Source organism: Arvicanthis niloticus, unplaced genomic scaffold (assembly GCF_011762505.2).
Source record: "Arvicanthis niloticus isolate mArvNil1 unplaced genomic scaffold, mArvNil1.pat.X pat_scaffold_516_arrow_ctg1, whole genome shotgun sequence".
Lineage (NCBI taxonomy): Eukaryota > Metazoa > Chordata > Mammalia > Rodentia > Muridae > Arvicanthis > Arvicanthis niloticus.
This window is the reverse complement of record NW_023046145.1, coordinates 10,387-71,564: the sequence shown is the minus strand read 5'-3', so window position 1 is coordinate 71,564 and position 61,178 is coordinate 10,387. Positions and strand designations below refer to the sequence as shown.

General features: G+C 46.7%; 3 protein-coding genes and 1 pseudogene across 4 annotated transcripts; 2 read left to right on the top strand and 2 right to left on the bottom strand.

Annotated features, from left to right (window-relative positions):
* Positions 1-2,311: 2,311 nt before the first annotated feature.
* On the bottom strand, positions 2,312-21,538 carry LOC117702153 (snurportin-1-like). The gene is made up of 6 exons (XM_076706390.1): positions 21,304-21,538; positions 20,773-20,806; positions 16,085-16,247; positions 11,796-11,943; positions 3,582-3,686; positions 2,312-3,360 (listed from the first exon to the last, which is right to left on the bottom strand). The coding sequence occupies exons 3-6, from the start codon at positions 16,240-16,242 to the stop codon at positions 3,250-3,252; spliced, it is 522 nt and encodes a 173-aa protein (XP_076562505.1). The 5' UTR covers positions 16,243-16,247; positions 20,773-20,806; positions 21,304-21,538; the 3' UTR covers positions 2,312-3,249.
* A 179-nt stretch (positions 21,539-21,717) lies between these two features.
* Positions 21,718-25,621, top strand: LOC117702157 (protein dpy-30 homolog pseudogene; annotated as a pseudogene). The gene is made up of 2 exons (XR_013070335.1): positions 21,718-22,199; positions 24,963-25,621. The product of XR_013070335.1 is annotated as a protein dpy-30 homolog pseudogene (transcript).
* A 6,125-nt stretch (positions 25,622-31,746) lies between these two features.
* LOC117702154 (U3 small nucleolar ribonucleoprotein IMP3) lies at positions 31,747-32,683 on the bottom strand. The gene has a single exon (XM_034493447.2). It carries the CDS (start codon positions 32,629-32,631, stop codon positions 32,077-32,079), a length of 555 nt encoding a protein of 184 aa, XP_034349338.1. The 5' UTR covers positions 32,632-32,683; the 3' UTR covers positions 31,747-32,076.
* A 10,242-nt stretch (positions 32,684-42,925) lies between these two features.
* LOC117702156 (sorting nexin-33) lies at positions 42,926-55,343 on the top strand. The gene is made up of 3 exons (XM_034493448.2): positions 42,926-44,339; positions 44,427-46,274; positions 53,309-55,343. Exons 2-3 carry the CDS (start codon positions 44,804-44,806, stop codon positions 53,560-53,562), a joined length of 1,725 nt encoding a protein of 574 aa, XP_034349339.1. The 5' UTR covers positions 42,926-44,339; positions 44,427-44,803; the 3' UTR covers positions 53,563-55,343.
* The last annotated feature ends 5,835 nt before the right edge of the window (positions 55,344-61,178 follow it).

The window sequence follows — 61,178 nt, the reverse complement described above, 5'->3', positions numbered from 1 at the left end:
ATGACCAACCTGAACCCTACATGAACCTCTGTCTCAAAAAATAAAAAAAAAAAAAAAAAAAAAAGAAGAAAGAGAGAGAGAGAGAGAGAAAGAAAGAGAGAGAGAGAGAGAGAGCCACCCGCCAACCCAACAGAGAAAGTCAGCCTTACTACTTAAGGAACACAGGAAAAATCAACAAGCCTGAGCAGGTAGAGAATAGAATAGGGTTTCGGGTTCAGCTTTACCAGTCCACTCACACCAACCAAGAATTCGTATCTAATCCTTAACCCCAGTCTGTTTACTGAGGCCAGGTAGGAGGAAAGCTACAGTAGCTAGGGAAAGCAAAGGAGGAAGGAAATTAGGCTGGGAATCCCAGAAACAGCTCACTACAAGACATTTTGTAAGGTATGATGACCTTCATTCAAAGACGTACTGCCTAGAGGGACTCACAGGGCTGCAGTTGTGCAGCTGAGGAGACTTGACCTTGGAGATCATTAAAACAACTAATCAAAAGCCTGCTGTGCTCAGGCACACAGCAAAGTTCTGGCATTGCTCTGATGGTGACGCCTCAGCAAGAGTTTCTCCCTGTCTCCTAAAGCACAAGGCTTTTCCCTATGGATTTCCAGCACTGACCAGGGGTCAAGACTTTGGAATAGGGAAGTGGCCTCGTTCTTGGAGAGTAACAGGCGTAAACCAACAGGAGCTGGCCCTGAGACTCAAAATCAACGACAGCTCTTTTTTTTTTTTTTTTTTTTTTTTTTTTTTTTTTTTTGGATTTTTTGAGACAGGGTTTCTCTGTGTAGTCCTGACTGTCCTGGAACTCACTCTGTAGACCAGGCTGGCTCGAACTCAGAAATCCGCCTGCCTCTGCCTCCCAAGTGCTGGGATTAAAGGTGTGTGCCACCACCGCCCTGCAACAGCTCATATTTTATAGAAAAACACCTGAGATTTTACAAATGCAAACTCTACCTGCTTCTACAAAACAAAGGGGAACGGGGAGCTACCTCACCTGCATCTAAGGCCAGAAGCAGCAGACAGGACCAGGGAGCACTCATAGAACTAAAGAGGCCCCACCTAGCTACTAGAGGTTTGTGACAATCAGCACCCGGGGATGCAAAGCAGCCGAAGGGCACAGAGCCTCCTGTTCTACACAGACACCCTTGAGATCACCAAGGTCAACATGCCCATCTACAACCAAAGGACTGAGGCCCCAGACCAGTCAGTATAACTGCTCGTGAACTAAGCCCTTCCAGACCATTGTCGTCAAGGTGCTGAGCTGAGGCCAAAGACAAACGGTACACCCCACTAATTAGGGAATCCACCCACATGTGTCAGAGGTCCACCCCAACTTCCTTGACTTCATTCAATTCTCACGTCCCCCACACTGAGGCATCAGAAACATCCCTCTCTCCCTGCCACCGACGGAAATGCTAAGTATAACTGCCCGTTTGTTTTCTGCTTTTTCCCACGGAGACTATTTGAGGGTTTTGAACTTTGTTCTGTCCTCAAACCTACTGGACGGACTCACTGTTAAAAACAAACAGCAGGAAAACATTGAGTCAGGGATATAGCTCCACTGTCAAAGTACTTGTCTGGCGGGTTCAATACCAGCTCATAAAGCAAGGGACAGAGGCGGGCACCTAGGAGTTCTATGGGGCTAGAGACGGAAAGATCAGACGTGTAAGACCATCCTGAGCTACAGGGCAATCTGAAGGCCAGTCTGTGCAACAAGGGATCGGCTCATAGGCAAAACCATGGTGTTGGAGCAATGATGGTGCTGGGGCAATGGCTCAGAAGTTCAGAGCACTGGCTGCTCCTCCAGAGAACCCTGGCTCAATTCCCAGCATCCACATGGCAACACACAGTAGTTTATAACTTTAGCACTGGGGGGGTGGAGGGGGTCTGCCGAATTCTTCTGGCCTCCAGGGGCACTGCATGCAAATGATGCAGATATACGAGCAGACAAAATATCCATACACACAAAATACTAAAATATATTTTTAAAAAATTAAAAAAACAAAACACAAATAGCCTAACAAAAATACCCAACCAAGCAAAACACCATCTTGTACCAGTTTTTTAAAAATGCAAATAAACCAAGCATAATGGCACATGCCTGTAACCCTACTACTTGGGAAGTAGATCAAAGAAGACAAAGATTTCAAGTCTTGACTACATGACAAGCTTGAAGATAGCCTGGGCAATACAAGACACTTTTCTTTCTTTGTTTCTTTGTTTCTTTGTTTCTTTTTTTTTTTTTTTTTTGGTTTTGGTTTTTGGTTTTTGGAGACAGGGTTTGTCTGTGTAACCCTGGCTGTCCTGGAACTCACTCTGTAGACCAGGCTGGCCTCGAACTCAGAAATCCACCTGCCTCTGCCTCCCAAGTGCCACCACTGCCTGGCACAAGACACTCTTCTTGAATGATAAAAACTTAGTAAATAACTAGGTATAATGGCTTCAATCTCAGTTTATAATCCTAGCATGGGGAAGGCTAAGGCAGGAAGACCAGGAGGTCTGGGCCAGCTTGGGTTACATGGTGTGCTGGATAGTTCTAAGACAACTTGACAAAAGCTAAAGACATCTGAGAGGAGAGAACCTCAATTAAGAAAATGCCTCCATAAGATCTGGCTGTAGGCAACTTTGTAGAGCATTTTCTTAATTAGTGACTGATGGGGGAGGGCCCGGCCCATTCTGGGTGATGTCACCCCTGGGCTGGTGGTCCTCTGTTCTATTTTAAAAAGCAAGCTTAACAAGCCAGTGAGCAGCACCCCTCCATAGCCACCCCTCATCAGCTCCTCCCTTCTTGCCCTGTTTGAGTTCCTGTCCTCGCTTCCTTAAATGAACTACAATGCTGAAGTGTAGGGCAAATAAGCCTTTTCCTCTTGAACTTGCTCTTGGACATAGTGTTTCATCAGACAATAGTAACCCTAACTAAGACACACGGTTTACATTATCTCAAGAAAACACAAATCTGGGACTATGGATGTAGCTTAGTGGTAGTGTAATTTAAAGTTTTACTGTTATGTAAGTTGTGTGTGCATGGGCATGTGTTACAGTACTTACGCCTTGTGTGGGGACCACACGGCAACTCTTAGGAGTTAACTCTTTAACTTTCACTGGAGGTTTTAGGGGTCCAACTCAGGTCATGAGGACTTCTCAAAAAGCACTTTCACCTACTGAATTGGTCCCTGAAGCCTCAGAGATCCTTTGTGATTGAGCCTCAGCACCAAAGGGACAGTCAGGAGGAAACCCAAACATAGTAAACAGATATCACATGTAGGTACCTTTGGCCGTTGTTGAGTTTCTCCTGTTGCCTCCTGGCAGAAGGGAAGAAAACCTGTTGACACAGTAGCCACTCTTAGTGTAGGCACTGGTTGAACCCTGTAGAGAGAAAGCTACCACGCTCATTAGGCATTCACAGGTACCCTGACTCTTCATCTTCATTCTACAGGGCTGTCATTAGCCCAAAGAGGGCTGGCAACAGCCTTTTCTGGCAGGAAAGTACTAGGAGGCCAACTCCAGGCCCAGATGAAAAGGAGGCAGACAATCCTTTCAACACACACTAGGCTTGCAGGCATAAGAGGCAGGAAGCAGCTACTCACCCTGGAGGCCACGATAAGGGCTCTTTTCCCAACAGGACACACAACCACAATCCATTCTTGTCCCAAATCTGAAGGAACATCAATTAACCACTCAGAAAGCATCAACTGGGAAGACAAAAACAGTGTTAAAGGATCAGCAGGAGTGTGCCACTCAAACATTACAACAAGAACATTCATATCCTATATACATAACACGAGTACAGCTAAAAGCTGAGGACAGAGGTACTTCTACCCCAAGTGCGGCATCTGTCCTTATCATCACTGTCTGCATCCTACTTACGTCCTTACCTCAAGGCCTACAGTGAGGGGCTTTCCCTTTCCTTATTTGCCTGGTGACTACCAGCATAACTATTACACTCTGGATTTACACCTCAGGAACAAATAATCACCTTGAGTCCTGCTCAGACCTGACTATCATTTCCCAAAGTGACATGCCACACACGACAATAAAAGATACTAAGAAGTAGGCATGGTGGGATAGGTGTATAATCTCAGCTACTTGGGAAGCTCGGGTGGGAGGATGGCAATTCACAACTTGCCTGGGCAACTTAATGAGATGTTATCTCAGATCTTTAAGGCTGGCCTTGAACTCACTATGTACATGACAATGACTCTGAACTTAGGATCCTCTTGGCTCTACCTCCTGAATGTTAGGAATACAGGCCTGAACGGCCAGTGGGAGCTCACACCTTAGATCCCAGCACTGGGAAGGCAGAGGTGGGTGGATCTCTGAGTTCAAGACCTGCCTGGTCTACAGAGTGAGTTCCAGGACAGTCAAAGTTACACAAAGAAACCCTGTCTGGGGGAGAAGGGAGATTTAAGCATATTACATGCATGAGGTGCTCAGAAACTCATGCAGGCTTAAATATAGTCACATGTTAAAAAGAAGAATTCTTGCATGGTTCCCAATGTTTGCTCTAAGGGGCCTTCACTCACAGGAAACACTTCAAAGGTTCTTTTAGATTTACTTATTTCATTTTACATGTGAGTGTTTTGTCTTCACACGTGCATCATACCACGGGTGCTCTTAGAGGCGATCAGAAAAGGGACTCTGGGTTCTCTGGTACTCAAGTTATATTCAGAGCCACGACATGGAGGCTGGGAACTGGACTCCAAGACTCTGAAAGAAGTGCTCTTAACCACTGAGACATTTCTTCAGCCCCAAGATAATGTTAAAAAAAATTCTCATCCTTTGGTTCATCCAGGTGTGGTAGCCCACACTATAATGCCAGCACTTAAGAGGCAGAGGCAGGAGGATCTCTGGGAATTCCAGGCCAACCTGGTCTACATAGTTGAGTTCCAGAACAACAGAACAATAATAATACTGAGATGCTGTCTCAACTGCCCCTCGTCCCCAGAATTTCCTTAGGTCTGGTGTGACAGTGTATATCCTTTTATCTTTAAGGCCAGCAGCAGCACAGGCAGGTACCCGGCTGTGAGCTTCAGGCCAACCAGGGCTACACAATGAAATTCAGCCTAAAAAAAACCAACAAAAATTCCTCTGGCAGGGTGTGGTGGCAAGGTAAATCTCTGAGTCTGAGGTCAGTCTGTGGTTTTACAGAGAGAAGTCCAGGCCAACAGGCACAGTGAGACCCTGTCATCCCCAGCCACCCACACACACCAAAAAAAAAAAGAGGGTCCTTTGATATAAAGATGTGTTGATTTACGAATGTTAACAATACACCAACACACTAGGCTTAATATATGCTTAGGCATATATCTTGGATGTGACCTTACTCTTCTAAATATATTCTGGAACTCTAACAACAACAAGATTATTCGGTTTTACTTACAGTTACAATATCCTAACTCCCGGTACCCCTGTGATCTATAGTTTGGGTTTTTTGGTTTTTTTTTTTTTAAGATTTATTTATTTTTATGTAAGTATACTGTTGCTGTCTTCAGATACACCAGAAAAGGGCATCCAATCCCATTACAAATGGTTGTGAGCTACCACGTGGTTGCTGGGAATTGAACTCAGGACCTCTGGAAAAGCAGTCAGTGCTCTTAACCGATGAGCCATCTCTCCAGCCCCATGATCTATAATTTTGATTACAAAGTGTAATCCTGTTCCATAAGCCTCAGGAATTACCCTGTGATATAATTTAAATCTCCTAGCAAATTTTAAACTCTACTTTATATATATGAGTATTTGCTTGCATGTATATCTGTGCATCTTGTGAATGCCCAGTGCCCAAGAAGCCAGAAGAGAGCATCAGATCCCTCAGACTGGAGTTAGGAACTGTTGTGAATGATCATGTGGGTGTTAGGAATTAGATTTAAGTACCCTGGAAGAGCAGCTAACACTCTTAACTGCTGAGCTCCTCCTAGCAACTCCTCAAAAACAATAACATCAAAACTCATCAAAATCCTATGTGTGGCTATCATAAACGAAATGAAGGGTAACTCCGTCAGTGACTCAGTCTTTCTGTTAACTCCCACAAGTAAGTAAAACCTTTTATGAGGGCTACAGAGATGGCTCAGCAATTAAGACTACTTGTTATTCTTGCAGAGGACCCAAGTTCAGTTTCCATATTCACACAGTAGCTCATAAGCATCCATACCGCCTTTTTAGGGAATCTGACACCCTGTTTTGACCGCCACAGGCACCAGACATACACGTGGTATGCATATATACATACATGTAAACAAAAGACTTGTGCACACAAAATAAAATAAGTAATAAAAATTTTTTAAAATTAGAAAACTTGAAAAAAAAATTAAAAAAAAAAAATTAGAAAACTTGGGGCTGACGAGATGGCTCAGTGGTTAAGAGCACAAGCTGATCTTCCAGAGGACCCAGGTTCAATTCCCAGCACCCCTGTGGCAGCTCACACTGTCTGTAATTCCAGTTCCAGGGGATCTGACACCTTCATGCCAATGCACATAAAATAAGAATTAATTTTTTTTTAATTGGGAAACTTCATTAAACAAACAAGCAAGCAAGCAAGCAAACATTCTGGTTAGCAAGATAACTCCAGTGGGTAAAGACAATTGCCACCAGGGTAATTACCTGAATTCAGTATCTGGGAATCACATGGTGGAGGATAAGACCTGACTCCTACAGGTTTTCCTTTGACCTTCACACACGCACCACGGCAGATGCATCCTCACACATTTCTACTTCTAGTGCTGTGATAAAACACCAGGACCAAAAGCAACTTAGAGAGAGAGAAGGGTTTATTTCACTTGTAATTCCATTGAGTAAGTCAGGGCAGGAACCTGGAGGCAACTGAAGCAGAGGTAACAGGAATGCTGCTTCCTGGCTTGCTTTTCACGGCTTGCCCAGCCGCATCCTTATAGCACCCTGGACCACCTGCCCAGGAGTTGTATTGCCTGTATCAATCATCAATCAAAAAGATGCCCTACAGACTTTCCTGCAAGCCAATCCTATGGAGGCATTTTCTTAACTAAGAGCCCTTCCTCCCAGATGAGCTAGCTTCCGTCAAATTGATATAAAAACTAGTCAACATACACATAGATACATTCAAGTAAATAAATAAAACGTTAAAAAATAAATATAACAATGCTTTCATACTGGCTCATCCTGAAATTCCATTCTGAGAAAGTCAACAATCTGGCTTTACTAGAATGGGGTTCTGAAAAGGACTCCTCAGGCTGCTGGGGCAGCAGGGAACTATATCTCTAGCTTGCTGAATCACCACTAACAGGGTCCAAATCCACCCCAAACCAAGTGGGGCTGGGATAGAGCCCAGTGGGGAATGCTTGCCTGTCAAAGTCCATATGTTGGGTTCAATTCCCAACACTGCTAAAGGTTAAAGGGGAAGGAGAGGGGAGCACGGAGAAGGTAGGAAGTCAAGGCTGGGGAGAGGGCTCATGGTTAACGTGCTTGCTGTGCAAACCGGTGGGGAAAAAACCTTGCAAGTTCTATCACTACCACATGTGTACACTCATGCACACACACAATAATAATAAATGAAATATTCTTGAACATAAAGAAAATAAATGGTAAATGATAGAACACACATTTTCCTAAAGTGTATATACAAAGTTTACACACACACACACCACCACAGTAGCATCATTCATAATAGTCAAAAAGTAGAAGCAATACAAAAGGTCATTAATTGAAGAATGAGTAAATATGTCCCTTTAATGGAGTATTAGTTGACAATAAACACACAAGAATGAATAAATACTATAACATAAATGAACCATGAAAATCTTATGCTAACTGAAAGAAGACAAAAGGCCACAATTAATCCAGAACAGGCTGGTCTATAGATGTAGACAGGTTTGCAAAAGGAGAATGGAGGACTAGTGGGAATGTACTGCTAGTGACTGACTGCTGGGTAACATTTTAACAAATGACTGCTGGGGTAACATTTTTAACAAATGACTGCTGGGGTAACATTTTTGTACCATGTGAAGGTGACTCTGTCCTTCCCCACCTGCCTAAGGAATTCTCTGATTGGCTTTAATTAAGAGCTGATGGCCAATAGCTGGCAGGAAATAGTAGGCGGGACTTCCAGGCGGAGAGAGGGACTATGGGAAGAGTCAAGCTCAGAGAGACTCACTACAGAGCTGTGGAGGAAGCCAGACCATAACAAACTGAGGAAAGTTAACCAGCCATGTAGTAGAACTTAGATTACTATAAATGGGAACTGAGTTATGAGCTAGTTGGGAACAAATGACTATGGAATATTGTAATTATGTGTGTATTGGTGATAAAACTGTTCTAGAATTAGTAACGGTAAAGCACACTTAGAATTCTATACTTGGAAGTAAAGATTAAGGATCTGGAATTCAAGATCATCCTGGCTAGACAGCAACTGAAAGGCCAGCCTGGGCTACTATCTCAAATAAACGTGAGTCACCAGAACAAGACAATAGGAACTGACTGCTGGTGCTGGAGAGATGGCTCAGTGGTTAAAAGTACTTGTTGCTCTACCAGAGGAAGAGAATCCAATTCCCAACACCCATGCCCCAACGGCTCACAACAACCCATAGCTCTAGCTTCAGATGATCAGATACCTTCGGCATCTGTGGTCACCCCCAATAAGTATACATAAATTCACGCATGATGCACGCACACACACACAGAGACACAAACTCAAATAACTAAATATAAATACAATGAACCTTTAAAAAAAGACATTACTGCTAAAGATAATACAGTTAGTCGTAAGATAATAGAACAATCAGCTTGGAACTGAGATGGAAGCTTCCCCCCTTCTGGCTAGCTTCACAGTACCAGAAGTTGCTCTCAGACTACTGGGCGAGAAAAGACATCAATGGTCTTACTGAGCTGTGGAAGACAAATTTATGGCCCTACCCAGTACATGGCTCCATGCATAGAATCATCTAAAGTAAACCAAACTGAATCACACTGGGTGGAATTCCCCACCAGCCTCTGAAAACTTATAAAGTCCAAATATTCCAGTTGTTCTGGGAATTTCTATACAGGCACTGTCTCCCCTTCAGGGCCTACATCATACTGTCTATGGTTGCTACTCTCTTACTCTTTTAATTTCAGCTATCTTGTTTAATGAATCTCCTTTCCAGGTTTGTTTTAGAGTTTTGGGGTTGTTTGTTTGTTTGTTTGTTTGTTTGAGGCAGTATTCCACTATGTAACCCCTGGCTGGTCTATAACTCCATATGAAAAAACTAAACTAGCTTTGAATTCCCAGAGATCTGCCTGCCTCTGCTTCCCATCCTAGGATAAAATGAATGCATTATATACCTATCTCCTTTCCAGGTTTTAAAGGGAAGCCTCTTTGCCCTTTTAAGGCCCTGTCCTGTTGCTTCTGATATAATGAATTGCTCTTTTGATGCTTTCCAACTTCAAGGTCCGATCACGGCACCTTGACTCTCTCAGAGAGAATGACGGTAATGAGAATAAGTGACAGTCCTAAATAAGACATTAATACCTCCCCCTCTAAGGCTTAGGGAACATCTTGGAAGAGGAAATGGAAAATATGAGGAAGGGCTATAAAATGCTTTCTTCTCCATCTTATGGGTATGATCTAACCATTGCAATCATGAACTCATGGCAACTATAGTTTCTTATACTGGGCCTACAAAAGACTGGCCTTGTAAACAAGATCTATACCTCCCTGCTGAACTAGAGGCTAAAGATAGATTCTGGGAGGGGGGAATCAGTGTTTTCAGATGCACATCCATAAATGAGCGTCAGGCTCCAACGTATAGGTTCAAATCCAGACAACACTGACGACCCTGGTTAACTGCAGCAGGCCACAAAACAAAAAGACATGGACTTGGGAAAGGGATTGAAGGGAGTAGGGGGAGTTGTACGGTGAGAGAGACAGAAGACAGGGTGAAGGCTGAGTAAGCAAAATGCATATATACATACATACATACATACATACGACTGCAAATTAACGTGGCTAATAAAATACGGCAAACAGAAAGATAATGTCCTAGAATTAAATAACGTGATAGCTACACAGTCCTCCCTGCCTCTCTCCCTCCCCCTCTTTCTTGAAATTAAATTCCATACTATATATCAGTTTTGATCTAGAATTTATTATGTAGCTTTAGCTGGCCTTGGTAATCCTTGACCAAGGCCTTGACCTCTCAACTAAATGCTGGGATTTACAGGTGCTGGGAATTGAACCTAGGTCTTCTGGAAGAGCAGTCAGTACTCTCAACTGCTAAGCCATCTCTCCAGCCCCAATTTTATTTTCTTATAGCAAAAGTTATATCCTATGCTTATTCTAAAAGTATAGGGGGCTATTTACGATCCATGTCTATATCACAGTGAAGCCTGGTAGCTATACCAAGCCCTTCAATGTTCCTGAACCGAACTGAATTGTAAGAGGCACAAGAATCATGAATTCAAGGCCAACCTGAGCTGTATAGCCAAACCCTGTCACAAATAAACAAAAATGAAGTATAGTTTGTCATAGAAGGTATTGTTTGTACTAGATTTGGAAGAGAAAAACAGGTAAACAGGTATTTCTAAATTCTGAAGGCAACAAGATTCTACAAAGTAGTACATTACAGCAGGGAAGACCCAGCTTTAACTCAGACCCAACCCTTTTCTTCTTCTGGACGCAAGGACTGCCTGGGCCAGTCTCTTTCCTGTTTCCCCTGCAGCACCACCAGCCACAGTAGAATGTTTAGTTGAGTGTGGCACAAGGACCACTGTATCACAGTTCAATGTTACCTCAGCCAACTGGTTGTTCTGCACAGGATCTCTTTACTTAAGGTAATTAAGTCATTAAGATGTACTTCCTACCTGTTACCAACCTCAGTATACCATGTCAAGACTGGCCTAATACGCTAGGTGGGAAAGATGACCAACCAAGAAAGGGATGAGGGACTAGGGTAGTGAATAGGCCCCCCACACCCCCACCCAAGCCAACTATGCAAGGACTATTTAAAAAAAAAAAAAAAAGCCAGGTGTGGTATCACACCCTTTTTATCCCAGCACTTGGGAGGCAGAGGCAGGCTGATCTCTGAGTTCAAAGCCAACCCTGGTCCACATGTGAATTCTAATTCCAGGATAGCCAAGACCCTGTCTTAAAAAAAAAAAAAAAAAAAAAAAAAAAAAAAAAAAAAAAAAAAAAAAAAACAAAACAACTAAAAAAATACATGGAAGGCCAGATATGATGGTCCATACCTGTAATTACAGCAAAAGAAGGGATTGCTGTAAGTTCAAGGCTAGCCAGGGCTACACAGAAAGACCCTATCTTTAAAAAATGACAAAAGACAAAGAGTCTGGGATTCCAGTTCAGTAGTGACAGAACATTTGCCTAACACTGCGAAGCCCTGGACTGTTATGTATTCCCTGCCCAAGAGGATGAAGGGGGAGAATGCAGATGTGGGGTCTGTTTAGAATAGGAGGAGCTCAGGAGCCTCCTGTAGTGAGCTGACGGCCTCTGGTTAACAGCACGGGCTCAATGGGCTAGTGACTCCAGACCACTGTCCACAGACTTCAGCAGTGGGTTTTTGCTTTGTTTGAGACAGGGTCTCACTACATAGCCCTGGCTGTCCTAGAACTCACTATGTAGACCAGGCTGGCCTCAAACTCACAAATCCACTTGCCTCTGCCTCCCAAGTGCTGCGATTAAAAGCATGATACATTGCTAGGTCCAGCTTCATCAGTGCTTCCAAGTCAGCCACTGTTCCCCCTGCAAATATCCCAGAGAGTCCTCATTCGCAAGGCTTGCATGTATTTTGATGGTCTGACTGCACGTGGAAGGAAGGTGCACACTCTACAACACTTACTTGATTAGCGTAGCGTTTTGGTAGCTTCTTGCCAGGGTCTATGTCCATGTCCTCTTCATCTTTCTTGCTCTCCTCTTCCCCACTCTCCATCCCTGACCAGTCATCTTCGGCCAGTCTTCTGGCATGGTTCACATAATCTAACCGCTTGCTGGAGAAAAAGATAAGGTCAGGGATATACCTACCATAAAAAGATATCCCACAATGTGACAGATTTCACTCAATTCAAGGATGACAAATTTAGATTCTGGTGTGGGTAAGAAAAAACAGAATTTCCTTTGCAAAGTTAAACTAGTAACTGTTTCCTCATCATTCCGAATCAGGAAACTCCTTCTGACACACTCAGCCTTCCTCAGTTTCTTAAGAATAGTCAAAGTAAAATATTTATTCTTAAAGGAATTTCCAAGATTCACTAGCTGCATCTGCTGAACCCACATTACCCCACTGCATTCCAGATGAGAAGTAACATTTCCTGTCTGGCATACCCATCAAAGGCTCTGGAGACTGGAAGGAGGAAACACTAAATGCAGTGAGAAGTCCAAAAGAAGAACATCTTCTGGGACTTTCCACATCAGACAGCATGCTGACAAAACAAGTCAACAAACAAACACAACCTCAAAACTCAGCCTTTTCTTGCTTGACCTTCAAAAGAGGTCTCTTGTCTTAAGATTTTGACATCCTCCTGGTATAGTGGCACTCATCCTTGATCCTGGCTGGGAAGGTAGAAGCAGGTGGATCTCTGAGAGTTCAAAGCCAACCTGGTCTACATAGTGGGTTCTAGGAGAGTTACACAGTTAAGACCCTGTCAAGAAAGAAAGAAAGAAAGAAAGAAAGAAAGAAGGGAGGGAGGGAGGGAGGGAGGGAGGGAGGGAGGGAGGAAGGAAGGGAAGGAAGGGTCACCATCTTTAACTTGTTTCTTTTCTTTTCTCTTTTTCCTCCCACGTCCACTTTAACCCACAGTGAGATTTAAACTTCAGGCCTTGTGCTAAGGCCTTTGAGGCTGGCGCTCTATCAAGAAGCTGTATATCTACCATCCACTCTTGGTTTTTATTTAGTAATTTATTAGATCTGGATTCACTTACTTGCCCAGAGCGACCTTAACCAAGGCAGGCTCTGAACTCCTCTGCCCTCTGGCCACAGCCTTTATTTTCTTATTTTTCTGAGACAAGGTCTTACTATGTACTCCTGGCTGTCCCAGAACTTATAATGTAGACCAGGCTGGTGTGGAGCTCACAGAGATCCTCCCACCTCTGAATGCTGAATGCTGGGATTCCAGGCATGCATCACAAACACCCAAGCTTTTGTTTTGCTCAGATAGTCTCAAGTAGCTTAGGATAGTCTCAAATTCCCTAGTAGCCCAGGATGACCCTTTCTCTGTGCATGTGCATGTGTGTGTAGTTGCCTATGGAGGCCAGAAGAGGGCAACAGATTCTGTAGATCAGCAGTTCTCCTCAACCAGTGGGTTGTGATCCCTTTGAGAGACTGAATGACCCTTTCTTTCTTTCTTTCTTTCTTTCTTTCTTTCTTTCTTTCTTTCTTTCTTTCTTTCTTCTTTTTTTTCTTTTTTTTTTTTTTTTGTTTTTCGAGACAGGGTTTCTCTGTATAGCCTTGGCTGTCCTGGAACTCACTCTGTAGACCAGACTGGCCTTGAACTCAGAAATCCGCCTGCCTCTGCCTCCCAAGTGCTGGGATTAAAGGCGTGCGCTACCACTGCCTGGCTTGAATGACCCTTTCACAGGAGTTACCTAAGATCATCAAAAACCACAGATATTTTACATTATGATCCATAACACGGTAGCAAAATTACAGTTATAAAGTAGCAACAAAAATAATTGTATGTATTAAAGTGTCATAACATTAGGAAGGTTGAGAACCACTGTTCCAGGTGCAGGAGTTACAGGTGATCGTGAGCCATCTGACTTTGGTGCTAGGAACTGGACTTGGGTCCTCTGTAAGAACAGCAAGCACTCTAAACCACTAACCCATCTCTCCAGCCCTGATACTTAACTTCTAATCCTCCTACCTCTACCTTTTCCTTCACACTGGGATGCGGATGTATATCAACATGCCAGTTCTATTTATTAAAAATAGCATTTTCAGGCTGGAGAGACAGCTCAGTGGTTAAGAGCACTGACTGCTCTTCCAGAGGTCCTGAGTTTAACTCTCAGCAACTACATGGCGGCTCACAACCATCTATCCTGGGATCTGATGCCCTCTTCTGTAATGCAGGTATACATGTAGATAGAGCACTCATATATAAAATAAAATTTTAAATCTTAAAAAAAAAAATCAGACACAAAAACCAACTGGTTTCTTTGTGCGTGTGCGTGTGCGTGTGCGTGTGTGTGTGTGTGTGTGTGTAGGCTGAAGGCTGATATCAGGAGTCTCTCTCCTTCCCTTTTTCTTGCTGAGGTTAGAGGTTGCTGTTTCAGCTACACTGAAAGCTTCCCCCAGGAAGCTCAGGGAGCACCAATCTCTGCCCTCCACAGCACTGAGTCTGTAGATGCTCACCGCCATGATCGTGTTTTACTTGGATCCTGGGAATCTAAACTGAGGTTCTTATCTTACATAAGAACTTTACACACTGAGTCGTCGCTCAAGCCCTGAGACTCTATCTCAAACAAACAAACAAACAAGCATACAGTAAGTGTAGTACCTCAATAATTGAATTTTTTAAATGACTTCACTTTATCCACTTTATCTATTTATTTTGTGTGTAGGTGTGTAGGCATACATGTGCCACGGGCACATAAAGAGATCAGAGGATAACCTGTAAGGAATCAGTTTTCTTCTTCCACCAAATGGGTCCTTGGGATGGAACTCAGACCCACAGGCTTGGCAGCAGGCACCTTTGCCTCTTCAGACAACTTATTAGCCTGAATTGTTTAACTGTATTGCAAGGATAAAATAAGGTTGCATACAAGTATACACTTCTATCTGTACAAGATAGCTTTGCAAGCGTACAGAAGGAACTAGTAATTTAAGGAGGGAACTAGACCAGAAAGGAATGTTTTTACCATACACGTTTCCATGTATTTTGAGCCATATAATGTGCTACCTATTTGAAAATAATGTTACAGCCGGGCGGTGGTGGCGCACGCCTTTAATCCCAGCACTTGGGAGGCAGAGGCAGGTGGATTTCTGAGTTCGAGGTCAGCCTGGTCTATAGAGTGAGTTCCAGGACAGCCAGGGCTATACAGAGAAACCCTGTCTCGAAAAACCAAAAAAAAAAAAAAAAGAAAAAGAAAAAGAAAATAATGTTACAATAGAAAAGAGGGAAGGAGCTGGGTGGTGGTGGCACACGACTTTAATCCCAGCACTTGGGAGGCAAAGGCAGGTGAATCTCTAAATTAGAGGCCATCACGGTCTACAGAGTGAGTTCCAGGACAACCAGGGCTACGCAGAGAAACCCTGTCTTAGAAAAAAAAAAAAAAAAAAAAAAAAAAAAAAAAAAAAAAAAAAGGAAAGAAGGAAAGGAGAGGGGAAGGGAGGAAAAGAGAAACAGAGAGAAAGAGAGAGAGAGAGAGAGAGAGAAGAAAGCAGGGAAGGAAGGCGGAGTGAACTGGGATGACATGGGATTATGATCAGCAAACAGCTCAGACCTCGCTCATGAGGAACTGTCTGTTAAAGTCATCTACTCATACAGCACTTCACAAAGTCCAGACTCCATGCAACTGGTACAGCTACAGCTAGTTTCTTCCAATTCCCAGTTCCTTAATTTCTGACCCCAAAGAGGCTAAAGATACATTAAGAATAAAGGAGAGGCCTTCGGCCTAAAACATGCCTTATCTCGATTTATCGCTATTTGTTCATTTGGCATTTAGAGCTAAGTGAACAGGAACGGTTCTGCTGATGCTCTGGGGAATTAACTTGGATTCCCAAGGGTAACACAGAAACATCTGAGCTGAAGGCAGAAGGGAAGGGCATACATACCAAGACCATCCTCACAGTGAGTGAGAAGCCACACATGAGCAATCCAGGGGATGAGGGGAAGGGAAATCTAAGCATGGCTTTCATGAATCCCTAAACTGTAAAGTTGGGTACTGCTGCCAAGAAAATTTTAACCAAATAACTGAGTTTTGCTTCAAGAGTTCAGCTTTTTCTCTCCTTATTTTTCTAAAGCGTAGTGACAAGAGATAATTAATTACCTGTGACAGAATTTACCCACCCAACCTTGTGGACAGGAAATGACCTTGTGTGAAGGGGGTTCTAAGGAAACAAGTCTCGTTGCCCACGAAAGATTTGCAGCTCCCAGCATAAAGAAAGAAGCCGAGGGGTAAGAGCGCCCTTACGATTTCTGGAGCTCCAGCAGTCTGCGCCGCCGCTCGCTCTGCTCCAGGGAGCTGTACTTGGACTTGTACTGGGACAGGCGAGGGTGGGGGGCAGCTGTGCTGTTCAGCTCTTGAGACACACAAAAGCTGCTGGCTAGGGCTTGGCTCAGCTCTTCCATCTTCCCTAGAAACATAAAGAAAATGGCTTATTAATTCACTTCGACCATGCTGATGCGCAGTTACGATGTAATTAAAAAACAAACCAAAACAAACAAAAAACCCTCACTTAATCAAAACTCAGTTGTTTCCATGGAGGGAAAGAGTTATACATTAACAATAATAATGTTATTTTCTACCAGTACTTCAATAATGGTAAGTTTAATAGCTGAGAGAATAAAGTCACTCTTTTTTTTTTTTTTTTTTTTCTGAGACAGGGTTTCTCTGTGTAGTCCTGACTGTCCTGGAACTCACTCTGTAGACCAGGCTGGACTCGAACTCAGAAATCTGCCTGCCTCTACCTCCCAAGTGCTGGGATTAAAGGCGTGCACCACCACTGTCTAAAGTCACTCTTTGATTGACTCTTTTTTCTATTTTCCATTCACTGAGACACCATGGACATCCAGTGACGTGACTGAACAACTTAATTTTTTCTCTAAAATAGTTCTAAAGGGCTATCACTTAAAAACAAGAATAACTCTGATGAAAACATTTTTTTGTTTTCTTTTTGGGACAGAGACTCACTATGTAACCCTGGCTGCCTTCAAACTCACAGAGACCTCCCCAACCTCTGCCCCCAGTGCTGGGATTAAAGACATAATCTTTAGCGGTTCTAAAACAATTTTAAAATAGAGCTATAAATGACACAGCAATACCATTTGTGCTGGCTAATTTTATGACAACTATGACAAAAGCCAGAGTCATCTTGGAACAAGGAACATCAATTTAAAAAAATGTCCCATGAGCTGGGGCAGCTCAGTAGTTAGGAGCACTGACTGCTCTTGTAGGAGACCTGGATTTAACTGACAGCTCAACACAGCCATAACTCCCAGGTCCTGGGTTCAATGCCTTCTTCTGACTTCCAAGGTCTCCTGCACTCGCTTGCTGCACAAACATACACGTAGGCAAACATATACACATAAAAAACATTTAAAATGTAAATAAATAAATATTTTAAGAAAGAAAATGCCAAGGCCAGGTGTGCCGACACACACGGCCTTAGTTCTAGCACTTTGGAGGCAAAGGCAGGTCCAGTCTGCATAGAGTTCAAGGACAGCCAGGGCTGCGTTTCAAAAAAAAAAAAAGAAGGAAAGAAAAAAAGAAAGAAAGAGAGAGAGAGAGAGAAAGTCCCTACCAGACTGGCCTGGTACAAGCAAACTTGTGATACATTCCTCCCTCAATTAATGAATGTATTTATTCACTTTACATCCTGATTAAACCCCCCTCCCCTTCTCCTCTGAGAAGGAGGAAGTGTCCCCCTTCCCCAGGTACCAACCTACCCTGGTGCCTCAAGTCACTGCAAGACTAGGCACATCATCTCCCACTGAAGCCAGACAAGGCAGCCCTGTCAGGGGAACAGGATCCACAGGCAGGCAACAGAGTCAGGGTAAGCCCCCGCTCCAGTTACTGGGGGACCCACATGAGAACCAAGCTGTACATCTTGTGCAGGGTAGGGATGGGGGCTAGGTCCAGCCAGTGTATGCTCTTTGGTTGGTAGTTCAGTCTCTGGGAGCCCCCAAGGGTACAGGTTAGTTGACACTATTGGTCTTCTTATAGACTCCCTATCCCCTCTGGGTTCTTCAGTCCTCCCCAACTCTTCCACAAGACTTCCCGAGCTCTGTCTAATGTTTGGCTGTGGTACTCTTCTTAATTGATGAATATCATGGGAAAACCCAGTTCCAGGGCAGGTGATCCTCCGTGGTATAGGAAAGCAGGTTGAGTAAGCCATGAAGAGCAAGCCAATAAGGAAAATTCCTCTACAGCCTCTGCATCAGTTTCTGTCTCCAGGTTCCTGCCCTCACTCCCTCAGTGACAGACTGTTACCTGGAACTGTAAACCCCTTTCTCTTTAAGTTGCTTTTGGTTATAGTGTTTTAGCATAGACTTAAAAGACATCACTTCGGGATATATACCCAAAGGACTCTATGTTCTCCAGCCTTCTTTCTGCTTTCTTTTCTTCTTTTTTTTGTTTTTGTTTTGTTTTGAGACAGAGCTTCTTTCTGCTTTCATGTTATGTATGTTTTGGGTTTTTTTTTGTTTTGTTTTGTTTTGTTTTGTTTTGTTTTTTGTCCTCTTCCCCTTAAAAAGACTTATTTTTTATTTTCCATTTTCTGTGTATGTGTTTTCCCTAGATGTATATATGTGTGGCATGTACAAGCCTGGTGCTCTCACAGGTCAGAAAAGGGCATCAGATCCTAGGAACTGGAGTTACAGAAATGTGTAGATCCATGTTTATTGCTGCATTATTCACAATATCAAGGAAATGGAACCAGCTTAGACAGCCAATAGAAGAGATAATAAAAATAAAAATGGCAGCCGGGCGGTGGTGGCTCACGCCTTTAATCCCAGCACTTGGGAGGCAGAGGCAGGTGGATTTCTGAGTTCGAGGCCAGCCTGGTCTACAGAGTGAGTTCCAGGACAGCCAGGACTACACAGAGAAACCCTGTCTCGAAAATCAAAAAAAAAAAAAAAAAAAAAAAAAAAAAAAAAGGCATACCCCAGCCATGTTGGCATACCTTTAATCCCAGCACTTGGGAGACAGAGACAGATCTTTGTGCGTTCCAGTCCAGGTAGGGCTAACATGAGCCCCTGGATCTGAATGATAAAAATTGAATGTTTTCTCTCTCATGTGGATCCTAACTTTTAATGTTTATCTAAAAGGGTATAGGAATGGATATAGGTAATTGAACTAGATATGCGATCACAAGATCAAGATGTATCGAAAAGGGTGTTCGGGATGGGGGCTACAAAGATGGCTCAGCAGTCGAGAGCACTGGATGCATGTGGAACATGGAGGTGCACACCTTTATTAGTTCCAGCACTTGGGAGGCAGCGGTAGGTAGATCTCCGTGAGTTCAAGGACAGCCCAGTCTAATAGTGACTTCTAAGACAAGCAGACCCTGTCGCAAAACAAACAAACAAAAACTGGCTGCTCTTCTACAGGACCTGAGTGCAGTTCCCAGTACTAACACTGAAACTCAAAAATCATCTGAAACTCCAGTTCCAAGGACCTGATGCCCTCTTCTGGCCTCTGACAGCACCGGGCATGTACATGTTGCACATATATACCTACACTCACACACAGTGTGTACACCAGGAAATGGGAAATAAAAATAAAAGGGGGAGAGGACAGAAGGAAAAAGAGCATGCATGACAGGGAAGCAGAAAGAAAGCTGGGAGGAAGGCACAACAGGGAGATGTCTGGGAGAGAAACAAAAAAAATAGAATTTTGTCTGAAATATGCCACAATGACATCTAAGTCTCTACTTGTTATTAACAAGTAAACAAACACATAAATGATAATTTTTTTAAAAAACGTGGTAGCCAGGTACAGAAGCATTTGTATCACCACCGCGCCCAGAAGGATCACTGCAAATCGAAGGCCAGGCTGGTCTATACAGTGAGCTCCAAGTCAGTCAGAAATACATTAGAGAGACCCTGCTCTAAAACAACAACAACAAAAATGTGGTGATTCACACCTACAATCTTATAACCTCAGCTACTCCACAGCACAGGATGACAAGCTAAAGGCCTGCCTGGGTTACAGAGTAAGCTCACAACCAGCCTGCTAACCTGCTAAGACCTTACTTACCAAGAAAAAAGAAAAGAGAAAACAGGCTGGAACCAGGCTCACCAATACCTAAAATCCCAGCACTGGGGGGATCATGGAAGGATGGCAGGAAAGGAGGAGCAATGCATAGTCTCAAATACACAGGAAATTCTAGACATGTGTGGGTCTATTGAGACCTTCCCTCAAAAAAACCCAAACAAGATGTAGAGATGGCTCAGCGGTTAGGAGCACTTGTCCTAACAGAGGAACTAGGTTCAATTCCTAGGACCAACACACAACAAATCTGATACCCTCTCCTGGCCTCTGTGAGCACCGGGCAAGCACATAGTACACATACATATAATTAGAGACATAGGAAACTAAATCTTTTCTTAAGAGAGTGGCTGGAATTATAGCTCAATAGAGGAGCGTTTCGTTTCCACTGTATATGAGACGCCCCTAGGTCCAATCCCCACTTCTGCAATCCAGTCCCTCAATGTAGCTAAGCCGCTGACTTTGTAGCTCAGCAACAGTGCTTGGTTTCAATTGATTTGGGGATGGAGTAAGGTTAGTAAGCATGGACTCACCATCTTAACCACTCAAATATATAGTTCTGCAGTGGGAAGTCTCTTTACATTGTTACCAACTGTTTCCATCTTGCAAGACCGGGCAGGACAGGATAGGGCATAGGTTGGAAGGGTACCAGAGAGATGATTCAGCCATTAGGTTAAGAGTACTGGTTGCCCTTCCAGAGGACCCGGGTTCCACATGGTGATTCATGACCACCTGTAAACCAGTTACAGGAAACTGAGGTCCTCTTTTGACTTTCCTCCCAGCACTGCACCCATGTGCAAAACACGCATATACATATGCATACATGACACATGAAAATAAACAAATAGAAAAGTAATGGACGGCGCTATAAGAGTTGGTAAAGTACTTGCCAAGTATGTAGCAAATTTTCTCCAAGCCTTGAGTCTGAAACCCAGGAAAAAAAGAAGAAAGCTGCATTCATATATCCTTAAGACATTAAAAATACTTTTTTTTTTTCTGTTTTGTTTTTCAAAACAAAATTTGTTGCACAGATTTTCCGTGCAACATCCCTAGCTATCCTGGAACTCCCCTTGTAAACCAGGCTGGCCTCAAAACTCAGAGATCTGCCTGCCTTCTGAGTGCTGAGATAAAAGGCATGTGCCACCATGCCCGACTAAGTATACTTTCTAAGAAAATTTGTTAAACGTGACATATTACCTTTGTGAATTTAAGGTGTGTATCAGAGTGTTTGTAAATATAACTGGGAGTATTCAGTAGATAATTACTGAGCTTCCCCCTCAAGGTATCCCGAATAGTATGCCATTGAAACGGTCCCTAACGGTACCCTAGGTGGCACACACCTGCAATGGCAGTAAGACAGGAGACGGAAGAAAGCAAACTCCGAAGTGTCAGGCCCACCTAAGCCTCTTCTCCAGCCCTACCGATGCTCCCACCACGCGTCCGTGAACTCTGCGATCCTCCCCGCCACTGTCTCTCTCCAGCAACGGAGTCGTCTGTCTCTCGGTTACAGAATTCTCCCTGCCACACACTAATGTTCCTCCTGAGTTCGGGCCAGACTGCCTGAAATACAACGACAAAAGCAGGACCAAATCCGAGACCCCCAAGACTGGCCTCTCCAGGTAACGGCCTCGAAGCCAGAGTCCTGGGTCGGTCAGAAGAAGTTAGAGCTTGCAGCTAGAGACGACTCCAAAGTACACAGGGCCAGACTCACCGCACCAAGGGGCCACTCGTGCACGCAGCCGGTGCCTACGCGGGCTGACCAATCAGGTGCCCTAGCGGAGCTAGGCACGCCCCCTCAGGCTCGTCACGCGAAACTTCCGACTCCGCCTACCGTGATGCATCCCGGGAGTTGAGTCGCCGCAGGTCGTTGCTTCCGCCCTGAGCTGAGCGGCTCTTCTCCTCACCAAGGAGAGGCTTCCAGATTTGGTTTAGGGTTTGTTCGGGATTCTAGCGACGTTGTCAGTGGTGCGGAGGCTTCAGTACCGATCGCAAACTTGTCCCGGGTCCTTCCGCCGACAAAAGCGTGACTTCATGGCCGCCACCTCTCCGGGTCTGCCCAAGCTCTAGAGTTGCACCGACAGCCCCTTTGTCTTGCTTGTGCGATTTTTCAGAAAGACTTTCAAGTTTCGAACTAATAAGCGTCCTTTCCTTATTCTCCCTTCTAACACGACGCGGAAAGGGACCTGGCTCGATCCCTGATAGGTAGCATTCAGCACTTGAGTGCTGCACTTAGTCCGGCGTGAAAGTGGCTAAATGAGTGGACCAAGCCATCGACATTTAAGAGACCCTAACCAAACCCATAAACCGTGTCTGCAGGGTAAGACTGCTAGGATGTATAATGAAAACAGGACTTGCAACTTACTTAATGCTAATAATGAGAGCCAGATGCGTAGCTTCTAAGACCTTAATGAACCGGGGCGTGGCTAGGGATGTAGCTCAGCAAAGTGTTTGCATAGCATGCGCTAAACTTGCAGTGACACCTTCCAGTAATCCCAACGTCAGGGCGTGAAAGCAGGACCGGGTGGCAGTGTTAGCACACGCCTTTAATCCCAGCATTCAAGAGGCAGAGACTGGCAGATCTCTAAATTAGAGGACAGCCTGGTCTACAGAGTTCACAGAAAGCTAGGAGCCCTGTGGGTGGCGGTGGGGGAGTAATTTGGCCAGTGTGGTGGTGGCGATGGATGTGGCACAAGTTTTTAATCCTACCACTCAGGAGACAGAGGCAGGCAGATAATCTGAGTTCCTGCCTCAAAAAGAAGTGACAAAAATATACTTATAAAAATAACAGGAGGGACTGAAGAGATGGCCCATTGGTTAAGAACACTGACTGCTCTTCCAGAGGTCCTGAGTTCAATCCCAGCAATCACATGGTGGCTCACAACCATCTGTAATGGGACCCGATGCTTTCTTCTGGTGTGTCCGAAGACAGCTACAGTGTACTCATATGTTTGTTTACGTTCCTTATGAGTTCCAACCAGACTATCTACAACAACAGAAATAAATGGTCAAATCTGAGACCCCCAAGACTGGTCAGCCTCCCCCAGGTAACGGCTGCGAAGCCAGAGTCCTGGGTCCGTCGGAAGAAGTTAAGAGTTTGCCACTGAGAGAGAACTCCAAAATAAACAAAGCCAAATTTAACTGCACTAAGGTGCCACTCGCGCATGTAACTACTCTGACTGACCAATTTTCTGAATGACTCTGAGTTCTCAACCATTTATAATGGGATCTGATGCCCTCTTCTGGCATACAAGTGTACATGCAGATAGAATATATATATATATATATATATATTTTTTTTAAAAAAAAGAAAGAAAAAAAAAAAAAGAAAAATTCTAACTAACTGCAAGTGCTTGGACCCACCCAGCCTTAGCCCTTTCGTTTTGAGACAGGGTCTGGCTCTGTAGCCTATGATGACCTCAAATTGCTTAAACAGGCCAAGCTGGCCTCAAACTCTCAACAGCCCTCCTGCCTCCACATCCCAATAGCTGGGATCACCGAAGTATGCTACCGCACCTGCCTTCAGCCTTGACAATATATAAAATTGGGGAAATGTATAATATGTAGCCTATAACCTATCACAAGAGTTAGATCCCCTTCTTATTCCACACTTTGTATTTCAAGTGAGCCCGACCAACCTGGTCTTGTACTGGGGGACAAGGGAGCAAGTTAGGCTGAAGCTTAAAATCACCTGCCAACCGGAGTTGACCCAAGTGAGCCAACCCTAAACTAAGTGGGTGATTCCCATCTGGCAGGTTATGGAGGTCATGTGAGAGGCTCTTTCACAACCCTTCACATCTGCACTTGAGTCTACTGCTGAAGACCCGTTCCCATGTTGAAGCCGGCTCCCTAGCTTAAAATCACCCCAGCTTTGCTGTAACCCCATTGTTTCGTGCCTGCGAGCCTTTCATGCTGCTAATGAAGTCGACAACACCTTGGCTATAGACGCAGAATAGTCTGGCTCAGAGCAAGGTCAAGTTGACCATATATTCTGAGGTTTATTATTATTGTTGTTCTTGAAAATTCCCCAACTGTAGCCTTCACAAGAGCCAAGGAAGATAGAGGGCAGCTGGAACTGTTCTCTAAACTATTTAAAAAAAAAAAAAAAAACTTGGACAAAGGCCGACCACCCCACAGCCTCCCTCAAACATGTGTATGAACTCATTATAGGTTTCTCCCTATATAAAAAGACCCTGGGAAACATTTGTGGTCGTAGCTTTCAGATCCCGAGTCCCTGATCCATCAGTCCTGGGGTATGTGTTCCAATAAACCAGCCCTGTTTAACTGAGATCGGTGTCTGAACGCTTTGGGTGGCGCTTCCCAGACCTTAACATCTACCTTGAGCTCTGGGGTAGACTCAGACTTTGAAAAATCCATATTCAGGAACCTAAACCTTAGGATTTAGAATTGGAAAAGTGGTTCATAACCAAAACGGAAAAATGCCTCCTGAGCGTGTTGGCAATGCCTTTAATCCCAGCGCTTGGGAGGCAGAGGCAGGCGGATTTCTGAGTTCGAGGCCAGCCTGGTCTACAGAGTGAGTTCCAGGACAGCCAGGACTACACAGAGAAACCCTGTCTCGAAAAACCAAAAAAAAAAAAAAAAAATTGACACTGTTCCAACAACGTATTAGAGACCACCTTACCCAAGATTCCTTTGGCTTAATTTTCAGCTTTTATTTCAGCTTGACCTCATATGAAAACCCCAAAGGCAGGTCGCTGGGCACTCCTGCCTCAGTCTCCTGAATAACTGGATTATGCGTCTATAACATCTCTTATTGGTGTGTTCAATGAACTGCACCATGCCTGGCTTCATCTTCGGGGTTTTTTTTTTTTTTTTTTGGGGGGGGGGGAAGGGTGAAGGGTAGGGATGGAGGTTTGAAAGTCTTGTGCACCCTAGGCTGGGCAGGAACGCCACAGGTAGTGGCTGACCTTTGATCCTTCATTCATTCCTGCAGCTCTGAGATTGGTGTTTACAGCACATCCCATTTTTCTTCCTCCTTTTCAATAGTCAGCTGACTTCAGGTTAAATGTATTCAGTCAGCAAGAAAGGCCAGTTAATATTGAATTTATAATTCTATTTTCAGGGAGTCGGTGGCGCCGAGCAGGGCACTTAGGAACCGACAGCATTGGCACGGACTGGTATCCGGTTGATTGCGGTTTGCAGGGTCCGCCATGGAGTCAGAGCGGATGCTGGAGGGACAGACACAGGTTGCAGAAAACCCTCACTCTGAATACGGGCTCACCGACAGCGTTGAGAGAATAGTTGAGAATGATAAGATTAACGCAGAGAAGTCATCTAAACAGAAGGTGGATCTGCAGTCCTTGCCCACCGTGCCTACCTGGACCAGCCGGTCGTGCCTATTCTATTACAGGGCCTTGCTGTGCTCGCAAAGGGAAGACCACCAAATCCCATTGAGTTTCTAGCATCTTATCTTTAAAAAAAATAAGGCACAGTTTGAAGATCGAAATTGATTTCTTGGGAAGAAAAGAAACATTTGGTTGCTACTGTAGATTTACATGATTATGAGGCAGCTTTAATTGCCATGATTCCCCTCCCTGCTCTGGAAGTCTAAGAACCTTCAGGACCATAGAACTCACTTGTGGAGTTGCAGAAGACAGCATATCCCTGTCTGATTTAATCACCATACTTATTTAATGAGTATCATCTGGGCAATTTTTTCTCAGATTGTCTTTTACTTTGTTTTTAAAAGACCTTCAAAATAAACTGTTAAAACATCTTTTAAAAAAATTCTATTTTCATTGTATTTATTTTTGGTTCAGTAGGTACTGGGGACTAAACCCCAAGACTCTCCCATTCTAAGTAAGTTTTTTTTTTTTTTTTTTTTTTTTTTTTCTGGCTAACTGAGCCATTCTATTCCTAATCTAAGGGAAGCCTCAGCCCTTTATGGCCGGTCCTTTGGGAGTCTCATGAAGTTGCCCAGGCTAGCACAGACTTATACTTAAGTCTAGGAAGATTTAACCTTATAGTTCCCAGCTTTATCATCCAAGTGGCTTGGATTACAGATCTACACCACAAGGCCCAGTTTCTAGTTGTTGTTTATAAAGATCTACTTTTAGTTTGTCTGTATGTTTTGCCTCAATATATGTAATATGCACCACAAGCATGTCTGCTACCCAGAGAAGCCATAAGACAGCATTGAATCTTAGGACTGAGGTCACACGGCACTGTGTGTGAGCTGCCTGACGTGTGTTCTGGGAGCCAAACCAAGGGCCTCTGCAAGCACAGCAAGTGCACCTGACCTCTAAGCCTCTTCCCGGTGTAGTTGGACTTCGGCTGTTTTATAGGGTCTTTTCTTCCACCTTCTCCACCCTTTTCCCATCCTTTCAAACCCTTAACACTAGACAGAAAAAGAGGATAGAGGGGGATGGGGGGGGCAATGTTATCATTTGATTACTTCCTGCAAATTAGAGGCCTCCAGTTCCTTTGGGCAAGTTTGATCTGCGCCATCAAAATATCTTTCTTCTTTCTTCTTTGCAAATGACTACTTACAACCAACAGCCTACTAACCTGTCAGGGCCCTAGCATTTATATACCCTCTGAAAAGTCCCCAGAATGCCAAACATCACACAATCAAAGAAACTATCTGCAGTTGGCAGAATCATGTCCCTGTTAGAGCACAACGCAAAACATATCCAACTGCTGTGGACAGTCAGAAGCAGCCTCACAGCCCACACCTGGGATTAAAATGAAAACATATTCTTATATTTCTGAGCCGGGCGGTGGCGGCTCACGTCTTTAATCCCAGCACTTAGGAGGCAGAGGCAGGCGGATTTCTGAGTTCGAGGCCAGCCTGGTCTACAGAGTGAGTTCCAGGACAGCCAGGACTACAGAGAAACCCTGTCTCAAAAAACCAAAAAAACAAACAAACAAAAACCATTTCTGTATGTGTGTTTTAAAGAAACCAAACTGCCAACATTGTCACTACACCCCGGCCCTCTTCAAGTCCCCTTTTTTACTTTTTATTTTGAGATACTAATTAATTATGTGTATATATGTGTGCTTATTGTGAATGCAGGTGCCTGCAGAGGCCAGAGGCATATTGGATGCCCCTGGAGACTGCTGTGCAGTCTCACTAAGTTACTCAGGCTAACCACAAACCCACACAGTAGTCCAGACAGGTCTTAAACCTGAGAGCCTCCTGCATCAGCATCTTGAATAACTGGGATACTCCCAGGCTCATTGAAGTTAAGTTAATCAAAATTCAAAACTTTTGAGCTGAAAAGATGGTTTAGTGATTTTCTCAGGATTACTGTTGCTGTAATGGATGCCATGAAGGGTTTTATTTGCCTTACACTTGAATATCACTGTTCATCATGGAAGGAAGTCAGGACAGGAACTCAAACAGAACATGAACCTGGAGGCAGGAGCTAATACAGAGGTCATGGAAGAGTGTTCCTTACAGCTTGTTCCTCATGGCTTGCTCAGCTTGCTAGTTCTATAAAAATCCAGGACCACCAGCACAGAAGTGTCCCCATGTTCAATGTGTTGGCACTCCCACATCAACCAGTAGTTAAGGGAAGGTCCTATCCAGGCTTGCCTACAGCCCAGTCTCATGAAAGCATTTTCTTTTTTCTTTCTTTTTTTTTTTTTTTTTTTTTCTTTTTTTCTTTTTTTGAGACAGGGTTTCTCTGTGTAGCCCTGGTTGTCCTGGAACTCACTCTGTAGACCAGGCTGGCCTCGAACTCAGAAATCCGCCTGCCTCTGCCTCCCAAGTGCTGGGATCAAAGGCATGCACCACCACTGCCCGGCATGAAAGCATTTTCTTAATTGAAGATCCCTCCTCTCCGGTGACTCTAGCTTGTATCAAGTTGACATAAAACTAGCCTGCACAGCAGGTAAGAGCTTATCTGGTCTTCTAGAGGACCTGAGTTCAATTCCCAGCACCCATATTAGGAAGTTTCAAACGCCTTGTGACTCCAATAAGCCCCAGGGGCATCCAATGCCTCTGGCCTCTGCACACATATACACAGAATTAATAATACTAAAATCAGTTTTTTTGAAGACGGGCTTTTCTGTGTAGCCCTATTGTCCTAGAACTTGTTCTGTAAATCAGACTGGCCTTGAACTCAAGAGATTAGCCTCTCTCTGCCTCCCAAATGTTGGGATTAAAGGTTCCACCACCGTCTAGCAATAAATCTAAACAAAACAAAACAAAGAACCTTTTGCAGTGAATGTGGTAATATACACTTGTAGTCCCTGTTACTCAGGAAGCTGGAGGCAGAAGGATCACTGCTTAGGTTCAAGAATTCTAAACCAGCCTGGACAACATAAAGACCCTGTTTCAAAAATTAAGGTGGGTGTGGTGGCACCTGCTTTTAATCTCAGCATTTGAGAGACAGAGGATCTCTTGAGTTCAAGACCAGGATGGTCTGCAAAATGAGCTCCAGGATAGCCAGGGCTACGTGGAGACCATGTTTCGCCTCCTACCTTTCAACACCCCCAAAACAAACAAACAAACAAACAAACAAACAAAAACTATGAGCCTGGCATGATGATGCACACTTTAATCCCAGTACCCAAGAGACAGGCAGGAGGAACTCCCTGAATCCAAGACCATTTGGACTACTCAGTGAGGTTCAGGTCAGCTACAGCTAAACAGTGAGACCCTAAGAATAATTTAAAAAGTAAAAGGGGCCAGGCAGTAGTGGCTCACGCCTTTATCCCAGCACTCTAGGGGCAGAGCCAGGCAGATCTCTGAGTTCAAGGCCAGCCTGATCTACAGAGTGAGCTCCAGGACAGCCAGGGCTACACAGAGAAACCCTGTCTCAAAAAACCAAGAGTAAAAGAACTAGGGTCTAGCTTAGTGATAAGTGTTTGTGGAGCGTGCGTGGGGAAAAAATACTGCTGGTAGGAGACGCAGCAAACGCCTCTGAACCAAGTAGCCATAGCTACTTTTTAAAACATATATTTATTCTCGTTTTATGTGTATGCGTGCCTGAATGTATGTACGTGTATCACCTGCATAACTGGTGCTCAGAGCTCAAAAGCAGGCACTGGATCCTGGGAACTGGAGTTACAAGTACCACATGGGTACTAGACAACAAACCTGGATTCTCTGCAAGGGAAGTAAGTACTCTGGACTGCAGAGATCTCTCTCCAGCCCTATGCCAGTTATGTAACAGAGCCCCAGACCTTAGTAGGCCCCAGACCTCCCACAACTGACTTCATGATGGAAGTGCCATTCAGGCTGTAAAACAATGAAAACAAATACCAAATCTATCAAACTCCATAGTTCTGGAAAAGTCTCTAAATGTACTACTTTTTGACTTCTGTAATTCCACTTCTGGCAAACTGTTCTTGTTAAGTATGTTAACCCAAAACATGATTTTTTTTTTTTGTGCTTAAAAAAGCTGATCCTGAAAGGGGCTCAGTGTAGTGGACTGAGGGCCAAAAGATTTTCTAGTGACTTAAACCCACATCCAAGCTGTATTCTCTGGTGAATACCCCACAATTATTTATAACAAACATACATACAGGCTGTGCCATCTCTCCAAAACATTCTTGTTCTTCTCTTTTCTTTTTGTTTTGTTTTAGACAGGGTTTCTGTGTAGCTCTGGCTAGCCTGGAATTCACTCTGTAGACCAGGCTGGCCTCAAATGCAGAGATCCACATGCCTACACCTCCAGGGTGCTGGGTTTAAAGGCATGTGCCATACAGCCCAGCCTCTATAATTCTTTAAAAGTATTAGTTTTGTTTATGTGTGTGGATATACATATGGACGTGCAGGTGCCTGAGAAGGCTAAGGTATTTCATGCCCCTGGAGCTGGAGTTACAGGTAATTGTAAGTCTGACACACTGGGATCCTTTTCAAGAGCAGAGTGAGCTCCTAACATCAGAGCCACTTCTGTCCTCACTTTCAACAGCTGGCTGTTTTGCTTTTTAATTTTTTTTTTGGGGGGGGGAGGGGTTGGGGTGGGGTGGTATTGAGACAATATTTTGTGTAGAGCTGGCTGTGCTAGAACTTAACTCTCTAGACCAGAAATCTGACTCCCTCTGCCTCCTGAGTGCTGGGATTAAAGGTGTATGCTACCACTGCCTGGATGAGTCAAAAGAAAAATTATTAAAGGCATATACCATCACACCCAATCTTTCTCCCTCTCTCGGTATATGGGTATTTTGCTTGCATATGTCTTATGTTCCATATGCATGGCTGGAGGAGGACATTGGATCTCTTGGAACTTGTGCTTCTGAAAGAACAGTTAGTGCTCTTTCCTGCTTAGTCATCTCTTTAGTCTTTTGTTTCTTGAGACAGGCTTGGCTGTGTAGCCTTGGCTGATCCAACTCTTGCAGCGTTTCTCCTTAGCGCATAATACAACAGCTCGGCCTAACTTTTTCCATAGCATCCTGCTGAGACCAATCACGGCCTAGTGTTGCTACTGACTTGGAAGCTAAGACTCAGCATACCTTTTAAGGAGTGACTGTGCAATTAGCACTCTTAAAAAGGGATTATCTTAATCCATTTATCATGCAATCAAATACTGACATATCTTCCATTCTCATCTGCAAAGAGTAACTAGTCTACCCATTTAAATGGGTTTGTTGGGAGGGTCAAATAGGCTTAATATCATTACCCACCTAAAACTGCATCTAATATTTGGAGTCATTTCATGCTAACTTCCCTAGTTTTACTTTTTAAAATTTTGTATGAATGCAAATGACATACCTTGCATATGGCGGAGTCAGCTCTCTCCTTCCACCAAGTGGGTTCCAAAACTAAATTCATACTGTCAGCCTGAGCAGCGAGAGCCTTTCCCCATTGAGCTATCTTGCCTGGCTCACTAGTGAAGAAGAGAAAGCACATAAAATCTGAACCTCATCAGTGCACACTGTAATCTCTGCACTGGAAATGGCTGAAGCAGGAGAATCACTTCAAGTTCTAGACCAGCTTGAGATTCAAATCAAAACCTGTCTCAAAAAAAAGAACAACCCCCCCCCACACACACACACACACAAAGACATTAATCTGCTGGGCTCTGAATTCTATTCTGTCTTTCTGTCTGGGATAAAACTTAGTGCTTTTTTTTTTTTTTTTTTTTTTTTTTTGGCCAGAGATAGTTTCTCCCCTGGTTGTCCTGTGTTTTGGTTTTTTGAGACAGGGTTTCTCTGTGTAGCCCTGGCTGTCCTGGAACTCACTCTGTAGACCAGGCTGACCTCGAACTCAGAAATCTGCCTGCCTCTGCCTCCCAAGTGCTGGGATCAAAGGCGTGCGCCACCACTGCCCGGCGTCCTGTAACTTCTTATGTAGACCAAGATGGCCTCGAACTCAAAGATCTGCATGCCTTGCCGGGCAGTGGTGGCGCAAGTGAGTTCCAGGACAGCCAGGGCTACACAGAGAAACCCTGTCTCGAAAAACCAAAACCAAAAAAAGGTCTGCATGCCTTAACCTCACAAAGTGCTGGGAATAAAGGCAGTGCCAACACTACCCGGCCCTTTTGCTTGTTTTTCGGAGTAGGGGTTCTTAACTCTGAAGCCAGAACATCTGTTTTCAGGAACCTCCTGGGTCCCTTCTAACCACTAGCTGGCCAAACTACAGGGCGATCATTTCCTTAGGCAAGCAAACACTCCAGGACTTTAATATGGTATTTCCTGGGGCTGGAATATCAACAGGAAGTCTTGTGGATAAGAGCTCTGACAAAACATTCATTCGGAGAAAAGGACTGGTTAAGTGACAAATCTGCCCAGCTTGTACAACGTCCTGCAGCCTCCCCACGTGAGGCTCCAGAGCCTCACGCTTACAACCCTTCCCTACTCTTAGGCTCTTCAGCCAACAAGATCAATAGATATGGCTACAATAGATATGGCTAGATAGCAAGAACGACCAGACCCAAAAAAAAAAAAAAAAGCACTTAAACAACGCGGGCGGGACATTTATTAGCATTAGGAAAGGACTTCTTTAAACGATATAAATAAGCTGGACTCAAACTCTCCATCTGTACAGTCCTATTTCAAGATGATAAAGCAAAGAGGGGAAGAGATAACATTCCTTCTTGTACACCCCAAAGCTTAAGGCACAAGAAGCCAACAATCCCCAGTGCGGTTCAAAACCGCTTCCCACTGTCTCTCAAGACACAGTCATTTAATTGTCAGTCCAAATTCTAAGAAAATTTCCCGGAACATAGGGTCGATTCTTCCCATCCCCGGTTCAGTGACCTGAGAAGCCAGGACAAGAAGACTCGCTAGGCATCTAGATCAAAGTCATCGCGCTCCTCATTGTACTCCAACACGTGCCGCTTGATCTTGGATGAATCCACCCAGGTGACAAAGTCCTCCATGCTGCGGGTGACGAGAAAGGCAGGATCGGTGACTACTTCTGGTCCCACGCGGACGTGACCTTGCTCCACAAAGGCCACAGCAGCCTGGAGATGCTGCGCCATGCGTAGCTTGAGGAGCAAAGTAGGCAAGCGGCGGCGGCAGAAAGACGAGGCTGAGACGTTGTCGCAGAGTTCTAGGGAGCCGCGCGTGGGCACCAGGCCCAGAGCGTACAACTTGTCCAACAGCGCCGCCGTGGCGCGCACGCGAAACGGGTCGCGCTCGGGCAGGTCGCGCAGGCGCCGCGCCAGCTCGCGCACCGCGCGGCTCAGCTGGTTGTAGCGCGTGTACTCCTCGCGCCGCTGGAGCCCGTACCGCCGCAGCACGCGCAGCTCGTGAAGGTTGTGGTCGGTGACTTCCCAGTTTAGGAAGTCCACCTGTTTCAGCAGCTTCTGCTCATGGAACTTAAGCTTCCGCACCATGATGGAGAATGCCGGCAAAAGCTGAGAGCACGTTGGGAACCTGGCGTAATTTCCGCCTCAACGCGGGAAGACCCCGCCCCAGTCCCCTCGACCAATCAAAAGAAAGGTTACAGCCACGCCCCCGATTTTTCATTCGTCCAACTCTGGAACTTCCTGTTTTGAAGGGGCGGGGAGAAAGACTTGCGGAAGGAGAGGCGTGTCCTAATGAAGACAACTTTCTTAGGAGTCCAGTGGGCACTCTCCAGTCTAGTGTAGTGTTGTGTTTTGTTTTTTTAAAGATTTATTTATGAACGTTTTTTTTTGGTTTTTCGAGACAGGGTTTCTCTGTGTAGCCCTGGCTGTCCTGGAACTCATTCTGTAGACCAGGCTGGCCTCGAACTCAGAAATCCGCCTGCCTCTGCCTCCCAAGTGCTGGGATTAGAGGCGTGCGCCACCACTGCCCGGCTATGAACGTATTTTATGTGTGTGAGTGCTCCGTCTTCATGCACAGCAGAAGACAGCTTCAGATCCCATGTTTGTGAGCCACCATGTGGTTCCTGGAAATTGATCTCAGGACCTTTGGAAGAGTAGTCAGTGCTTTTAACCGCTGAGCCATCTTGGCAGCCCCTAGTCTAATCTCAGATTTCTGTTTTTGGTGACTGAAGAGAATCTATCGGCTCCCTCAATAGCTGCAGATGTCAGTTCCCAGAGAGAGGAGTTTCTGTCTTTAAAGAGAATTGTCTCATATTTTTGGTTGTGGACCTAGCTTTTAACAGGGCTGAGCTATCTCTTCAGCTCTGGAAAGATGGTTCAGCAGTTAAGAGCACTGGCTGCTCTTAAAGAGGTCAGTTCCCATCGCCCACATGGTGGCTCTTAATCGGCTATAATGAGATCTGATGCCCTCTTCTGGCATTCATATGTATATGCAGCTAGATTGCTGATATACATAAATCTTTTTTTTTAAAGCCTACACAAAGTTAGAAGGGTAGAATGCTAGTAAATGTTTTAAAAGAAAAGAGGATTGTCTCTGCTAAAAAACGTGATTAGAACTCTGCAAATGGTTTCAGTGGTCCCTTGAGTTAACAAATAGTCCCATTCTGGCCAGCATCAGGTCTGTCACTGTGATTTTCACAGTGGGATTTTCCTTGCCAAGTAGTACTGAGCAATACCAAACAATCAGGATTGGAAACAGCCCTGCCTTTTATTTTATTTTTTTTTGGGGGGGGGGGGGTTCGAGACAGGGTTTCTCTGTGTAGTCCTGGCTATCCTGGAACTCACTCTGTAGACCAGGCTGGCCTCGAACTCAGAAATCCGCCTGCCTCTGCCTCCTAAATGCTGGGATTAAAAGCGTGTGCCACCACCGCCCCGACGCCTTTTACTTTTTTGACAAAGTTTCCCTAGGTAGCTCAGGGCAGCCATGAATTCACAAATCAACCAGCTTCAATTCAAAATGCTCAAATTATGAGTGAGCATGAGCCACTATGGTTGTCTTATTTATTTCATTTTATTATTTCTTTTTTGAGACAGGATGTCCTGGTAATTTTTATATAGACCAGGCTGGTCTCGAACTCAAGGATATCCACTTACCTCTCGGCCTCCCAAATGCTGGAGTTAAAGTGTTACTCTGGTTGGTCTGGAGGTTATGTGTTTCTGCAATCCTCTGACTAATGGTACCCACCCATTATGAGAAATTCAGAGTGTAAGTACAAGTCCTAACCCCTTCATCCGTAAAGGGTGAACAGTCTGGCAAACAATTCCTGTCTGAAGTCACAGAACTAAGGCGGAAAGAGTTTCTACTGAGCCCCCACCTGTTGGGGTAACCTCCTGCTACTCAGACCATATCAACTGTGAAGGCGTGTCCCTGTATGCTCCATTGTTAATTGCTGTAAGTGACGCGGGCAGCTTATATGGTATTGTCATTTCTATAGCCTACAATGCATGCTTTCTATGTGTAAATATGTGCTGCTTACTCATCTACTCCAAAAGATAATTTGCTGAGATTATCATGTTGAAAAGCAAGCTGGGGTGGGGAGGTCATGTAGCCCTCAATCAGGCCAAAAGGGATGGACATGGTATTGTCCTGCTGCTGATTGGCTCAGAGTGAGTAAGCTGGGGAACCTTTCCCACTATGCCAAGAGCAAAGGATGTGACTTTGGAGGAATAAATTGCTGGAGGCTGGTGCCAGAAGGGGAATGGGGGTGGAGCTAGGAAGGAGGAGTCAGAGCCACAGAGGCGGGGCCGCAGAGGTGGAGCCACAGTGGCAGGGAAGTTGAGTCTAGAGGGCTAGCTAAGGAACTACCTTAGAAAACAGGCCCACAGCCTTATACTATACAGATGTCTCTGTATCTTTACGGTTAAACCCCAAGCGGGCCTCCCGAAAGCCCCCTTCCTGTCAGGGTAGGCCATTCCTGCTTCAAACACTACCAAATGTCAAACTCCTGGTGGGCACATAATCCCCATTTCTGAAATGAGGTCTTTGCCCCTCATCGTCTTTCTCCTCTTCTGTGTTTCCGTGAGACATCCTTGCTACCACCTAAACAGTCAATGGATGTCTCCTTTGATTTCCATCTAGATGATCCATGTAAGGAAGGCCCAGTGATGGAAGTTCCCGTTCTTGTAGCCAGAGAGACACTCACTGCCCCCTCCCTCCCCCTTTTTGTGTTTTGTTTTTCTCTGTGTCTGGAATAAAGGGTAATGCATGGATATGATACAGACAACATATATACCAAGCCAGTATAGGATTTTTTAATGGTTTATTTATTTATTTCATGTATATGAGTACACTGTCACTATCCTCAGACACACCAGAAGAGGGCATCAGATCCCATTACAGATGGTTGTGAGCCACCATGTGGTTGCTGGGAATTAAACTCAGGACCTCTGGCAGAGCAGTCAGTGCTCTTAACCGCTGAGCCCCCAAATTCTTTTTTTTTTTTTTTTTTTTTTTTTTTTTTTTTTTGGTTTTTCGAGACAGGGTTTCTCTGTGTAGCCCTGGCTGTCCTGGAACTCACTCTGTAGACCAGGCTGGCCTCGGACTCAGAAATCCACCTGCCTCTGCCTCCCAAGTGCTGGGATTAAAGGCGTGCGCCACCATCGCCCAGCGAGCCCCCAAATTCTTAAATGACCACCAGAGCCACCTTTTTAGGCAGGAATCATAAGACTGGGAGATAAAAGTGGGACAGTTTAGACATAGGGACCTCAATTCATGTCCAAATTTATGTCACGAGCCAAAAATGTCCTGACTGGAGGTCAGAGAAATGCCAAACATGTTTGTGGGCTCTGCCGCCTGGTCTGATTCCTATATGGTTTTAGGATCACTTCTTCAACCAGGGAGTGGTGAGAACAGATAGAGATTTCTGAGGTGAGGCAAGAACCCAAGGCAGCAGTTTAGAGAATGTACTCACTGGGGGAGGAGACACAGGGTGTGGGGAGTGAGGAACAGCCTGATGTGAGAGGCCCATGCTTGCCACCTGGAGGCCATGGTAATGTCTCAGCCCATGCTGCCACTGAGGGCCATGTCTGGGTCTGGGTCATGTTTATGGCCCATGTTATCACCAAAGGCCTTGGGAACTTCCCTGGTCTGGTCTTAGGAACTTTTCTTGGACCAGATTGATATCCAAGGGCTGCACAGAGCTGGCCCCGCCCCTCACTGGCTGCTGCATGGTTGGGCGGGGGGAGTAGGGAAGTGGGGGGAGAAAAGATGGGGAGTGGGGGATGGGGGGATAGAGGGTAGAAGGGGTGGAGGAGTGAAAGCTGGCCTGAGGGCATGAATGCCAGTGCAGGAGAGCTGGCCCCACCTCTCATCTGCTGTGTGGTGGTGTTGGGGAGGAAGAGATGATTGTGGCAGGTGGCAGAGCTGGCACTGAGGTCATGAGAGTAGGTAAGATCTGGCCCAGCCTCAGACTACCTGTAGCATGTGGGAAAGAGGTACCTGCACTTGCCCTGAGCAGCACAGTAAAGCAGGCCCTGGGGTGTGGGCGTGGGTGAGCCAACCCCAAAGTCGTGAGAGCAGGAGGGAGAGCTGGCCCTGCCCCTTGCCAGCTGTGGTATTTCTGTGAGCTAGCCGGGACACTGCTGGAGAGCCAGTGGGCTGACCATTTCAGCTACCGCCCAGGCCCAGATCCAGGGCTCCGAGCTGGCACACTCCAACATCTACCCCGTCTATGAAGTTCTGGAGCACATGAAGGGGGTTGGTCCTGCAGATCCAAAGCTGCAGGGTCTCCATGACACATGGTACGGTGGTTTGAATATGCTTGGCCCAGGGAATGGCACTGTTCGGAGGTGTAGCTTTGTTGGAGGAAGTGTGTCACTGTGGGGGTGGGCTTTGAGAACATGGAAGCCCGCCTTATTTGCCTTTTGAACAAGATGTAGAATTCTGAGCTCCTCCATTGCCTGCCTGGATGCTGCCATGCGTCTATGATGATGATGGGCTGAACCTCTGACCCTGTAAGCCAGCTCTAATTAAATATTGTCCTTTATAAGAGGCGCCTTGGTCATAGTGTCTGTTCGCAGCAGTAAGGCTCTAAGGAAGACACATGGCAACAACAGGCTATCTGAGAGAAGTGAGTCCCAGTGAGGATCCAGTACTGATAGTGTAGCAGAAACCAGAGGCCTCCTACCAGGCCAATGAATGTCTAATTATAATGAACATTAGCAAGTAAAAATGTGTGGAAAAATGAGTATACTGTGTGACACGCCATGACACACTGCAGCTTCCACGGCGAGATTTGTTTTGTTTGTGTTTGTTTGTTTGTTTGTTTTTTTCTTTTCTGGGGAGGTTGCAAGGGCAGAGGGTGGATACAAAGGGACAGGGAGATGAGTGGGATTGGGGTACATGATCTGAAATTCACAGAGAACCGATAAAAAACTTTTTAAAAACCAGAAGACTTTTCCTTTATGTTTCTGTTGTCTTCTAAGAGGCACCTCTGCCTAAAAGTTACAGGTATTATCTATAACCTATGCGATTGTCTGACTGAAACGGAGAGGCAATTAGGCCAACTGGACTGACGTGCCCACTCCCCTCCCTGTGCCTCATGTTGGTTCGTTTCTGTCATCTTAACTCCTGTTTGCTTCTTTTGAGACAGGATCTCACCACATCGTCTTGGGTGGCCTTGAATTCAACCTGTAGACCAGACTGGCTTCAACCTTACAGAGAACTCCCTGCTTCTGCCTCCAGAGTGCTGGGTTTAAAGGCGCACGCTACCAAGCCCCGTCATTTTATTTCTATTGGTGATGCTGCCTCCGCCTCCCAAATTCTGGGATTACAGGCATTCACAGCTTCTAAGAAAATATTTTCAAATATCTGATCATCATTCTAGTCTAGTCTGCCCCACAAACAACCTCCCAGGTTTACTTTGTCCCAGCCTATTACCTTTGTCCTACCACAGGCCCTCATTATTGCTTCCTGTGTTATTAAAGTCATAGTAACGGTGTGTCTTCATGCTGCCCCTTAGTGGGGCTTCCTTGCTCATTTCTAAAGAATGAAACCCCATCTCCTGCTTGGGTAAGAGATGGATGTTGTCTCTTATGTAAGAATCAGGTTCTTCATAGGAAAGTGAACATGTTCCAATTAAAGGGAAAACCGATCCAGCATAGTGGTACATGCCCTTAATCCTACCACTCGGGAGGTAGAAGCAGGAGGATCTCTTTGTCTGAGGCCAGCCTGGTAAGTTCCAAACCAGCCAATGCTGCACAGTCAGATCCAGCTCAAAAAATAAAAATAAGAAAGAGAAAAGAAGGCTAGAGAGCTGGCTTAAGTCAAGTTTTGTGGCTCAATCTTGAGGACCAGAGTTTGCATCCCATTGCACCCATGAAAATGCTGGGGAATGTGGTGGCCCACCTGTAATCTCAGGAGGTATGGAAGGCTGCTGAGTGATGCATGATCATGGAAGGGACAGAGTGACATGGCTCCCATGCCTGGAATAGAGCCAGCAGGGTGAGGGGCTCCACGAGAGTTAACAGTTGGTGGGCGTGAGGCTTGTTTGTATGATATATATATATATATATATATATATATATATATATATATATGTGTGTGTGTGTGTGGTGTGTGTGTGTGTGTGTGTGTGTGTGTGTGTGTGTGTGTATAGAGAGAGAGAGAAGAATGCTCATCCTTCAGGAAATATTCTGCTTGACAAGGTTATCAGGCGATATTCTCCCTGACAAGGTTATTAGGGAATGTCTTTTCTGCCAAGGTTAAGGACGCCAAAATAATCAGAGTCCAGGACACAAGGGTGTGCCTATGTCCTTAGCCAAAAATGTAAACACTATGACCTTCGGCACACCCCCTTAAGCCTGTGGGAAAGAACTCTGAAAACATGAGTTCAAAAATATATAATTTCGGGGGCTGGAGAGATGGCTCAGCAGTTAAGAGCACTGGCTGCACTTCCAGAGGTCCTGAGTTCAATTCCCAGCAACCACACGGTGGCTCACAACCATCTGTAATGGGATCCGATGCCCTCTTCTGGTGTATCTGAAAACAGCAACAGTGTACTGGCATACATAAATAAATAAATCTTTAAAAAAAAAAGACATGGATGTACTCACTATATATATATATATATATATATATATATATATATAATTTCTCAACTATGCAAAATATGAGGATGCAATATGAATTGAATAAGGGGTTTCACAGATCTAAAAGAACAGAGGCAGCTGCACTATAAGCCAGTTTGTCAGAAAGATACTAAGAAAGAAGATACAGAGATCTGGGGAGTGGTGATTGCAGGTCAATATCCCTTTCAGCTAAGCTTATTGTTTATGCTTACAAAGGCAGGTAGATTCTCAAGTTCAAGGTTAGCCTAGGACAGAGCAAGTTTAGGTCTAGGCCCAGGCATGGTGGGAATGGTAATCTCAGGACAGAATCCCACCCAGCAAGCTTATTGTCTGTACTTTTAAAGGCTGTCAGATCTCTGAGTTCCTTTACAATGTTAAAAAAAAAAAAATAGGTTTGTTGTCTCTTTCTAAGAATCAAGGGTTGAGGTTCATGGAATGCTGATCTGTGGGATAATCAAAAGGGAACCTGGAGTAAATGACTGAATTGATACGTAAATAAAAAACTAGGCTTCAGTCTTTGTGAGTGGAATTATCTGAATGAGAGAAATCTATCTTGAGCAGAACACAGGTTGTCTGTTTGTACCTTAAGACTGACTTCATGTTGTTCTTTTTGATGGTCTGGAACACCTCTTCCCTAGAACCCCCTCTCCAAGGCGAGGCTGGTCCTTGGCAGAAGGCAGAGATTAGACTAGCTGAATCTGTGAGCTTTGGGTTCAGGTAAGAAATCCTAACTCAATGTATTCAAGAGCAATCTAGGAGAGACATTCAATATCAATGTCTTCCCTCCACACACATAGATACAAACACACATGATACACATGATGCAAGAACAGAAAGGATGGGGCCGGAGCAAGCAGGACCGAAGTGAAAGGGAAAAAAAAAAAGGAGAGAAAAAAAAAGAACAGAAAGGATAAAGAAAAGTGAATTTAAGAAAGGGATCATTTAGCCAGGCGGTGGTGGCGCACGCCTTTAATCCCAGCACTTGGGAGGCAGAGACAGGCGGATTTCTGAGTTCGAGGCCAGCCTGGTCTACAGAGTGAGTTCCAGGACAGCCAGGGCTACACAGAGAAACCTGTCTCGAAAAAACCAAAAAAAGAAAAAGAAAGGGATCATTTCCAGAGACATGAGCAGGGTGCAGGGAAATCATAAATGTCGATCCAGTTTTCTAGTAACCACGAGGCTGTCACCCTTATACCTGATGAGGACCCCTGGAATTTAGTGAGTAGAAGGAGGTTCTGGAAATCTCTGCAGACCAAAACATTTGTTTTTCCTAAGAGCTTGGAAGTGAGGGTCACCCCTAATAATTAGAAGAATATACCTAGAGCATGTACATAAATCTAAGATGGCTGTCGTTTAAATGCGTGTTGGAAGCAAAGTAAAGACAATACAGGAAGCAAGCCTGTTTTACAAGTACTCAGGAGACTGAGGCCAGAAGGACTACAAAAAGATGTGCCTGAATGGCAGAGCCAGTTCAAGGCTAGTCTAGGCAGCAATGTAGTGAGACCCTGATTCTAAAGATAACAAGACTGCTGAGTTCAGTGATACAGTGCCTGGCCAACATGCCCAGTCCCTAGATTCAAACCCAACCCCCCTCCCCTTGTCCCTAGTACTATACACACACAAAAGGCGATCAAGGGAATGGGGTGTGCCCATGCTTTTGAAAGCCCGTCAGTTGTATTAAGTACACTCACAGAGGCAGGGAGTGTCTACAACCGTGGCAAATACTTAGTAAGCACTAAGGAAATAGTTGCTATTCTTAGTCTCAGCTAGGAGAAAGGTCTCTGAACAAGAAATTATAGGGACAAGAAGAGACTCACACAGATAGGAAAATGCCTCCAACAGAGGTGAGAAGATGTTTGCAAGTTTGGGACCATCACGGTCCATAGCCAGTTCTAGGTCAGCTAGGGCTACATCGCAGGACCCTGTCGAAACGAAGGACAGCAGCTGGGAGGAACAGTCAACCAAGTCTTTAGGATCACGGCTGCTTATACAGCAAGGGACAAGGTTTCTTGGGGTCGGGGGAGATGCATCAGCCTCATGGACTAACCTGGTCAATGGGGATCCCAAGGAGCAAACCCAACTCTTGATCTATTGAAGCAAAAGTTCAGTTTTGCTTCACAACTGTTTTTTTTTCCCCCTGGGTAAAATAACCCAGACGCTAGGGTTTGTGCTTTTGGTTTTTTAGGCAGGACCTCACTGCTTAGTTTTAGCCACCCTATATTCACTTCATAGACAAAGCTGAGCTAAAACTCGCCTTTGTTTCCGAGTGCTTGGGTTATAGGGATGTACCGTAACACCTAGTTTTGTGACCCTCCAGCTTACATAGAATCAAGGGTAGCCTCAGATTTGTGACCTCTGCCTTCCAAGTGCTGTTGGCATGCCCGGCATTTTTCAATTTTGAATTTGAAACAGAGTCTTGCTATGTTATCTTTGGCTGGCCTAGAACTCACTCACAGAGATCCATCTGCCTCTGTCTCCCAAGTTCTGGGATTAAATGTGTTCACTCCCACAGCCGGCTCATTTGTTGTTGTGATGGTTTATCTGAGAAGGGGGTCTCACACTGGAGTCCAGCCTCTAACTCATGACAGTCCTGTTTCAGCTCCCCGGTTTGCTTTTCTAACTTTTGGTTAAGATCTTGCTAGATGTGGCATAGGCTGGCCTGGCACTCACTCAGCCTCCCATGTGTGTCATCATGACAAGCTGTCGTCCGTCATGGGGAGTCAAATTTTAACAATGAAAATGAGTTTTGGAGCCAGAGGAATTGTGAGGCTCAAACCAGCCGAAGGCACCAACCTCCAGCAGCTTGACTTTACACTAGTTAACCGGCCGTCAGTCAGTAAGGAACAATAGTATTCGGGATGTAGGAGGTCCGTGTGTGTGTGTGTGTGTGTGTGTGAGAGAGAGAGAGAGAGAGACAGAGAGAGAGAGAGACAGAGAGAGAGAGACAGAGAGACAGAGACAGAGACAGAGAAAGACAGAGACAGACAGAGACAGACAGAGACAGAGACAGAGAGAGGCAGGGTTTCTCTGTGTATCTATCCCTGGCTGTCCTGGAACTCACTCTGTAGATCAGGCTGACCTCAAACTCAGAGATCCACCTGTCTCTGTTAGTGCTGGGACTGAAGGTGTGAGTCACCAATCGCTGGAAGGTCCTTAATGTGTGTTTCCACTCAGGCTGGAGTAAGTGCCATCTCAAGCATTTTGCACGGCACTGGCCACAGTAGGGCAGAAACATCTTGCCTACCTGTGAAGATATTTAGGATCTTCCAGAAGAGAAGCATAGTTTTCTCGGTTCATTTTTTGTTTGGAATATATAACTTAAGTATGAGATAGACTGTGAATTAAAAACCAGAGGGGCACAGCAGCAATCCAAACTGTTAGATTTTCGCTCAGGAGTTCAGTACAATTCCTATCTTAAATAGAGTTCACCTCATTTTGCATAATCTGGAGGGTCAAATCCTGGAAGCCGAAGAGTCTATACACCAGACCACTCCTCTCTCCTCTCCTCTCTCCTTGCTATTTGCTGCTGGCCTGAATGGAAGATCCGGCTCCCTCGAAAGGACAAAGCAACCCAGAACCCGACTGTGCCTAACTTTTGTTACTTGTCACTGCAGAAGTATGTGGTCTTATTGATCCCCCCCCCCAGGCCCCCCCCCCCCCCGCCTCCGGGAGCTGCCGAAGGCAGAAGGGCTCCTCTCATGATCAGGTTCACAGCGTCGGTTATCACATGCGGGACACCAAGGTCGCAGTTTGCTGCCTCCACCCTCTGAGAACAATCCCAGAGCTGTGTTAGCCCCTAGACGGACCGGAGCACGCGAGGCGGAAAAGGAGGTTGGGAAAAGGGAGTCCTCAGCTCTGCTTCCCTGCAGCCGGGCGGTTCTCCTAGCCTTTAGCTCCCTCCTTGCCACTCCGCGCTCCACAAACTTTCGGAGTTTTCCTGCACTTGCGTCACGGAAAAGGCAGATGGATGACCAAGTCCAGGAGGCGAAGCTCGGCAGCGGCTGGCGAGCTCCCCCGCGCGGCGCTCCAACCCGGGCGAGAAGCGGCTCTGGGCGCCGGCTACTCGGCTGCTGAAAGCTCGCAGCTCCCCGACTCCCGGGTCCATTTCCTGGATCCCGGCCACCCGGACTGAACCCGAGAAAGGGAGGGCACCCGCCAGAAGGAAAGTGAGCGGAAGGCCGGCGGTGGCACCCTGGCCGCGGGAGGGCGGAGCTGTGCGGTCCCTGCCCGGCCAGGACGCACGGAAGTGCGGTAGAGTTTGTTGAATTCCGTAGCCTGCTTTCCCTCCCTCATTCCTCCCTCCCTCTCTTTCTCCACCCCTTACCTCCCCTACAGCTTTAACCTCCTTCCTCGGAACGCCACCTCCTGGACTCCTCCCCTCCCCTTTTCTCTTTTCTTTCTTTCTTTTTCTTTTTTGTTTTTCTTTTTTCTTTTTTGAAGGGAGGGTGTTTGTTTGTTTTGGATCTGGCTTCCTGCTGGCAGCGCTGAAGGGCTGCAAGTGAAGGGTAAGGAAGCCAGAGGCTGGGGGCTCAGCTACTCAGCTAGTCCCTCTCGGGTCGGATCCAGAGGGCATCGGGGAGAACGAACCTACGGACGGACGGACAAACACCCGGCCACACCATCTATTCGACAGAGCTCTATCTACCGATTGCTGTTGAGTGTTTGGGGGCTCATCAGGGGCGGGGGCGGTGATGGTGGAGGTTTCTACTAGCGTTACTTCTGGACGGGGGTTCTGGGATTCCGATCCGGGTCAGCTTCGTACTCCGAAACTGCCGAGGAATTAGGCAAACAAAAGAGGCACTGAGAGAAAGAGGCCAGAAGTCCTCTGTGCCGCTTGTCGCGCTCCCTTGTTATCTAGGGGTGGGGGCTGGACTTTTGCAGGGCGGGAAGAGGGCACCAGAGCGGGTGGAGACGGGGTCGCACCCCCTAGGTCGAGGTAGTTATCGGCCGGTTGTGCAAGCTTTGGCCCTTGTTTTCCTGGCCTGGCTCGTTTGGAGGCCGGACACATCCACCCTTGGAATTGGTTCAGGATTCTGCTGTTATTCTCCTTGCCCCTCTTGGATTTTCTGGATTCTTGAAGACGCAGTGGCCCGAGAGGAGAGAGGAAGGAGGAAGGAACAGATCTCCAGAGGAATGTGAGAGCCTCCCAAAGCCGGAGCAGGCAGCCAGTAAGAGCCGAGAGCCAGGGGAGGCAGAACCTTGCCTGCGTTCCTGGGATCGTGGTCCGAGGGTAATTCTCTTCTGTTGTCCACCAGTGTTCCAGTGGAAAGTGTCCGTTGCATTCTAGTAGAGCTGTTTTCTCCAAGTCATTTGACTTTTCTGCTTGGTGCGTGAGGAGGGAGAGACTCGGTCCTTTTCAGGGGCTGCAAAGGGAGGGGAGAAAGACTGTGGCCATGACCAACTCCTCCCTGCTTACAGGCAGATATCCCAAGGCAGTTTCTGGACCATAGACACTTCTTTGACCAAAAGGCAGCTAGGCAACATCTGTGCATGCTGAGACCCTGCCCAAGGGGCTTGGTAGGGCACCCTAGACTTGGAACTGCAAGTACTTTTTTGGAGGACACCCTGCTGAACATTCCGGGTCTGGGCAAGGCATTTTCCTCCCAGTCTTGACCTAACAGATAGCCTAGCCATGGCACTGAAAGGCCGAGCCCTCTATGATTTCCACAGTGAGAACAAGGAGGAAATCAGTATCCAGCAGGATGAAGACCTGGTTATCTTCAGTGAGACCTCACTGGACGGCTGGCTGCAGGGACAGAACAGCCGTGGGGAGACAGGGCTCTTCCCTGCCTCTTATGTTGAGATTGTCCGTCCTGGCATCAACACCAACCATGTGGATTATTCCAACATCCCTGCAGGCTCCCTGGGCACCCAGGTGAGTTTGTATAGCAGCCCTAGTATGGCCAGTCCAGCCAGAAGTGGTGGGGGCAGCGGCTACCTCTCAAACCAAGGAAGCTTTGAGGATGATGATGATGATGACTGGGATGACTGGGATGACGGATGCACAGTGGTGGAAGAGCCACTGGCTGGTGGTCTAGGTACCAATGGGCACCCTCCACTCAACCTCTCCTATCCGGGTGCCTACCCCAACCAGCATATGGCTTTCCGACCCAAGGCACCCCTGGAAAGACAGGACAGTCTGGCGTCCGCCAAGCGGGGAAGTGTGGTAGGACGGAACCTTAATCGTTTCTCATGCTTTGTACGCTCTGGGGTGGAGGCCTTCATCCTTGGTGATGTGCCCATGATGGCCAAGATTGCAGAGACATACCCCATTGAGATGGGCCCACGAGGCCCTCAGTGGAAGGCCAACCCCCACCCATTTGCCTGCTCCATAGAGGACCCTACCAAACAGACCAAGTTCAAAGGCATTAAAAGTTACATCTCCTACAAGCTTACACCCACCCATGCTGGCTCGCCTGTCTACCGGCGCTACAAACACTTTGACTGGCTCTACAACCGCCTTCTGCACAAGTTCACAGTGATCTCAGTGCCCCACCTGCCTGAGAAGCAGGCCACAGGCCGCTTTGAGGAGGACTTCATTGAGAAGCGCAAACGGAGGCTCATCCTTTGGATGGACCACATGACCAGCCACCCTGTGCTCTCCCAGTACGAGGGCTTCCAGCACTTCCTCAGCTGCCTGGATGACAAGCAGTGGAAGATGGGTAAACGCCGAGCAGAGAAGGATGAGATGGTGGGTGCCAGTTTTCTGCTCACCTTCCAGATCCCCACAGAGCACCAGGATCTGCAGGATGTAGAGGACCGCGTGGATACATTCAAGGCTTTCAGTAAGAAGATGGATGACAGCGTCCTGCAGCTTAGCACTGTGGCGGCAGAGCTGGTACGGAAGCACGTGGGTGGCTTCCGTAAGGAGTTCCAGAAGCTCGGCAGTGCCTTCCAGGCCATTAGCCATGCCTTCCAGATGGACCCTCCCTTTAGGTCTGAGGCTCTCAATAATGCCATCTCTCACACTGGCCGGACCTATGAAACTGTTGGCGAGATGTTTGCTGAACAACCTAAGCATGACCTCTTCCAAATGCTTGACACTTTGTCTCTCTACCAGGGCCTACTCTCCAACTTCCCTGACATTATCCACCTGCAGAAAGGTAAGCCCTGCGTAAGTCTTCTGGCCCCTGGGAATATGGGACAGCCTGGACTAAGGACAGCTCATCACACTTTCCTGTCTCCGTCTCCTTCGCTGCTCAGCAAGTGTGTTCAGACGGTTCTCTGGAGAGTGCTATTGTGGGCAGAGGGATGGTGTGGATAGCTTTGGTCTGTGTTCTCACAGAGCTCTGTGTATGCCTCTTATCCATTCCGTTTTTTTTTTTTTTTTTTCTGTGTCTCATTGACCCCATCACGCATGTAACCCCAAGGTATTACTCTGAGTTCTGGGAACACAGAGATAACCAGATCCCAGGTCTTGTCTTAGATGAACCCATGGGTTCAAGGAGGACCAAGACACAGGTAAGACACACTGCAGGTTGTCTTTCCCCTCTCAGAGGCTCTCTCTTCACAGCATCTGAGTACAGACTCCCTCTCTGCCCTGTCTGCTAGCCACTATCACTGCACTGATAGCCACTATCTGCCCTCCTTTTGGCAGATGAAGTCTGTCCACAGGAGAGTGGTTGCACACAAGTCTGGCTCAGCCAGCACTATCCCTTCCTCCCTCCAGCTCCCCAAGGACACATTCATACTGGCAATATTGGCAGCCTTCCAGGCCCATCACGTTTTCAGTTCTCATGGTCCCTGGTACAGGGGAGGGACAGGATGAGCCCTTGCCTGTTGCTGCTGGAACTGTTAAGGAACTGCCAGTGAAATGACTCATCCTGGGTCACATGGGGCAGTCAGCTGGGTGGGGGTTGGGGGGGGCACAACCAGGGGTCTCCAGGGCTCTGTTCACATGGACCAATCTATCTCCTACTTCCCAAGCTGGGCTTCTCTTGCATAAGGATTGAGCCAGGGGCTGAGTCCTGGGACTTAGGGAAGGCAGATATCAAGACAGAGGTGTGGTCCTCCCTAGGGCTAGTAACTCAGGAGAAATATATGCAGGGCGTGGGGCTGGCTCCCAGGACCCTAGGCCCTGAGGTCAGGGAGTTTTGCTCTGGGCAGCCCTCTGACTTTAATATAGAGAACAAGTAGGTTACCCCCACACCTAGGCCCCTGTCCTAATTGGGAAGGTGGCTGTCCCCCTTCACCTTCTCCTTCTCTTTTGTTTGCTCAACTCTCACATCTCCACCTACCTTTCTCCTCCTTTCAGCCTCAGGATTTCAAAGCCTGAGTTCTAGCCCAGCTTTGCATCCATCCAGTTTGTCTTGTGTCCCTGGTTGGGAAGAGCCTTTGCCCTCCAAGACCTTAATTTCTATGGCTTTTGAGGTAGAGGCTTCTGGGGAAAGCCTGCCCTGGCCTCAGGCCGGTCCCACAAATCTGCCTTTGCATTCGGGGCACAGGAGATAACTGGTAGCAGGGGCCCAGCCTGGCAGGGCTCGTACCTCCCTGTGCGGAAGTAGAGCCACACACTGTGCTGGGCCTGGGAAAGCTGGTTCAACCAGCTCCTTGGATGGCATGTTATTGTGTGGGCAGCAAGAGGCTGGGCATAGTGATTAAACAGCTGCCCAAACTCAGTGGCTAGAAACTCCCACTTAGGGCAGAGTTGGGGCAAGAGGGCAACCACGTATCCACACACCCGGTGCTCCCAGGCTCTCATCGAAGAAGACAGGAGGAAAGCCACATTGTCTGTTTTACCTCAGATAGGTAGAAAGGTAGGAGAGACCATGTCTCAGTCTCTACTTGAGGTGTTTCTTAGATTCAGGAGCTGGGGAGACCCTGAAGTAGATGCTGCTTGCCTTCATTTTCCTGAATCGCCCCACTGCAGTGCTAGCCCTGCTTACTCTAGCTTCTGAGGCCTGTCCTGAGTGCCAGAGGAGAGCTTGGAGGAGAACTGGCAGGCTTTTGGAAACCGCAGCTTGAGCGTATCCTGATCTAGCCTTGTGGACAGAGGCTTTCCTCAGAGAAAAGAAAGTAACAGGACGTTTGGTCCCGGGTTCCGTCTATCCCATCTAGACATTTGAACCAATGGTGAGCAGGAGAGGGAACAGTTAAGGGAGGCCCAGGCTGGGGAATCAGGAAACCAGGCTTGAAGGGACCTCCCGTATGAGGTGACCTTGGAGAGTTTCTCCCTAAGACACCATATTGCTGTGACACAGAGTCTGACTGGAGCTGAGCTCAGCTCACCACCCTGTTCTGCCCATGTGGGGCATTTGTGGGAAAGAAAAGCTTCGTAATGGCTTTTCTTGTCCCAATCCTGTCACAAAAGGGGGTGGGTGGGGGTGTAGTGACTGCCCAGAGCAAGCCAGGACCCAGAGTCCTCTCCTGAGAGCCAGCAAGGTTAGGGATCAATCCTAAGACCCTGTTACTAAATCACTGGTATGGTCCCTTCAGTTTCACAGGTAAGCAGAGTTGAGGTGATTTGAGAGCAGAGAAGACACAAAGGCCAGGCATGTTGGAATCTACTGCATCAGGCAGGTGGAAGAGGGAACCTCCTGAGAGCTGGACCATTGGGGTCGATGATACAGAAGGGAAAGGAGGAAGGAAGGAGGGAGGCTTGGGCTGAATACTCCAGTACCACCTCAGTTTCTGTGCTCTGTGTGCCTGAGAAAGGCCTGGCACTGAGAGCATGCTCAAGGGGCCATGGAGCTCATGGCTTATGTAAAGGAGGGTAGTCTTGACTAGGGTAAAGATATGTTTTCCTCATCCAATCCTTTCTTCACCTAAGCAGCAGCTGCTGCTTTTTCCCTCCTCTTCCTCCTCTTCGTTTAGCTTTGTTTTTAATGACGTGTGATGGTATGACACCATGGCACATACATTCCTACACCCACATGAACATGCATGCACACACACATGCATACATCCATATGTACATACACACATACAGGGAGTCAATTGCATACCAAAGCATAAAGCATTCTGAGTCCTAGTCTATGATAGGTGCAAGGAGTGGCACTTCATGCATATTCAGTTAGACCGCAGTTCCTACAGAGCTGGTGCTGCTGTTGTCCCATTTCACAGATGTAGAAACTTTAAGGCACATTGTTGTTATAAGCACTTTTCAGCAGCGTCACATGTAATACTGTCTGGGGACAGCCCAGCCAGAGCAGTGGTTTTCTGGAGGCGTAAGAACTTGTATAAGGACTTAGACCTCCTGCCCCCGAGTTTAGAATAGGTAGTTTTAAGTGGGGGAGGGTAGGAAAAATGCCTGGGACCCTGAGACTCCGTAGCTGGGAGTCTCCAAGCTCTCACTCCTCTTCCCTGGGATCTAATATGCCAAGCCAGAGGCAACCCTGGGTTAATCTCACATTGAGTCCTAAGTGGAACGTAGGCGTGTTCTTGACACACACAACACCATCCTGCTCAAGTGGAACTCCTTAGCTTTCATTGGTCTTGACCCCAGAATTAAGTCACCAGGTGAGGAAATGATGGTGTCTTAGTTACTTTTCTATTGCTGACCAAGGCGGCTTGATAATAGAAAATATTTATTGGGGCTCACAGTTTCAAATGGTTAGAGCTCACTATCACCATGGTGAGGAGCGTTGCCGCAGCCAGGGATGCTGCTGGAGCAGTAGCTGAGAGCTTACATCTCATCCCTAAGGATGAGGGGGGCGGTGGGGGGAGAGAGAACTAATTGGGAATGGCATGGACTTTTGAAACCTCAAAGCCCACCCACGTGTCATACTTCCTGCAATGAGGCCACACCTCCTAATCCTTCCCTAACAGTTCCACCAACTGGAGATGAGAGGCCTATGAGCCTATGGGTACCATTCTCGTTCAAACCATCACGGATGGAGAGCAGGGTGGGGGCCTCTGCCTCTCCTTGCCCCTTCTGAAGCCTTTGCCCCAAGCCCTGCCTGTCTCTGGATCCCTAGTGATTTCAGTAGGCTCCTTCTTGAGCCACTATCTCATCAACAAAAGTGGTTTTAGTCATCCTTCAAGTCATTTTCATGGACATGAAAATCTTTCTTTAAAAAAATTTAACTTGCGGTGGTGGCGCACGCCTTTAATCCCAGCACTTGGGAGGCAGAGGCAGGTGGATTTCTGAGTTCGAAGGCAGCCTGGTCTACAGAGTGAGTTCCAGGACAGCCAGGGCTACACAGAGAAGAGAAACTCTGTCTCGAAAAACAAAAACAAAAACAAAAAAAAATTATTTTATGTATATGAGTGTTTTGCCTGAAAAAAAAATATTATATATATACACACACACACACACACATATATATGTATACGTATACGTATATATATGTATATATATATACATATATATATATATCTGTACCATATTCATGCCTGGTACCTGTGGAGGTTAGAAGAGAACATTTAATCCTTTGAGACTGGAATTACATACAGTTGTGAGCTGCCATGTGGGTGCTAGGAATGAAACCCAGATCCCCTGGAAGGAGATTCAGCCTCTTAACCACTGAGCCATCTCTCCAGCCCCAAGAAAATCTTTCTTTGAGTGTTGATCTCCCAGCACTGCTCCCAGACTTGGAATTCAGGCTTCTTCTGGGTCTCTGCTTCAGGTACACTCTATTTGCTGAAGCTTAACTTCACTTTCTTTGTCTCCATCTTTTATTTCTTATGGTCCCTCCTACCCACTATGACCTTCTTGGATCCTTGAATCCACTGTCTAAAGGCCTTACATGGGATTTTTGTCGTAGAGATGTTGTCCATCCCCCAGATGTGGAGGGTCAGGCACCCTCCACTCATGGGAAGGGAGTTGGGAGCCCCTAGATAAGTCCTCTCAGGATCTTGGTTTCTTCTTAAAATAGTCATTGTGATGATACTGAACAGCTACCCTTGAGGATCTTCCCGGGTCTGCAGTCTCTTCCTGGGTTCCCTCCTGTGCCCAGGGTTGGACCGTCAGTATGGACCAGGAGGCAGGTGGTAACTGAGGGAAGGTCTCAGAGGCCTGAGTGACGTTAAAGCTGGGGGTTACAGATTTGGGGCACTATGGAAGTATCTCTCTCCAAACTTGAGGTATTAGCTCCTCTTGCTGACTGGTAGAGATGGTGTCTCTGATAAAGGCATCTGGAGTTATTTCCAGCATGCAAAGCGCTGGCAGATAGGAAATGCCTCGTAAGTGCATTTGAACATTTCCAGCAACGTGAGTACCGCATAGAAGAGGTGTCGTGGGCCAGGGGTGGGTCTTATTTGGTGGAGTACTTGCAGAGCATGCACAAGACCCTGGGTTCAGTCTTCAGTATCACATAAACAAAGTATAGGAACACATGTGTTTGAGATCAGCTTGGTCTACATGAGATCCTGTCTCAACAACAAAACAAAACAAAACAAACAAACAAACAAAAACAAATCAAAACAAAAGAAGGGGGCTGGAGAGATGGCTCAGTGGCTAAGAGCGCTGACTGCTCTTCCAAAGGTCCTGAGTTCAATTCCCAGCAACCACATGGTGGCTCACAACCATCTGTAATGAAATCTGATGCCCTCTTCTGGTGTGTCTGAAGACAGTGACAGGACAGTGTACTCACATACATACAATAAATAAATCTTTAAAAAAAAAAAAAGAAAGAAAAGAAAAAGAAGAAGAAGGGCTGGAGAGATGACTCAACACTGACTGCTCTTCCAGGGGACCTGGATACAACTCCCAGCACCCACATGGCAGCTCACAACTGTCTATAACTCCATTTCCAGAGGATCTTGTGCTCTGTGCCACCCTCGAACGGCACCAGGCAAGCACATGATGCACAGACATTTGTGTAGGCAAACACTCATACACACAAAATGAAAGATTTTTAATAGTAAATTTTAATAATACAAAAGAAGGGCTGGAGAAATGGCTCCGTGGCTAACGCACGTGCTGCTCTTACAGAGGACCTAAGTTCAGTTCTCAGCACCCATGTCAGGCGGCTCACTACGGCCTGTGACTCCAGGGGTCTAGAGGGAGCCAGTGTCTCTGGCCTGCACTGGCACTCACATGCAGACATTCTCCTGTACAACATACAAAAATGAAGTAAATTTTAAAACAACGGACAAAAGGAAAAGAATGAAGTCTCTCTTTTACTGGGAATTCCCTTTCGTCCTTTGAAGAATGAGTGCCAGGCACTAACACAATGCTTTGTCTTCTTAGCAACTGGCTTAAAGGCAAAGTTAGTTGTGTGCCTTTATTTCAAAACCGAATTTATTAACTGTTTGTAGATTCTTCCCAGTCCTCCCGGATTAAGCCCCCTGCTCAGGTTTATCCAGTTCTATCACCATCTGTGGCCTACTTATCTCTACAGTCTCTGGTTCTGTGGGGGCAGGGGTGAGGAGGAGTGGGCAGCCATTGTATGTAAGGGAGACATACCAGGTGGCCTTTTGAAGTGTTCTTTTAGAATCAGCAGTATGACAACAGGCTGGAGACAGGTGTATTGGGAGGCCTCCTGCCTGGGGCACTGAGGAGAATTTGGTATAGAAGTGGAACCTGATCTAGGCCTTCAATTATGGATAGGGATCCAGCAGGCACGGGTAAGATAGGAAAGAACTGGGCGGGTTGGGTGGACATGGTGTCATTGTGGAAGTGACATGTGCAAGAGCCAACTCCCAGAGGCCTCTCAGACAAGGGACCGGGTGTGGACTGTCATGTGCAAGCAGTGAAGAGCCAGGCGCAGCATCCAGCTTAGGGAATATCTTTGGATACTGTGAGATAGACTCTCAAGTCAGGGAGATGTCACTGTCACAGCTACTCAAGGATAGGATGAGTCATTTTAGCAGACGTGTCTACATCTGCCTGGGCCAGGCCTTGTAAGAACTGTGGAACACAGAGGAGCATGACAGTCCTTGGATCACCCAGCTCACAACTTTAGGGACAGCCAGCCAGAGTGTGAGAAGTAAGACAGAAGATGTCAGGAAGTCTCAGAGGTCAGAGGGCACAGGGAAGGCTTTATTTGGAAGAGTGAGACCAGGACTGAAATAGGAGACAGTGAGACCTGTGATGTTCTTCATGGAGACAGCCAGGTGGCTTCATGGGTGAAGTCCTTTCTTAATGGAGCCGATATGGCTGTCACTCACTGTGTGGGACTATAGGGATATACAGAGAACAAACAGGGGAGAGCCAAGCCCTAACCTGCCTGTCCTGTGTGCTCTGTCCTGCCAGGTGCCTTTGCTAAGGTGAAGGAAAGCCAGCGCATGAGTGATGAGGGCCGCATGGCTCAGGAAGAGGCAGATGGCATTCGCAGGCGCTGCCGAGTGGTAGGCTTCGCCCTGCAGGCCGAGATGAACCATTTCCACCAGCGCCGTGAGCTCGACTTCAAGCACATGATGCAAAGCTACCTGCGTCAGCAGATCCTTTTCTACCAGCGGGTAGGCCAGCAGCTGGAGAAGACCCTCCGCATGTATGACCACCTCTGACAGACTCTGTCCAGCTATGCAGGGCCTCTTCCCACCTGTCCACCCCACTCCTGTCATTAGCGGTGGCTCTGGTGCCCAGGGCAGGTGAGGTGAGTGGCCTGTTCTTTCTAGGAGAAGACAAGGGACTTTTGATAAGTCCGGGTATCCCTGGAGTACCTTTCCCTGACTTTAGAGATGGATGAATCGTTCTCTGAGCCAAAGCCTGGGCTGCTGGTCAGTCCCCAAGGATCAAGCTTCTCGGGAGCCTATAGTGCACAGTCACCTGGCCACCACACCCTGTTCATTCCGTGGACTCCATAGACTGCTGTGGCCTTGGCTGAGACATTGGTGACCAAGGCTGGAACTTGCTTCTTTTCAAGATGGATACCAGACAATGCAGAATGACAGGTGACACTTAAAGATTCATGGAAACTCCTCAAAGGACCACAGAACTCTGCTGGTGGGAGGGTTGGGGAGGGGGACACTTCATGGAGTAGGTGACATTCCAGCAATATCTGGAAGAATTACAAGGACCGGCAAAAGACAGTAAATGGAATGAAAGACACTTTGGGCAGAAGAGCTATGTGGTCCCTCCTCTTAACTTTCCCAAAGCAAGTTTGGTGTCCTCTCTGTGGGTTGTGATCTATATGACAGAGGGGAGGGATCATCCTTGCTCTGTGGTCCCTGGTTTTCCTGCCCTACCCATGCCTCTGCAGGAGGGACTGCAGGCCAACTCCCTCCTATAAGCCTTGGATTCTTCAATATCTTGGTTGAGGGACCCTCCTACTTTTCCTTGTTTAGGGGACCATGCAACAACTTTCCCTTCTCTAGGCTCAAGGTGCTCAATCCGGGGAGCACTAGGCCCTGGTGGAGTTCTGGAGGGAACTCTCAAAGGTAACCAGCAGTGACTCCCCATTCTCCTAGCACATCCAGGCACCTTTGTTTCTGTGGCTTGGTCTTCTCAAATTACTCCCGTTGCACAGTGGGAAATCTGACAGAAAGATACTGAAAACTCAACCCCCATGTGTGGCCAGACTCACTGGTCAGTTTGTGCAGTCACCCACCTATGTTTACATCCTCCAGGAATTACTGCCCTGTATCCCTCAGGTGTGGGTGTGGCCCAGCAGCTTGTTGGGAAAGTGATCCCCCCCCCCCTTGCCTCCCTGGGAAGCCATGTTCTGCTCCTAGGTCCTGCTGCTTGACTCTTTTCTTGATAAACCTTTTACAGTTAACGGAAGCACAACCTCTTCTTTTTGAGTCCTGGAAGCACTGAGATTTGCCGAGGGCTGGGGAGTCGGGTGACAGGACCCAAACTGCCCCACTGCACTAGATTCAATGATCTTAGTGGGTCTAAAACTCAATTCACGGTAACTTAAAAACACAGAAACAGGACTATGCCGGTCAGAGGCAGTAGAGGACCCCACACCTACAGCTGATTACATGGTATCTTCCAACCAGGGCCTTCTCCATCATTTTCCTGTGCCTCAGTGTGTGTGTTTGTGTGCATGTTCATGTGTGTGTGTGTGTATGCACTTGGGGGAGTTGCTCACAGAGGCCAGAGGTCCATGTTGGATGTTTTCAGTTGCTTTCTAATATTTTGAGTCCTTGTTGGTCTGGAACTTACTAATCGGGATAGGCTGACTGACCAGTGAACTCTAGGGATTCTCTTGTCTCTGCCTCCCCAGTGCTGGGATTACAACAGGCAAGCGGTATATATGTAGTCTTGGCTAGCCTGAAAGTCAGAGATCCACCTGCCTCTGCCTTCCAGTTCTGTGATTAAAGACATGTGTGGTCATGCCCAAGTTCTGTACTTGTACTTATGTACTATCTACATAAGTTCTTTTTACTTATGTAGATAGTAGGGATTGGAACTCCGGTCCTCATGCTAATGCTGCAAGCACTTTATTGACTAAGCCATAATGCCAGCCCCTCCCCATCTCGAAAATGGGTAAAGTCATGTGCAGGGGTTTGTGCTGAGGATTGTAGAACAGAATGAGACTGTACCCAGCATAGTCTCGGGTGATGCCTGTTCTAGGGGCTGTCCCTGGAAAGCTCCCGTCAGGCTCAGGAGAGGCAGAGACTGGTCAGTCTTGGGAGTCTGCAGTGGCTCCCATTTTAGAACTTAAAGAAGACTCACCTCTGTACCCATGGGAGTGCCCTGATGCTTGGGCATAATTCACAAATGGGAAAAACACTGAACTGGTTCTCTTTCGGAGGCGGTGGGGCTCAAGGTTGTGTTTTCGAGGGTCAGGTTCACCAGGAAGGGTTTTGGTCAGGTCAGAGTCTCGGGAACTCATGGCAAGGGGTGAGGAATAGGCCTCATTTAGTCCGTGGTGTCCTCACAGGAACTTTTGGAATGGAGCCCCTTGGCTCTAGGCCAAAATTAGGTCAGATTTGGGACTTTCTGAGGAATTTTCCCCTCCCTGCCTGCCTTCATTTTCCTACTGTTAAAGGAACTGACGTCTCATTTGTAACCTCTTCTCTGCTTTGACCTCCATGTAGTTTTCTGTATGGAAGGCTCTGAGGTGGGTGGGGGTAGGGCTCCTTCCTGAGGCCTCTGGAATGTTCCTCTTAACCCATGATGCCTGGAAAGCCCCCTGCTAACACTTCCTGCTCTAAGGAATACCCTTGCCCTTCTATTCCCTTCTGCTGCGAAGGGAACCAGCTCTCTTTCCTGTAATCATGACAGTGGGGGCTCAAAAGGGCTTGGACCTAGGAGGAGAATCTGAAAGAATCTGAAGGCTAGAGGCTAGATGTAGTGGCTCGCACCCTTAATCCCAGCACTCAAAAGATAGATGCAGATGGATCTCTATGAGGCCAGCCTGGTCTACCTAGTGAAACACTGTAAGAAAAAGAAAGAATGAGAAAGTAAAGGCTAGGCATAGACTAGACCTGCTTCAGGTAACACCAATGTCTCTTGCTGGTTGCAGGTGTATGGGGATGTCACAATCCCTGTCTCTGGTTTCTATCCGTGCATTGGAGGAATTTGTGATCATTCTGAGCTGGGCAGAGTGTCCCCAGGAGGAGACTGAGGGAGCAGGGTGGCGGGGGGGGGGGGGGCGGGGGGGATACTGTGATGACAGGGCTTGTTGGCCTTAGTCACATGCCAGGCAGATGTTCCAGACTGAGCTGGGCCCAGCTGCCTCTAGCTTTCCTCTCTCACTTTGCTCTGAGAGGGTTGGAAAACAAGGCCTCCCTTTCTGTCCTAAGCAGCTACCAGAACCTGGGATGGGGGTTGGGACCCATGGGTTCCCAATCTTGGCCCAATCCTGGAAAAGGAGTCTGCTTTGTGCTTATGTAGAGAGATGGGGGGATGGAGGCAGACCTGACAGCCTGCATCCTGCCCGCCTCTAGGATACAGGAGAGCTGTGCATCTATCTCTGTGCCATAGTTGTGGCACTGCTGCAGCGTTAGACACAGTCCCTTGGTTGCATAGATGTACTGCCACAAACAGACACAAATGCACATAGCCATACACTTGCCCAAAGGCTACTGTGACCACTCACACACCATGAGCTCTTGTGCTTACATAGTCACACCTTGGTCACACTGCCACACTCTGTCATGTTTTCACAGCTATGAACACGCATGCGTTGCCATCTGTCTGCAGATAAGTCTCAGCCACTTTGCCACACAGTTAACAACACAGTCTTCAGCACACAGTAACAGCCAGCCCTACATAGCCAGAGTCACATATGAAACAAAGGTGGTCCATAAGTATACGCCGTCTGTGTCACTTCATAGACCCCTTGAGCAATTCATTAGAGATTCAAGAGAACTTTGAGGGACAAGCAGCCCAAACAGAGGTCCAGTGTTCGTGAGCAGATGCAGAGCAAGTTACAAGAGCACATACAGACATGTGCTTAGAGCATCTGGGTGTCTAATCAAGTTGAACCCACTGCACCAAGTTCCAATTACAGTGTCAGTGGCCCTGAATCCTAGTGAACGTGTTACCTGACCACCTCATCCAGCAGGCTGGGGGATGCTTTGGAGCCAGAACCCAGCTCTGGATACCCTGAGCCAATCCTCAAGGACCAGACTGTTCTGAAGGCCCCTGGCTGAACCTACCAAACACAGTTCCAGGCTCTGGAGCATCTCCCGTCTGCAAGTTTCAAAGTCTAAGGAAAAGGAGCCAGGGTGCGGTGGGCAGGGCCCGCTCCTGGGCGGGAGGAACATTCCTGTACCCAGTTCTCCAAGAGCATGTGTGGACTGGGCCCACCCTGCCTACCCCACTGACTCAGACCTCTAGAAGCCAAACCTATACAGCTCTCTCACCCACCCCAACCTGCTTCCCAACTACTGCCCTTGGGCTTCTCCCTACCACAGGGGCAGGAGGAGGCTATTAGCCTTAGCAAGAAGACTATAGAAAAATGTCAGAACTTACCACCCATAGTTAAAGCTCGGAGGATGGTTGCAAAACCCAGCCCTGGGGATGGATCTACATAGCTCAACATAAACGTTTTTCTCTTGGTTTTTTTTTTTTTTTTTTTTTTTTTTTTTGTTGTTGTTGTTGTTGGTTAAACCTCAGAGCATTTCAGTCTGTTTTAAAAAAAGCAATGTCTGACACATAGCTGTGGCCTCTTTGTTCTACGGGCCAGTCCTGGTCAGCCTCTCAATTTCATTCTGGAGTCAGACTCGGCCAGAGGGAAGAGGATTTGCCCAGGCGGGGCTTCTCATGAACCCAGCCCTGGCTCTGTTCCTTGAAGCGGTGCTGGTGAATTCACTGATGTCTAAAAATGTCAGGGAGCAGATCCCTGCTTTTGAAATGTGGTGGAACAGGAGGCTGGTGAGAGGTGAGGGAGTTAAGGGTTGGGTGAGGCTGAGGAGAAGTCCCTCTGTACACTCTGCACCCCTAGGGGTGTGAAAAAGGAAAGACACACTATATGGCAGACATCTTTCTGCCTTGGGCTGTTCACAAGTAGAAGTGACTGAGGAAGCTAACTCATCTTTCATGTTTTGTCCCGAGAAAGGATCTTTGTTTGTTTTGAGACAGGGTTTCTCTGTGTAGCCCTGGCTGTTCTGGAACTCACTCTGTAGACGAGGCTGGCCTCAAACTCAGAAATCCACCTGCCGTTGCCTTCTGAGTCCCGGAATTAAAGGGGTGTGCCACCACTACCAAGCCTAGACAGAATCTTAAACTGTAGCTCAAATTGGCCTTGAGCTCACGGCAGTGCGTTCTCTGCCTTTGGAGTGCTGGGTTTACAGAGGTGAACCACCACACCTGGCTTAGCCTGCCTTGGGCTTCTCTCTGTTCTCCCACATGGTAGAAAAAGAATCTCAAATACCGTGGGGAAGCCTCCTTTTCTAGGGGCTGTAGATAAGTTAGGGGTTGACACATTTGAAGACCTTTTGCATCTTGGTGCCAGAAAAGCTGAATCCCACATATTCAAGTTTGTTCCACATTAAAGGATTAGGTTTGCTGGGCGGTGGCGCACGCCTTTTATCCCAGCACTTGGGAGGCAGAGACAGGCGGATTTCTGAGTTCGAGACCAGCCTGGTCTACAGAGTGAGTTCCAGGACAGCTAGGGCTATACAGAGAAACCCTGTCTCAAAAAAAAAAAAAAAAAAAAAAAAAAAAAAAAAAAAAAAAAAAAACAAAAAACAAAACAAACAAACAAACAAACAAAAAAAAAAGGATTGGGTTTACCATTTGACAGCGTTTGCACCTGTAGAACCTGTAGATATTTAATTTAAAAATTCACTTTGATTTTTTTTTCTTCATCGTTTTTCTTCTCTCGTTGCTTTTCTCTTTTCCTTGGCTCTGAATAGCAATGCTGTTGGTTGTTTCTTATATAACTGGCTCTGGCGTCATGGCTGTAGCTGGTCCCGGTGGCAGTGGATGCTCCCTGTCCTATACCTGACCTCATGATACCCAACTTTAGGCTCCATGAGCATGGTCTTTCTCTTCTTCTGTTGCTCCTATGTGGGGAGGTAGCGAAGGTCCCTCTGTGTAGCCTGTGGCCCACTTTGTGGCTCATGGTCACCATTCCACAGCATAGAAGGCTCTGGAGACTGCTGACAGTCCATGCAACTTCCTTGGTATTCTGAGAATACCCCTGAGAAGGGGGTGGAAGTCCCGCCCCCTTGAATCTCAACCTCTCTGAAGCCTCTACACTTGTCCAGAACACCGGAAGGTCATCGTTTCACAGCTAGATGATCAGCATTACAGAGGAAAAGGACCAGAGTGAGACAGTACCTAGCCTGAGCTACTTGGGCCATCTGTGCTGAGTTAAGTGGGTAGTGTCTAAGGCAGTCGCTGGAGGCTAGCTGGTGTGCAGAGGGACCCAAGCCACTTTGCTGCCTTTTGTCAGAAGTGCTCTGAGTAGGAGCAACAAGATTGATGCCACCGTGCAATCTTGCTGTTCCCCAGGCAGCCACAGGCCCTGGCTCCTTTTCCTCCACCACCAGAGGCAGGGCGCTCAGGTACCTAGTACTTGCTGCACTGACATTCTTAGTTGCTCCAGGCTTCTGATTCCCTTGTATATATCCCCTGTATATACCAGGTGGCTGTTGGGAGAATTCTAAATGTATCCAATGGGCAGATCTCTCACAGTAAGCCCTCTTTGGGGAGTGGCTGATATTATTGGCCTTGGGTGGAGCCAAAGCAGCTTTGGAGAGTGGCAGTGTCAAGAACTCTGGCATCCTGCTTCCTAGGTGAGAAGATAAATCGGGGAAGTCCCTTAAAGCCGAAAGCCATAGACAACATGGCTGGACCAGGGGCTAAGTCTGCCACCAGCCCCAGGCCTTGGGTCCTCACCTCCCTATAGTGAGCAGTTGCTGGACATTATGGTACCCACAGTCCAGGTGGGATGGTCTTCGGGGTCACTGGCCATCACATACATCAGAACACACAGTACAGCGTACACCGAGAGTGAAGAGACTCAAACTCATATCCAGGTCTCTCATGGACGGATTCATGAGATGACCATAGACATGGTCACCATTCAGTTTCAGCTTCCCCCCATATTAGCCCAACACTGGTTATGATTGTAAGAACCACAGGGTTAGGAGTGTGGACAATATTACTTTCCCAGGTGTGATATGTTCTCAGCCAGCCAGCCAAGGCAGGCCTGAGTGTACATCAGTAGCTAGCTTTTAGTCTTACTGTGTGTACCTTAGGCTAAATCCTGCTGATTTGCCTAGGTTTGCTAACAAGCTCCAGCAGACAGTAGCTTAGGGGCACTGAGTCACTTGTGTGAGACGTGTAACCTTCCTGTACAATCCAGACCGTGTGCTGAGGCCCCGCCTTCATGGCAGCAGGCAGAAGAGCAGAGTTTGACCCACAGACAGTGCTAGACAAATATTTGTTGAATGATCGTTTTTCTATAGGGCCTCAGGCTGGTGTGTGGGAAGGTCTGTTTGTGGACAGAAGAGGCCAAGGGAAGCAAACTGGAGGCAGGAGCAGGACTCCTTTAAGAACAGTCAGAGTCAAGTGAACCTGGGGAGGCAAAGGCTTTTGGGGGTCGGGGGAGGTGTGCACTGGAGGTTAAGGCAGAAGGATTACTGACAATTTGAAGCAATTAGGGTTATATAGTGAGTTCCAGGGCCACCAGCTTAAGTTCTGTGGCAAGAGCCTGTCTCTAAAACAAAACAAAACAAAACAAAACAATGAACAAAAATAATTGTGAACACTTTTT

Coding starts and splice junctions, on each gene's coding strand:
- LOC117702156 (XM_034493448.2), top strand. CDS start 44,804: ATGGCACTGAAAGGCCGAGCCCTCTATGATTTCCACAGTGAGAACAAG. Junction 46,275..53,308: donor CATTATCCACCTGCAGAAAG/GTAAGCCCTGCG, acceptor CTGTCCTGCCAG/GTGCCTTTGCTAAGGTGAAG.
- LOC117702154 (XM_034493447.2), bottom strand. CDS start 32,631: ATGGTGCGGAAGCTTAAGTTCCATGAGCAGAAGCTGCTGAAACAGGTG.
- LOC117702153 (XM_076706390.1), bottom strand. CDS start 16,242: ATGGAAGAGCTGAGCCAAGCCCTAGCCAGCAGCTTTTGTGTGTCTCAA. Junction 11,944..16,084: donor CTGCTGGAGCTCCAGAAATC/GTAAGGGCGCTC, acceptor CTTTTTCTCCAG/CAAGCGGTTAGATTATGTGA. Junction 3,687..11,795: donor CAAAACGCTACGCTAATCAA/GTAAGTGTTGTA, acceptor TTGTCTTCCCAG/TTGATGCTTTCTGAGTGGTT.